Raw genomic sequence first — 72,089 nt, forward strand, 5'->3', positions numbered from 1 at the left:
CATCTCAAGAAGTTTCAAGTACCTGAAATTGTACATAATATGCTTAGAAATTAAACATCAATAGACCAACAGTATTATCAACAAAAGTACTCAAGCAGCTCTAACAACGTGACATAACCTAACCCTAAAGAGAGATAAGTCATATTACCATGAGATAAGGGACCAGTTACTCCCACCACTTTCAGCTCCATCTCCACTTCCACCTCCACCGCTAACACCTGAATCCCCAAAACCACCGCCTGCCCCACCACCAGAAACAGCTGAGACCCTCAAAAGGTCATCATCTATACCTCTAACTTTGATTTTAGAATGACCCATACCCTTGAAACCTGCACCATTCCTGGAAATTGCAGATGCTGAATTTAGACGAGGTGAAGAAGAAGAAGATGTTGAAGAAGAGGAAACCCTAAAGTTGCTAATTTGAATTGGATTTACACAGAGATTTTTAGTAACAAGATAAGTGGATTTTGGAGAGGTAGTGATGAAACGAGAGAATGAAGAAAATGTATCAATAGCATTTACAGGATTCGGAGACATTTTCTTTTTGGTCTCTGCCCTGCTTGTGCTTCTACATGTGAGGGTTTTACGCTGTAGCGGGGTTTTAAGACCACGAGCTTAGGGAGTGTTTGGTTACACCTTATTTTTCATTATTCTTGCAGGTATATTGTGTAATGTTGGGAATTGGAATAGAACAGTCCCGTAGATAGAGAATATCAGGCAGTTAATGTTTATCCGTATTAATGTCAGGAGTTCTTTCCACAATCCTTTTTTTAGTTGTGGGTCTGACCGAGAGATCTTAAAGAATTTCAAGCTAAAAAATGAAGCCTTTTAAAAAGTAAGATCGATTCGGGAATCAGAAATCGAGATATCTTCTCTTTACTTCACACGAGGAGCATGTGTAATTACGGTTAAAGGTTAAAACTTGAAGAAGAGAGGAGCGACCACCACTGGCTTCTCCTGCTATTTTTGTAAGGCTAATCCCTATGGACTAGATTGGAGTGCTAGATTGGCCAAAAAGTGTTGCAAATCAAGAAAAAAGTGTTGGAAAAAAGTTAACAGTGATAGTTGATAGTTCTCTCACATACCAAGTGCTCGCAGTCCAACTATCAACGAGATTGAAACGCTGAACCGTTCGGCGCTCAAAAAGTGACATAAACGTCGAACCATTCAGCGCTGGGAGAAAATTTTCTGATCTAACGACTGAGATTCAAAGCGCCGAACCGTTCCGCACTGAGCGCCGAACGGTTCGGCGTTATATGGTGGTCTCGCTGCTAATCTAGCTGCTAGATTAGTCATCTCATAGGACTTAGGAGGTTGCCCATGCTGACGTGGATGGCCAATCTAGCCCATAGGACTAAGCCTAACACTATGTTTGTTTACTCCTGACTCATCTGAGTCGTCTGGATCTGAGTGAAATCACCTGACTTATCTGGATCTGACTCGATATGTTTGTTTTGAGCCAGATCTGATTCATCTGACTCAAAAAAACATGTGTCAGTGGTTTGGTCCCGTGAGTCAGAGGTATTTTGTTACCTGACTCAAATGGGTCCGAGTCAGGGGTTATATCTGAGTCATAGGTCGAGTCAGATCTGACTCAAAATGCAAAACAAACGGTCTGACTGCTGACTCGGCCCGAGTCAGAGGTTGACTCAGATCCAGACGCCGAGTCAGCTGCAAACAAACAAGATGTAAGTGTTAAGAAGAAACGGACGATATGACTGGGCTTAATCATGGAAAGTGTCTAGAAGAGAATCGATAGGAAGAAACAAGGTGGTACAAGATATGCCCATCCATCAGCCACAAAAGCTATCTCTAGGGTCTGTAGGCGCATGAAAGTGATTTTAGGCTCAAGGGACACCGACACCTGCACAACTCTCCGCTACATCTTATAGTTTTAAGAAATTTTTTGATTGAACGTATGGTGAAACATGGCAGTACCTAAACAAGCTGTTCGATCCCTGCCATCCTCCTTTCTTCGTGAAGATGACATTACCTAAAATTTACAGAAATTTGTAGAACCTGTCACTGGCAAATAACCGTAGTCCATAGGACCAGTACCTGCCGTGGAGTCGGGTTCCCACTCGGTATGGAGAAAGAACCAAATGGCCCCATTGGACATCAGTTCAAGAGGACAACCTGTTAGGCTTTCATAACAACATAGCAGAAAAAGATTTCAATCTGAACACAATAAACATTAAGACCTCCACCAATCAAATTCACAGCAAAATATTTCACAAAAGTTTTCAGCATTGTCTGTCATGCATATTATTGAGAATACATGCCATTGCACAGTGGCCTTAAATAGCACATAAATTAATTGGAAATCCATTTCAATGGCACTGTTCTGTTACGGAATTCAGTTATTCTTACAAAATAACAAACAAGAGTGCTTGAACCTTTAAATAGCCACACAACCCTGTCCTACAAACAGATGGATTCTACTTGGGTGTACAGGGCATAGTGAACTCTCAACATGTAGTACAGCATGAAGGAAGACAACAAAAATGATAACATGAAAGAACTTTTACAAGTTTTTAAACCATAAAAAATGTCATCTTCACTGACCTGTTTTTTCATCAAGGAAAGGAAAACCAAGAACATTGCCTCCCTGATAGCTAAGCATATCCCGACATGAAATAAACTGACAGATTAATTTATCTCAGGGATGTCTGGATGACATGACAGCCATCAGGCATATTATCCCATTCCTTGCTGACAGTTTCCCATTCCTGGGTTATTGTATTTGTCTCATTCATGTGCTTGTAATCATTGCACAAATCTTCCCCAAGAAGTGCTGCTATTGTATCGGCCTTAGAGTTGTCCTTCGCACAAGAAGGGTGGTCAAACCAACCTGCACCTAGTAGCGCATCAGGCCTTGAAAAGTCCAACTTTGGAGATGTTCCTTCCTCTCCTCCATATGGGTTTGTAATGTGCTCTACTGGTTCTTGCTTAATACTGGATCCTGCAACTAGCAGCTATCACACTTCTATTATCTGCGCAGTGATGGAATAGTTTAAATGCATCTTTCAAAGAAAGAAAGAGGTGCTCACCAGGAAGAGCCTCAGAAAGTGCAGGATCATCCGTCGAGCTTCCACTGATTGGAGTGCATCCACCAAAAACTGATGCAGCAGAACGACCCAATGGGGAGATGGGATCGCCATAATCTTCCCACCCTGTCTCACATAGATCCAGATTCGAACCATCCATAACATCACTGGGTGTAACAACGGAAGAACTCGAGCTCTTCTCAGAAGACTGATTCTTTAACGTCTGTGCTTCCTGAAGCAATGCATCCAACAGGCCACTGTTACGTGACGAAAGACAATCAGACTGTACCTGCCCATTTGAGAGAGGAGATGATTGGGTAAAAGTGTCAACAGACTCGAGTGAAGGAAGCACAGGGGATGTTCCCCAGCAACCACCAACGTCGGTGTCTGGATATTGGAATGAAGGGAGCTCCAACTTCACAGGCCCATTAATGGGCTTAGAAGTAGAGAAGTTGCCATTTGAAAAGGCATGGCTGCCAGACCTTGCACCAAAAGGTGAAGACTTCTTAATCTTGTTACGGTTGGGAACGCAAGGAAAAGTCAACCCAAAGGGGGGTTGATGGATCTTCTCACAAGATTCACTCTGAAACGGGTCGAATGGTGAGACCACACTGGAAGCTAAACTACTGTTAAAACCAGGAAACAAGTTTTCTGGATCTCTAAGTCGCTTGAGACGATGCATTGTCGTGGGGTAGAAGTTGTAACTTAGAGATGAACCCAAACCTTGAGGCAGCATAACAACAGACATATCGGGAAGTGCGTGTTCACAAGATAAAACTCCTTGATTTCCCTTTAACCCATCAAATGTGACATCGGGAATCTCGTAATTGTTTGCATGCAAGAGACCCTGCTGCTGCATATCAACATTGTTGAACTCATCACTTTCCTGATACTGGTAATTCCCATTCAGAGTCTGCATACAAACTTCAGGAGGGTACAGTGGTAAACCCGCACGTTGCCGTCTCTTTATTCGGGTATTCCAGTAGTTCTTTATCTCGTTATCTGTACGCCCAGGCAACTGGAGAAGAAGGGAAAAATGCATTAAGGAAAACAATAAAATAAAGAAAAATGGAAAACAGGAACACACAACTGAGAAATTCATGCACAATTTTCAAAATCCACAATCTCAAAAATTTGCATTGCCAAACTTCTTAGGCAAAGATAATATAACCTAATGCATGGATTCGCAATCAGCTGAGGATTTCATATCGGCCAACCATAATCATCCAAAAAAAGTAGGCAAGGATTTCATAAGACAAGGGTTAGAGGTGGCATTTCAATAAATTTAAGGAAAACAATAAAATATAGAAAAATGGAAAACAGGAACACACAACTGAGAAATTCATGCACAATTTTCAAAATCCACAATCTCAAAAATTTGCATTGCCAAACTTCTTAGGCAAAGATAATATAACCTAATGCATGGATTCGCAATCAGCTGAGGATTTCATATCGGCCAACCATAATCATCCAAAAAAAGTAGGCAAGGATTTCATAAGACAAGGGTTAGAGGTGGCATTTCAATAAATTTTGGACAATTATAAATGTGTTTTTATTATAGAGACAAGAGAACCTTGGACTATCTGCCTGAATACCTAGATTTATCCATGCACTGTGAAGAACATAGGCTTATAAATGTAAAAATCAAAATACAAATTTGATCACATAATCTGACTTAGACAATAATCGAACTCAAAATCCCCATTCCCGGAACTTCCATTTTTTCCGTGATGTAAGTGGAACCAGTGTAGAAGTTACTTATTCGAAATTCTCTTTAAAGTGTCTTGTAACGTAATCTGGGTCTACACTACCCATTCATGTTTCTTGTGCCAACATGTGAGCTAACATGGTTTTGAATTTCATACACAATTCAACGAGCAACATGGCCACAGCTCCTTGTCACACAGATGTACAAAAAGATGGACTACCATTTTTATCAGATTTATTAAAGAGAATATTCCACTGTTCTAACAGCTTATGAGGAGAAGTCTACAGGAATAAGAAAATTTTACTTACATGTGCAGCCATCCGGGCCCATTTGTTCCCCATCTTGGCATGAAGCTCAACAATCATGCGTTCTTCATCTGCCGTGAAAGCTCCCTTTTTCAAGTTAGGTCTCAGGTGATTAGCCCAACGCAGACGACAGCTTTTTCCACAACGGGACAACCCCGAATGCTTCTGCACAGCGTTCCAGTTGCCTTCACCATGCTTGTTGACGTATTCAACCAAAATTGCATCTTCCTGTGAGGTCCAAGGCCCTTTCTTCAAAATAACACCGCCTACTCCAAAGCTTCCCCCACAGCTACCTTCATCGATTGATTGTGAATCAGACTGATCCTTAGATAGTAAACCATCTTCGCTGTCATTACTTGAATGACTCATTTCCACGAATCTGTTACCACATCAATTCATAAACATATCTCAGGATTGCACAGACGGGTAAAACATCAAGTTAACAAAAAAACAAAAAAAAAACAAAAAATGAAGAGAGATCACCCAAACATAAACTAATGTTAAAACAGATCATTTAAAAGAAAAACCCAGCGCATGAAATACCCAAAACATCGTCACGGAACCAAAGAGCTTTAACAGAGTCTTTCCTGATAAATGAATCCATCAAGGGTTTTAAAATATTGATTCGCACAAAAATAAAAATGACTCTGAATCATGATTCGAAGGAAGAATCCCAATGTAGGAACTAGTCTAATTTGGTACAAATAGAGAGAAAAAAACATACTAACCCTAAATTAATCTTTTTTAGTATATAATAATGGTTGATTTTTTAAAATAATAATAAATCAAACATAACTCCGATTACCGATATAGATTTGCTCACAAAGTCAATTAAATGAGAAAAAATACGATCAGAAGATTCAGACCCAAAATGGAAAGAAACCATGAAACAGTTTTTTAAATACACATAAGTGAATCAAATTGAATGAACCCCTTGAGCTTTATAAATGAGCATAAATGACAAAAGGCATTAAAAAAAAATGTTCCAATCCATGAATTAAATATCATTTGCATAATAACCTTGGTGATCATTCAATAAGATTCCCAGTGTTTTCGGATCTAACAATCTATAAGAGATGAGTAGAAATCACAATTCAAATTACAATGGAGCATAGAGAGAATTGAAGTAAGTTCATGCAAATCAGATCAGAAGACTACCTGAATGAAATCAATAATCGAGAAGGTAGCTGAATCCACACACGAGATCAAAATATCAAATTCCCAGTCAAAAAAAAGAAGAAGCTCAATTCCACCACCACCACCACCAACAACAACAACAACACCACCGCCTTTTTTGAAAAAAACAAGAAGGAAACGGAATTGAAAAAAACGAAACCTAGCTAGCTCTACACAAGTATAAAAACAAAATAAAGTAACATTTTAAAAACCATCAAAAATCATATCTGCAACACTCAAAATCAGCTCAAAATTGAACAAATCCCAGAGACTCTCTGTATCAGGAACAGGTACATGAGAATTCAATCACTTTGTTGTGTGATAATTTTTAGTTGAAAAGAATAATTCAATCAGCCAGGATGGTGAGAATGATGATTTTACAGAGAAAGGAAAGGAAAAGAAAAAGAACCCTAACCCTAGTTTGTGACAACACGGAAGAAATGCAGAAGATACTACTGGAATAGAATAGGGAGTGTGTGCGTGTGAGAAGGTGAGAAAGAGAGAGAAGTTCGTATTTGAGGAGGAGAGAAAATATGTCAAGACTAGCACAAAAGTAGGATCTTTTTTACTCAACTCAACCTCCAGGTGCCTCCGCTTCTCTTTCCGAACCTAAGCCTCGGACCGGTTCGGATCCCAAATTCTCACTTCTCTATATTTTTTAACCAAAAAAAACACAAGGGATGATTATGACTTGAGAGAGTTTCATGTTTAGTTTTGTCATGAGAAACAGCCTAGTTAAGATCTCATGATTATTGTCAATTCGTTTTCTCTACTGATTATGTTGTTATAAATGTGACCGAGTACGAGACTGTAATGGCATGACTGCGAGTTTGATCTTTAATGACACGATAAATAAGCATTGCGAATTTACAATAACATAGAATGGTTTAACACATGCATGATTTATCTCTTTGCGGATTTTTGGAAATATTTTCGTCCAAATTAATTGACTAGTATTATTTTTATTTGTCCGTAAAAGAAAAAATAGTGTCGAATATGTTTGAGACAATCGACAAATTTTTCGCGAAAAAAATAAACAAACAAGTAGAAATTATCAAAGAATCTGGAAAACTAAACCGTTTTCTTTAAGACGTTTCATATTTTTTACCTTGATTTTGCAAGCAGTTTTTTAATTGTCACGTTGTCTTAAAGGTAAAACGTTTCAGTAAACTCAACCTTAACCTCTAATCATGCAAGGTGAAAAATCATAACATTTTCGATTTCACAATTATTACTTATAAAAGTTATTCCTAAAATATGGTAGCAAAATAGACACGATGTACTCGTTTTTTGTTGTTCATAAGAATTAAATTAAATAAAATATTTTTATCACATTTTTTCTTAGTGCACGAGGAATTCCGAAGAAAAAAAATCATTACTGGAGGCACGACATCAAAGAATTACTCGGAAAATCTTGGCCATAACTGCATGACATTTAAAGAAAATTATCTATCTAATCCCCGCTACTAAGTATCATCATTTGTTTTGAATTTTTATTTGTTGGGCAGATTTGATCAATTGTCATTCTAATAATAAAATGAATTGAACCTTTTGATATATGTATGATTTTTATGTGTTCCAGGAAACACTACATTATTTCATAAAATGTTTTATATGACATGAAAATCATATAAATTGAAAAGTGTGTCGATATCAGATTACATGTCACATATCAGGTGTCTATTGCGTCGTGTTGTGCTGCACTTTTTTGGGATAATTGGTGTTTAATACTCAGATTATGACCAACACTAGGCTTTGGTCTAACATTTGTCCAACGTTAGGGTTTGGTACCTGGACTGAACGTTGACCCGAATTGACTCTGCTAAGTCTTGACTTCTGTTAAAAAATTAATTAAAATTATATATTAAATTAAATTTATTAAGCAAATTATAATTGTACCCTAACTTCCTAACATTCATCTATATCGGTCACAGTACTCATTCAAAATCTTGACAGCATCAGAACCATACTCAGGCCATACCTCCCAGCTCAAACACAAATTCTCCCTTGCAATTTTCGAAACTCAGCAGCTTCAACAATCCAATCAACATTAACTTGTAGCACTAAGAGTCCAGCTGCATTTCATCCGCTACATCAACTCAGCACCACCACCTTCTTTGCAGTTCAACCACAAACACAATCTTTCAATGTCAATTCAATGTCTTCTAGCACCCTTTGTACAGAATAATGGCAGTAGTACTCCTCTCACTCACCTGCCCATCACAACCCATATGAGATTGATTTCTCATCTTGAAGCAACACCACCAACACTTTCATCTCAATCCTCTGATAACCACAGACTCATAGCATCACCGAAACCTAAATTTCCTCTCGTCTAATTCGAAACTCATCTTCAATTCCATTTCAAACTCAGCTGCAACATTCAATTACAGAAACAACAGAAACTCATTCATCTCAAAGCTATAAGGACCCTAATTTCACCATCAATTCGAAATCAAACCATCCCATCGTCAAACTCAAAATTAACTCAAACCTTGGCTGATCACCACAGACTCATAGCATCACCTGAACTCTGACTTTCCTCTCATCTAATTCAAACTTCAGATCAACCCATCCTCAATTTTATTTCAAACTCAGCTACAACAATCAATTACAATGACAAAAAAAAATCATTCTTCTCAAAGCTATAAAAACCCTGATTTCACCATCAATTCGAAATCAAACAATCTTACTGCCAAATTCAAAATTAACTCAAACCCCAGCTGCCAATTTCTTCATTGATTCTGAAAAACTTTATAACCATCTCGCCTGAACCCATAAACATCAACATCTCAGATCCCCTTCTCTCAAATCATCAAACACCCACTTCTACATCACTTATCGATATCATCTTTTGCATTAAACCCATCAACATATTCTTGTTCTTCGTCGAGTTTTGAACATCACTTGCTAAAGAAAAGATATGTAGCAGCAGCATCAACGTATTTTCTTTGTTCTTCACAATGGATTCTAATAAGATGAAGAAGAAGAAGGCATAAATAGGATCAAGCTTTGATCTCGACCGTACGCTGAAGAGTATTTTTCCGGTCCGTTGGATTTTAGATTCACTTTGGGGGGCATGATTGTAACTTGATATTTTTATTTTATTAAAATTTATAAAAGTGTGGTCATAACTGGTCAACGTAGGTCAACGTCTGGTCCAGGTACCAAGCCCTAACGTTGGACAAATGTTATACCAAAGCCTAGTGTTGGTCATAACCTGAGTACTAAACACCAATTATCCCTTTTTTTTCCATAATTTTAACATGAACAATCATGTTGTGTCGGGTCTGCAAACTTGACATGCAATTCGTATTTATGTCTTACCAAAATATTTTTAATATATGTGTAACATGTCACTAAAATATACTATTATTCTATAATCTCTTTTATATTTTCTCACTTTGTTATATGTGTTCGTCTTGTTTCTGCCTCTAACCCTCTCAATTGAACAACTATCTTGAATTTGTCAAGCAATGGACTTTGGGTCTGAACACTAACCATGTAGGACGGAAATACAGTTTGGGACATTGTAATTCGAGATGTGCCTCAGTTGTATGGAAAATTTGGAAAGCAAAAGCACATCGATTTATCCAAATTCAAGGTATTCATATTGTTGTAAACATATGTTCCATCTGCTAAATAACAAGTTGTAATAGAAAATCGACCGACCATTAATCGGGGGTACCACATAACAATAAAAGTCAACTATAAGAGTTTATGATGTAAATTTTTGTTTTTGGTTTTCTGTTATGTTGACTATATTTCTCATTTCTATAGTTGTCTTAAGTTTTTCCATTTATAACAGTCATGTCGGTACTATAAGGGCAATTCCTATGACAATGTACAAACCAAATTTTTTGTTGAGCCAGGTGGATGGCCAAACAGGTTTCTCCACTATGGGAAAAGAAATGGACGGTTGATCATCAAGCCCCCGTGACTGGGAACATCCGCCCACATGTGTAGGTTAAATTCGGCGTGTGAAGGTTAAACTCGGCGTTTGATTCACAAACGTGGGAGTGTGATACACAACCGCGGGCGTGAGAAGCAAAACGCCAACAGTCAAATATCTAACGTCCATATTCCCAACTGCTATAATTTTCAAAACCTATAAATTCCTTCAACATTTTCAGCCACACCACTACTATCTCTTCTTTTAAAAAATTTCTTCTTCAATAATTTTCAAAATCTATAAAATTCCTTCTCTAAAACTCTTATAAACCAAAATTTTCCTGATATAATATGAGCAACTTCATAAGAAAAGCGGTCAATACTATAAAGCACAAAAGTGATTGAAGACATGAACCGATACCGCGGCCTGCCACAGATGTAGATTATACTCAAAATAGGGAAGCAGAGTTTTCTTCGCCGAGTGTCGTTGCTGCTCCATTATTAGTCCAAGTTCATGTGTCGGGGGATCGAGAGCGGTCTGAGAGTTTTTATAGAATGAGAGGTGGATTTTATGACTTAAAGGGTATTTATGATGGTCTACCCCCTGCAGTCTGAGAAAGGGTTGACAGATATCCCTGACGTGCGCTTTATAGTGTGAAACCTAGAAGACACAACAACAATATTACGACGATATTGGTAGAAAGGTGCCGACGCACACATTCCATATTATGGATTTTGAAATTGGTAAGTTTGTTTAAGTTAACTTAGATTTTGTTTTTTAAATAATTATTAAATAATCAAAAGAATTAATCTAGTTGTTATTATTCTTGTAATATGAATTACGCCCCCTTGATTTATATTTCATTTGTGGGCTCCCAAGTGGAGAGGGAGATCCTGTACCATACAACCAAAATTGGATATAGGGATTTGGTACCTGGGAGAAAGACTAATGTACCAGTTACGTGGTATTTATGCAATTGCATTTAACCCGACAGCACAAATGCAAATTTTTGCATCAGATTTTAATCGGTTGAGATTATTTCGTGCGAGAGGTGTGAACTAAACACACAAAGGGATACTGATGAAGCCAATATGTCACCTGGTACTTGTAGATTTTGAAGCATGTAATTGGGAGATACAACATTCACATATATGGGTTTGATTTCCCAGGGTTATCATGCCTGGCTCATGATGCAAATATCGTTCCTAGCCAGCCGCCTCCGAAAGATCCATGCTTTATGACTTATCCCGCCTTGGGTGCAAGTTCTTCATCATCTTCATCAAATATGCCCGAAATCCGTTGGGAGATGTCAAGTATTACTTCACAAGGTGAGCCAACCACGATTATCGTTGTTTCCTAAGCTATAGAACGTGATTATCCATACTACAATGTGGCTGCCAGTAACGAAGATTTGAAGAGATAACTTAACGATATGTATTGGCTGAATCGGCAAATGGAGGCTATACACTTGGGTGTATGTCGGAAATGACAGACAGACGCAATGTTCGGATTGAGTCCAACTGTAAATATTGATTCACAGTCTTCCGATTATACCAGGAGCAACAAATCATGGTACGCGAGTGATAAAGTGGTCGGAGAAACACAAGTATGACAGAATACTTCACCACAAGTACGGCACAGTACTTCACCACAAACTGTGCATGTATCTCAACCTCAAGTAATTCGGTCAGATCCTAGGCGCATTCCATCATCATTCTCGCCCTTCAACCCAAATGATGCTTACTACACTGTTACACCACAACAACAACAACAACAAATATCTTATATGTTTGGAGGACCGAGTGCTTTCCAATCGCCCAGTGTTCTTCAACTAGTTTTTCCCTTTATGGAAATTTAGCAAATATGTTGGTAAGTGGGGTATCCTGGGACTAGGAGAATGGCTGACTCCAGGCCCTGAAGATAATGATGAGCGACGTTAGAGAGATTATAATTTTTAATTATGCAATTGTAATTCTAGTTTTAATCAATTAAAAGTACGACGGTTTGTTTAAATGAAATTACACATGTTTAAAATTATTAAGCATTTACATAAGCTTCACTGAATTACATATGTTTTAAATTAAGTGTTTTACATTAGCTTCACCGGTGAGAAGTACTAGGTGGAACAACAACTACAAGAAAGGGGTTGAAATTGTTCAACACCTTAAGGATTTCGAAACATGTTTCCAAATGAAAAGCCATATTTTTTTCATCTTCGACATTCAGCCAAAGATCTTATTACCATCTCAGCATCAGTTTCACCTTTCAGTCTATATCGATTGGCTTGCATAGTTAAAGCTACAAACTCACTTACTTCTTTCTTAATTGTACGAAAACGATTTTCTATTTTGCATATAGCACGACGATTCGGATTACGGGTGTCACTGCAAAACCTGTCGTGAATAACCACCCATAAGTTCACTCATGGATAGTTTGCTGAAGCAAGCTGAGTAAATAAAAAAAAAATAGTTTCTGCAAATAGATTCATCTTCTTCTTCAGTATACGGAGCTCCCAGAGGAGGAAAACCCCTTTGAACATTTACAAGATGACAAACGAATTAACATCCCTGACACCTCTAACGAGGAAACAACGGATCGCTTCCCCAAGGGAAGCAGAGGTATACTCAAGCGCGAGGATAGCTCATCCGAGGGATCGTCGGATATTGATCCCAAACATCGGCGAGACAAAGACCAGATCCAAGAAGTTAAAACCAACTGTGAGGCCGAGAACCTCGCAGTTCCAAACCCCAAGCGAGGGGATACCTCAAGGTCAACTCGTTCTAAGATTGTATCGTATGCCGAACAATCAGGCGATGACTCAGGGCGATCAAGGCATCACCATTATGAACCATCTTTCTCACCCGAGAGAGCTCTGAAAAGAAAAAAGAAGGTCGAAACAAGACGAAACGATGACCAACTTCAGGCCCGACTCAACCGGCTTGAAGCAATGTACAAAGAAGCTACAGGAAAGCAGGAGAGCAAGAAGCTGGTGGTAGTCATGCAAGAAGCAGGACAATCCCCCTTCTCCGAGACTCTGTTAAGATTACCATTTCCAAATAAATGTTCTCTACCAATGTTCACGTCCCCGTTCACCGGAACAGGAGACGTAATTGAGCATCTTAGAACTTATCGCATAACGTTAACCCAATGAGACCATTATGACGTGGTACTGTGTAAATTTTTTCCTGTCAGCCTGAGGGATGAATCCCTAATGTGGTTCAATAACCTGCCCAAGGGATCAGTTGAATCGTTCGAGCACCTATCCGAGCTATTTTTAGAAACGTACATTCATAATAGCAGGGTCCGACCAGAGGTCGACGCGCTATTCCAAATGTTCCGAGGGCCAAATGAGTCACTCCGCTCCCTGGTGACACGGTGGAGGAAGTTATGTGCTGAGATCGGAAAGGTCCCTGAGGACTATGCGATCTTGGGATTTAAAAATAGTCTCTGAAAGACAGACCCTCTCTTTGTCCGCATGTATGAAACTATGCCAAAGAACTTGGGCAAACTAAGAGAAATCAAAGAGGATTATGTAGCCTTGGAGGAACTCCAAGACGGAACTTACGAAAAAATGGCAAAAAGAACTAATAGAGGAGCAAATGTGGTAGAGCCACAAAACCCACAGGTGCCATCCCAAGGAGCAGGGTGATCCAACAAAGGATCAATCCAGTTCGACAAGCATCAGACTGGAGGATGGAAAGGGAGAGACCAGGCCCAACAAAAGAAGGGAAAGTTCGTAGACCCAATCTACACGAAGCTAAACACCCCCATATCCGAGATCCCCAAAAAGATTGATGGACAACATAAAATCACTTACCCATGGAACAGAGGTCAACAGCCAGAGCGAACTAAAAATAGAACTGACTTCTGCGAGTTCCATCAATTCCACAGCCACACGACAGACTCGTGCAGAGACCTGAAGAAAATGGTGCAATAAATGATCAATGAGGGGAAACTCCAAGAATACATCGTGCAACCAACAACTCCACCTACCACGGGGGAACCCATACATCGTGTAGAGATCCCCCCACGAGGCACAATACTTAGGGTGTAATACTATATCGCACTCGGCGATTACCACACCTACACGAGAAAGAAACATTACTGGACGAATTCACAAACGAAACTTCCAGGGCGACGAAGTTTTCAGTGTTGCCAGAGAACCCCCGATTGAGGTATGGATGAAATTACCCATTAGCTTTTCAGCCTCGGAGGCCCCTGATGGAGGACGAAACCATAACGATCCACTGGTGGTCACGATGGCCATTGCACTCCCTGAGCACGAAGGCGAGGAAGGAAAACCTAAAGTGCTACCATGGGAAATGCCCAAAATCTTAATTGATGGAGGTAGTTCAGTTGAGATTTTATTTTATGCCACATTCAAACAAATGGGTCTTAGGGACGAGTGTCTCATACCCTCCACTTATAACATATTTGGCTTTAACGGGTCATCGACCCGCCCAAGGGGCGAGGTAACGTTGGAAATCCGGGTGGGAAAAATCCTCACCCTAACTACTTTCTGTGTGGTAGATGTACTATCACCATACACAGCCATTGTCGGGCGATCCTGGGTCCATGGGATCAAAGGAGTAGCCTCAACTTTCCACCAAAGGTTAAGATTCCCTACGCCAGATGGAGTAGCAGAAATCATTGGGGACTCGGGCGAGGCGAAATACTGTTATAAGATGGACGTCCAGAACGGCGAGAACAAAGTAAACTCCCCAAAAGCACAGGCAATGAGGACCATAGATACCAATAACCTGGTTGAGACCTATGACTACATGGCCATCAGTAACACACCAGCACACTCGGCCGATGCCTCAGCCTTATACAACACCATAACCTCGGGACGGACCATACGGCCCTTATAGCAATTACATGACCTCCCCGATGAGGGAGAGACCAAAAATCGTTCTCATACCGAGACCAACGTCATTCATCCTATGAAGACAGGCACTATTGAGGCGAGCAATGAGGAGTGTCACTCAGGGTACAACCCAGAACGAAGGATGTCACTAAAAAACCAACAGGCGATCTCTACAGAACCAAGCCAAGTAAGCCCATGGCGCATCATACCACAGTCAACAGAGTTCAGTGCAACTAAAACGTCAAGAAAACATTACCAAGCCCAATCAGGATACTACAAGATAGAAGATCGTTAAGCAAGCTTACTTCACAAAGTGGGCTGGAAACAAAGCCCAAAAATTGCTCAAAACTAATGGGGAAGCGTTAACGCAACTATAGTATACTTCTTACTAAGAGTAACGCACATCCCATGAAGGTTGATGTCTAGAAAGCCCACATTTGAGGCTAGGGCTTCGATCCCCTACTTGTAAGCAGGTCATGAAACCTCCCTCAGAATGTACTAAGGGATCACACCCTCTTTTGAAAATTAATAAAACTACTCCTTTTTGTGTATTGCTTATTTACATTATGATTCTACTCTTTAGATTAAAATCTTTCTTATCGTATGTGTCTACTTTTTTTTTTTGCTTTATACGTGCATCTAGATTAATCACACCATACTTGCATTCCAAAAAAATAAATAAATAAATATATATATATATAATAATAAACACACAAACAAGTCCATCAACAATTAATGCACGGTGCTGGCCACACCTCCCATTCTACAATGAATGATGCGGGTCAATAACCCAAGCTACCTTACACGGACGACAGACCTAAGGTAATGCCGCCACGATCATGATATCGGACGATGCCCTGTTATAACAGAAGATACCCAAATTTGAGTTACTTGCCTTCAGACAAGATACAAATCGCTCAACCAAGGCGTCACCCTTTGAAACACGCTCTGACATTAAATTCAAGGGAAATGTGCCAACAAGCACTAAACAACTTCTACGGCGGCTAAACGAAAGATGTTGCAACCAAAGCCCAACACTATAAGAGATAGCATGTCCAATTAAGGAACTACTCCCTGGAAATGTTATCCAAGGTTGGACCGACAAATATGCACTCAAAACTCTTTCAACTCCAGATAATAACAACCAATCATGCGATTAGACAGACAAAGGTCACCAACTATACCATCCAAGAAATAAGTAGTAAATATCGAAGTACCTCCCACACTTGAGGAATTATCAGCATATATAACAAAATAGCGCCTCCTACAATTGAGGACTTTCCAAAAGATGCGAAAATGTTTCCATAATGGAGCATATGACCCTCTCAAACTATGTCCAACATAGGAGACCAAAAGAAGAAAGCTGGATGAATAAAGAAACAGACCAACTCAAGTATGTCCGCCATCAGGAGCCTCTTGCTCATCCTCGACGACAGTCACATTCTGCACAGGCTCGGGCTCGACAACAGGCGGAGGGACCACGATGTTCGCAGCAGCAGTTGCGGCGGCTCGCTGACGCTCCCGGAGAACGACAGCCTTACAATCCTTGGTCATCAAAACCTTGTACTCCGCATGAAGGTTGCTCAGCTTCTTTTCTCCCTCCGCATGAGCGGCCGCCAATTCATCTTCATGTTGGCTCACCAAATCGTTAAGCTCCTCATCAAGACTTCGCTTAGCAGCCCTTTCTTCCCCTAGATGCTTCTCCAACTCAGCCTTTTTCTTACAAGCCTCTGCCAACACAAACAAAACTGATCAGTCTAAGGAAATCATCAGAAAAAACTGACACACAAAATTGGTTAACAAGTGACCTTCATTCTCAAATAAAACAACGGCTAAGTTTTGTTCTAATCGAATCTTTTCGGTGTCTAGAGCACTAATTGCTGCCTCTGCAGGATTTACGGCCGCATCACCATGAGGGTAGGATAGCATATGCCTATCGCGCTCCCTCTCAAGAGCAATATAATCACGCTTGAGCTTCCTCAGCGTCTCCCTATCATCCTCTGCCTGTGTTAATTGAGGCATATGATCGCACTGCTAGTTAATAACCTCATCCTTCTGCGCACCAAGTATCTTGATCTCGTCCGCACGATCTACAACTACTTTATTAGCCTTATCCAGTAACCCACGAAGCTCCAAAGTGCGGTTCCGATGAACCTCTACATCTTCCCGCGACAATGCATTCTCTTGCTATAAGGTTTCAATCTTACACTGATGAGCACTCACATCGAGTCTAAGTCCATTGCGGTCTCTAGCATGTCTATGACCCGCATTATCTAACTTCTCCTCCAATCGTTTGACCGTAGCTACCAATACAGGGACTAATTCAGAAATCTAATCCCTACCATGGAGACGTTAAATCAAGAAAACAGAGCAGATGAATACCTTCTAATTCCTTCTTATCCTGACGAAAAGCTAAGGCCTCATGCTTAGCCATTTCCAAAGCAGAGCGAAGAAGCTGGATCTCTTGTTCAGCAGCCTTGGCCTTCCTCCTAGCTACGCGAGTCTCGGATAGCATCCATGTCCTCAAATTGTTGTTCTAGCACATCCAGACAACAAAATAGTTAAGGCTGGAGCAAGCCAAAATAACAAAAAGCTAAAAGCCAACAACTTTTCACCACATACCGATAGCACAAGTTGATATTGGGCGGACTTAGGCAAAGAAGTTAGAATACGAGCTTGATCTTCCTCGCTCAGTTGAGCATACTTATCCGAGCATAACATCTTCATCGCCTCGGACCCACCACTGAACCAAAGAGTCTCAAAGGAACCACCATACGGATTCGCTGGGGAAGAAGGAAAACCACTAGCAAAGTTACTTGGTACTCTCGGGCTACCACCACCTGGAATCACAACAAGATTACTACTCACATTCCCACCACCATCCCGAGCACTAGCATCGGAAGAAGCACCCTTCTCAGCAACATCTCTCGGTTGGGGAAGACTCGTTCCAGACCCAAGGGCGATATTGGTATCAACAGAATCATCCAACAAAGCCTGATCGAGATCATCGAAGAATGACTCAGTCAGATCCAATACCTCGTTCTCACCAAACATAGCATCAATGTCCACTTCCATGGCATACTCGGCGACAACGGCAGGAGCATTCGATGGCCCAGAACCATCAGTTAGCCTCCTCCTCTGCCAAAAGCACAAAATCAACGATTGCTAAGGAAAAAAACATGGGCAAGGTATATATATTATATATACGTCAAAATAACAAGACAATATTTTTTACCTTAGCATCCCGAGCAGACTGAGACAGACGCCTATGAGGGACGACCCATTTAAGTTCCCAAGGCCTATAGGAAGGCAGATGGGCATGCATCTCAGGAATGCAAGGAAGAACATTACCAACCTCATACCAACCATAAATATAAGGCCTCACAACTCGGATTGGAGCAACAATCCACTTGGGAACGTGAGTCTTACGAAGTGTACGTTGGGTGGCTATAGGAGGATTCAAGTCGGTCATAAGCAAAGGACCTTGGATGCCCTTCCGAGTTCTAGAAATTCCAACTCCAAAACCATCATAAGTATCGTACTGATGACACCAATATCCCTCCACGAAGGAATCATGGGTATAGTAACCCCTCTGAGCAGAAACAAACTGATTCAACTCGTGCTCGGTAACCTTACCTTGGCTTCAGCGATTACACTCTCGGGCGATCCGATAAAAGTTACCATTAGGCTGAAAGATGGCTCGCTGAGGTTCAAGCTAACATAATATCTCGTACTGAAAAGGATTTAATGGACAGTACAAGGGAAGACGAAGACCGGCGTCAAGTTGACCCACCACAACGATAATCTCGTTAGGACCACACGGGTTCTTCTCCAAAAGATCCTTGGAAAGGACACCGAACTGACCCTCGGGAGTGGCAAAGGAAATCTGAAATCGCTGGAGACGATGCTTGACCCTCACCGATTCCAAGAAAGCTTCATCTGATGTACCGGAGGAACGGTCGGAACTCGGATTTCTCATCGGAGCTTTCCCGGTACTGCTAGAAAGCAAACAAGAGGAAGAAGTTAGAACAACGGCAAAGAGAAAAGCCGAAAAAAGAAAACCAAAATAAACATGCACCGGTGAGAAAAAAACTGGCAACAATGGAGGATAAACTCCACAAACGAAGAAAGATGGAGAAACAGTCGGTCAGAACAACCAAGACGATTGAAAAACCCAAGAGAAAAAGTGGAAACAGTGGCAAGAATCACTGATACCCAAGAAAGTAACATTTACAGAATCCTAAAATAACGGTGATAATCATCAGAGAGAACAAAAAAGAGAAGCAAAAAGAAGAGGACCATACCGTCTTGAGGTGCGAGATGGGGAATTCCTCCCAGACATTATAAACTTCTTTATTGGAGACAAGAAGTTAAGAAGAAACAGTAAGAGACAAAGAAGAGAAAGAATGAAAAAGTTCTGAACTCTGAAAAGAGATATTAAAGGCGACATTCTCTCTTCCCAAAAGATCTTATAAAAAACCAAAGGACCACCAACCGGCGCCTCAAGTTCAACGGGTAAAAGCGCACTAAAAGTTCAGACGTGGCGGAAACTGCGGACGTGGAGAAAAAGGTGGCACGGTTACATAGTTTTCTCCCCAATATGCCCTCGGCAAGTTGCAAAGAAAAGGAGCAAAATGTGTGGGTAAAATACCCGACGGCTACGTGTCAGCATCTTAAGGGATGATTACATGATAATACGATGAGATGAGAGCATCGAATCATCTTCTAAAAAGAAGGGTTTTTTTCAATCGAGGCTACTGCACGAGCACCACATGAATGACGCGTGTAAGTAAAGGTTTAATCTTCTCAGACGGTCAAGTCTAAAAAGCAGGACCGTATTTAATGAAGGATAAGAACAAGACGAGGGGAGATCTGCATCGTGACGGAAGACTCAGACAATCTATACTACTACCCAGAGGTGATAGAGCACGAGGTTCTCCATACAAGAGCAGCACGAGGCGAAGGAGAGCGAGACTACTCGGAGGAAGAACCATACTAGCCATCACGAGGGATAGTATAGAGCAAGTCTGAGGCATCCAGGACGATGGAAGAAAACTCATCGAACTCGGACGATCATACCACCACGAGTTTATTTTGCTTATAAATACCGGTCCATGCAGAAGGAGATGGACAACTTATGTAATCTTAGATGGTCTTTCTACAGAGAATTCCTGACAGAGATCTAGATAGAGAGAAAGTGAGAAATCTATAAGAGATTTGTAACTCTTTCAAGGGTAAGACCTTACAATCATTAAGAAAACATCTTCTTTCCCGTGGACGTAGTTCTTCATGGCCGAACCACGTTATATGCTTGTGTCAATCTTTACATTTCATGCTCTTTACATCTTGTTCATAGTTGAATCTTGTATGTTTTAGTATTTTTTAGTATTTCATTTCACTTGGATGTAGTCATCAGAAAAGATGCAACTACATACCTCTGAGTATTCAATATTCTTAAGATCTTCTCTTATTTCTTGGACTTCTAAGATGCAACCAACAACTTCGAGGTTCTCAACTGAAGCTCAATATAAATCTATAGAGGACCAAGATAAATTAATTTGATTATCTTATCTGTTGAGGGAGTTATGGATTTCTCTTTTTGTTTCTTCTATTTTGCTCTGTGATGATATGAATGCTAGCAGTTCAGCTTGCAATCCTATTTCTGCATGCTAGGACCAAGCACATTGAGATAGATTACTATTTTATTCGGGATCTGGTGCATTTAAAGTTTTTGGTATCAAGTTTGTTCCTTCATTTCTTCATTTTACTGATTTTTTCACCAAAGGACTTCCTCGGGATTTCTTTTCACTCTTGTATTCAAGCTTATGTATTTTGTCCATACTAAGCTCGCGCGAGAATATAAGCGTTTATGATGTGCTTTTCTTTTTTTTTGGTTTTTTGTATGTTGACTGCCATATTATCATTGTTATGGTTGTCTTTAGTCTTTCCTTTTTAACAGTCAGTCAGTACTATAAGTACCTTGTATTATTTTTGTCAGAACTATCTTATTACATTTTAACTAATATATCATTTTTGTTTAATCTGTTATCAACTTTGCAAGAAAATTTAACTTAATATCTTTTTGGTATAGTTTAAGGGAAACAGTTGTTCATGAGAGTAAAGCATTTGAAGTGCATAACTTTAGAGGCGGAAATAATTTAGGAGGTTATCAAATGGACACAACGGACAGGGCAAATCAATACCATATAGAAAGAGGCTGCAACTAACTCATCGAGGCTATCGATTGAGCTGACAATTACAACCAAGTTGGAAAAAATTCTACTAACGGGTTCTTTGTATTTTTCTGACTCGTCTGAATATGAATCTAACTCACTACGTTTGTATTTGACTTATTACAACTGACTCAAAAATAATAAAATAGTAGAGATAAAAAAAAGTAAAATAATATGTGACCAACTGAATCAAGTAAAAAATGATACTTAACTTGAATAATTATGAGTCATATGTATGAACCGAGTCGGACCTCGAATAATTATGAGTCAGATATATGATGAGAGCGGGTAATCATTAGACGTCCCTTGGTTTTACTGGGAATTGCCACTGAAACTAGGCTCTTCCCATGCTGATGTGTAAAGGCGTTTGGGAAGAAGCTGGAAACCTCCACAAGACCCAGTTTTACCCACCGCTTATCATCAAAAGAAAAAAAAAACAATAATCAAAGGACTAATGTTTTTATGGTATAAGTTAAGTATTGTTATCCACCTGTATGCTTTAAGGAGGACCGGAGGAGGATTCCTTACCATCATTTGGAAGCTTAAATGAAACATTCATGGTAAAAGTTATATTGTTTCATTGACGGTAAGAGTTAGAATGTGAAACAATATTTTTCCTTAAAACGATTATCTATTCTATTATATAAAGGGAACACCCCTTGGACACTGTTCATCTACAGTAGGTGAAGCTGCAAATTTTGATTTTCCGAGTTTTCCCTTTATTGTATTTTTTTTAGTCAACCATTACATAAATAAATGAGGGTACAAAAATAATTTAAGGGAACTAAATTTCCAAATTAAATTTACTACCCAAAAACAAAATCATAACTGAACTTACCTAATGAGACTAAAGTTTAAAATCCTGTTCTCTATGATCAAAATCAATACCAACAACTACATGATCTTCAGTTGAAAATTTTAAGTCCATATGTAACCTTACAGTTATCTAATCGATCGAATTCTGTAATTATATTAGCAAAAAAAAAACAACCTTTGTATCCTTACGATTTGTTGATCTACACTGAGCAATTAGAATGAAATTGGTTACACTAGCAATCACCGGGAAATTTGAAATTGAAAATTTTGTGTTTCTTCAATCAATTAAAAGACAATGAACAATTTGAGAGAATAACAACAACCATTAAAAGTGGCTAACTGCTCCAAGAAAAAAAAAAAGGTAATAACGAGAAGAGAAGATTAAAGATAAGGTTTTCGTCCTGAAGGCTTAAGATGATAAGTCATTTAGGTGACCACCTCCGCCTGTTGTTGCTTCAAAATAATCTCTACCTGTTGAACATGCATGTAAGGTCATGATGTGATTACATTGATGGCTGACTTGATTAACGTACTCATGTTTCGTTGATCATTTGGGAACCATTGATATAAGCATGTGCGTATGCACGTGCCCAAACCTCTTGTAAAGATAAAACTAATGAACATATTAAACTAGTCTGGTCATTTACAAACAAAGGAACCTATTAAACCCTTTTATTGCTCTATCAATGCTAATGTTGAATTCCACAGGAAGAACTGCAGGCATTGGCTTAACTTTAATTGATTTCACATGAAGAACTGTTGAGGCAAGAGGATCATACACAGATTACACTACAAGAGAACAATTAGAGGAACAGGGAGCAGAAGCAGCCTTCCGATAGACAACTGAATGGAGCGGGCACAATGTTATTTTTCAAAGTGACTCGGAGCCAACCTTAAAGCTGCTGATTGGAAGATAGCTGAAGCTAGGGAACATAGATACCAAAATAGCACAAATTTTGGGATTTCAATAAAAACTTTTATAAATTTCAAAGTAAATGCCTTCTTTCTAACTTCTGGGTTTAATATTAGGAAAGCAGCAGACATATCAACTTTTTGTAATCGTAATCCAATTAAAAAAGTGTGAAAAGGAGACAGTCTAAATACAATCCTTCATAGTCTTTACATTATAAATTGTATCAACCTTGTAATTGTTAATGATTCTCAAACTTCTGAGTCTCATCATTCTATTATATAAATTCTCAGAGGGTCTTCCTCGTTTTCGAAAAAAAATAAAAATTAAACCCTTTTATAGGTCAAATCGTTTGGTAACGAATTACATGATATTAATGCAGTAAGTTACGATTAATAGTATACCAACCCTGGGATAGAGGTGATCTGATGTACCATATATGTGTCTTTGTATATCATTTTACTCCAAATCAGATCACCTCTATCCCATGTACATCTTACTTCCCATCGACCGTATCGACCGATCAAAGGAAAAAAAACGAAGACGTTGTACATGGGACAAGTTTTAGGATCCAATATGGAACAAAAATCTAGACCCTTGATCATTCCCATCTCCATCTCATTACTAATCCCAATGCTATGGTCATTCTCCTCTCAACCATTCAAGTTGTGCCACATCTTGTCCCATAATTATCCCGAAAAATGTTGTCCAGGCTGTAGGAGGGTCGAGAAAGAAACTTAAAACCACTGTGAACTTTCACCTGGTTTAACTCGGGAGGTAGGTTTCAAAGGGGACTATCTGATAAAATAAAACATGATCTTTTTGAAGTACTTTCCCTAAATTAAATATTTTTTATAATGACAAAACTCTCCCTTTTTAATTAAGCCAGTCTTAATTACTTAGGTGTTAATTATATATATATATATATGTTTTTACCAAATTTTCATGAAAAATCGTCAAGGTACTAAATAAAGACCATGACCACTGTTAATAATATTGAATATTTTCGTACAAAGTCGTCATGGTCGACAAATTTGTACGATAACGACTTAAAAGAGTCATCTTTGTTGACAATTATGAGCAGCAACGACTTACACGGTGATTTCACAACCTATTTTCGTTTTAATATTTGAGAGGATCGTCATGGTTAATGTTTAGGACGATGACGACGGTAATGGAAAATTGCACGATCCCATTTATGTTTTAAATTTTGCAAGAGTCGCCATGGTGAAAATTAAAAACCATTACGACACGAAATAGTCTCCCAAATTTTCAAGTGGAGTCGTATGGTCTAAAGTTTGGAACACCTTCAAAAGTTGTAAGGCCTATTATTGTGCACATGTCAAAATCTGATATTTGGCATATATTCACCCACTATGGGTATGCCACACTGCCAAACCTATATGCATATATGTTAGAAATAACATATAGACATACACGATGGAGTTTCCAGCGAGCAATAGAGAGTTCATCGATCGATGGTCATAATCACGCTCGCTGGTCATTACAGCGCCAACGTTATTCAAGTTGTCGCTCGCCGGTCTGACCATCGCTTATCAGATCCTCAACCAACAGCTTCCATTTTTCCCCTCTATAAATACCAAATTTCAAACTCATTTCAACTCACACCAGAATTTCTAAATCTCTCAATCTTATTCTTCAAATCTAAAACAACCACACCTTCCCTACAATTCCTTATTTCTTGTAATATGGATTCACAATCTCAAAGTCAAGGCAAAGGCAAAGGTAAAAAAACCAAAGTCCGTGGTGCAAAATACAACATGATAGAAGATGAATGCATTTGTCGTAATTATGTTTTTTTTAACCAAGATTGTATTGATGGTGCACAACAACATGGTAACACTATGTGGGATAAATCCCTCAACACCAAATTCTTCACCATTTTCACCATTTTCACCAGGTCCATCAAATTCTTCACCAGATAATGCAAGAAACCCAAATGGTAACTTAGTTTTTAATAAATATGATGATCGTAAGAGAAAACTTCCAGAGAGGAACAATGCAAGACTGGCTAGAAAATTAGCTCAAGAAGGAGGGAGTTCGGGTGGATTTAACATGGCGGAGTTTATGGAACATCAAAAGGCCATCGAGAAGCAAAAGCAGTTGATAGGAAATTGCAAAACAGAGAGAGTAAAAAAAGTCGTCTTTCTCAAGAAAAATTTGGGTTTGACTATGACAAGCATAACATTCTTCAAGCTAACACTTCAATTATGAACGCACAGCAAAAACATGTGTGGCAAATCGAATTTGACAGGATTCAAGCACAGATTGAACAACAAGCTGGATTTACTAACAATGGTGATGATGATGAGGATGAAACTGATGATGATTTTGATGTAGTAGTTCAACTATATGATTGATGTATTAATTTAAGTTTTAATTTGAAGTATTGCATTTTAATTTGATATGTTGTTGTTGCATTCTACTTAATATTAGTTTGAAATGAAAAGTTGATTAATTTGAAATGTTGTTGCTCATTAACTTAAATAAGTATATTGCTCATTAAAATTAAAATACAAACTTAAATTAAAATGCATAACTTAATAAACTACATAACTCATTGTCTTCCATGCTCTACCCAAAGATTCAATCTCAGATCATCTCTTAAATCGTCATACAAATTTCGGTTCTGAATGTAATTAGTCATTTGAGCATAATTCCTTGCAGGGACGCCTCTTTCTAGTTGAATCTCCATCTTCATAGTTAGTCCACTCTGAATCACGACGGGTTTCCTGAATTACCATGTTATGAAGAATTATGCAAGTGATCATAGTCTTGTGCATTTCACGAGGACTCAACCCACGATATGGGACACAAATGATAACAAACTTCCTCTTCAAAATTCCAAAAGCGCGTTCCACATCCTTCCTCAATGCCATTTGGGCATCGTTAAAATGTCGGTATGAACGGCCCAATGCACCGGCAGGAGGCTGACGGTAGCATTGAACCAAGCTGGACCATTTTGAGTAGATACCATCCGCAAGATAATAGCCATGAGTGTACTGATAGCCGTTGATCATGAAACGGACTTGGGGACAAATTCCATGCTTCATATCTTCAAACAGAGGCGACTTGTGCAAAACATTGATATCAAATTGTGAACCCGGAAGACCAAAAAAAGCGTGCCATATCCAACAATCAACTGTTGGTTTTGGATAATGACCCTTATATTGATCGGCCCAATAAACAGGGCATCCTTGCCATACCCAATGCATACAATCGAGACTACCTAGCATTCCTGAGAATCCCCTTTCCTCATTCTCCCTCAATATTTGTCTAACATCTTCCTCGGTGGTTTTCGTAAATATGTTGGACCAAAATGATTAACCATTACTTCACAAAAAGATGAAAGGTAAGTGAATGAAGTTGTTTTAGCCATACGAAGGTACTCGTCGTTCGCATCCGCTGGAGTGCCATAACCTAGAATCCTTAAAGCCGAAGTAACTTTTTGTTCAGGACTATGACCTCTAATATTGAGTGCATAAAACTGATAATTAAATTGAGGTTCTACTCGACAAAGCTCTTTAATAATATTTATCACCAGATGATGAGGCATACAAAATCGACCTTGAAAATTTTGATCAGAGTACACACAATTGGGAAGAAAATAATCGTGCATCAGCTTCTAATGGTAAAATTCCCTCCCTCAATATGTATACCTTCTTGAGAATATTTATTGTGGCTTTGGAACTCTAGGTATTTGGCCCGTATGTACAAGCATCAAAGTGTCAATTAGTTTATTATCTTCAGCTTCCTCATCATCAAGTTCTTGCAACCTCATTCGATGCATTTCTTGTTGGAATCTAAACCGATTCATAATAACATTTATCTCTTCATTGGATCTAGCCATTGATGATTATGAAATTTAAAATGAGAATAAAGATAGAGAAATTGGTGAAATATAGGTAGAAGTAGGTGTGAGTAACTTGGAGAAATACAAGAGCGTATATATAAGAACCAGTAGGGGGAATAGTCGTTGCAAAAAGTCTACTAGTCGATAATCTTAATATCGCCAGCGGTACTATTTATATCGAGCGATGGGATGTATGACGCCAGCGATACTCATAATATCGCCAGCGTTGTTGTCAATAACGCTCGCTAGAAACTCGGTCACTCCGTGGTTTTCCCATAGTGGCGCAATTGGTTTGCCATGCCACCTGATAATGCCAAACAACTTTTTTTTGACACGTGCATAGGAATAGGCCTAAAGGTATTGTTTTTTGGCCACAATGACTTTTCGTGATCTTGAAACTTTGACATCCTATGTATTATAGTTTTGATAACAACCAATTGCAGGTGGATATGCTGGTAAGGAAAACTCTTTGGTCCCTAACACATTAAAGAAATTATCATGATAATAATGCTCGTAACAATCAGGGGGTTCTCCCAAGGATGGACCCTCTAACATTACCCTATATGCAATCAATTTTGATGCCTCATTTAATGAGAGAAATAACTCTATGTTACTGGACTAATCTTGAGTAAGTTTTGCAGGACAATGCAACGGAGAAGAATCTAGGCGGTGACTAGATGCAACCTTCGTTTTGGTTAAATACAACCTAATCCTAAAAGACAAAATATTTTTAACCGGTTATCTTTTGGGTAACGAAAACTCACCTTCTTATTAGGTGCTTGTGTTACGGCCTCACGGGGATACCCTTTCAGTTGGTACTGTTCCGGGAACAAACGAACCTACTTTTCCTAATTATCTTTTTTGAAATTCATTTTTTTTGACCAGTATCTTAATAACGGGATACTGGTGCATCCAATTGGATGTGAATGATCTTGTCTTTTCATGATATATCACTTGCTTTTTAAGTTGTATAATGCCCAATCTAATATGTCGATTCCTTCTTCTCCGTTAATCACATAATCATCGTAATTAACATGGATTGCAATTAACCGTAAGAACTTCCCTAAATCTTTTTCTTTTTTTCTCTATCCATTAAGATTTGAGGTTTGGAATTATGATAAATTTATTTGGACAAAAATCAATCACAAAAACGAGTTATCCTCATCATTTGGTGTGGGTTTTGTTTACTCATACTAATGATGGTTATCAAAATTCTGAAATTTAAAGGAAGATTGTATTTAACCTAAAAAAGAAGGTTGTATGCCTATGATTTGCTAGAAGTTCGCAAATCTGACACTTTAGAAGAAAAAAATCGTCAACAGTTCATTAGTTTTACTAGTTGTTGCGCCCGTGCTCTGCACGAGCCTAGATATCTTGTACAGAAAGAGCATGAAATTGTGAAGTTGATAATATCTAAAGTAGCACATAAAATTTTAAATAATCATAACTAACACCGGTGTCAGTATCAGGTCGTCCCTCATGCCCAGTTATCCGCAATGCATTCAACGATGTTGATTCAATGGATACTTCTAATTCCGAAGTGATAATTAACATTGTACATTAAACTTTATAGATGTCACACATATTAGCCTTCGGTTGTTCACAATTCATAGTTCTGGATCATCACGTTCTCATTCATTTGCATCGGTTGTGGGATCACATACTGAGAAGTATAACCCATGAATCTCAGCTGACGACCAGTTTACATCATCCTTCATTAATATCAGCACTGCTTGTTCAATCTGTTTAGTTTAATTTCCACCAAGGTTCTGCCTATGAATGCATGGAGGTGGCGAAGACTCATGATAACCCTTCTTTTTAAACCTTGTCAGTATCTGGCTAGATGGAAACTGAAATTGCAGATCATCTATGCGATAAAAAAGAAAAAGAAAAAGAAAAGAAGAGAGCATCACCAATACTCCATATTGACACGCCCACGATTGCTGCAACAAACTATTGATTAATATTTCCATTCAAATTTTCCCAAATACCTGAATTTGTACCTTTTTCTCTACAGTCAAAAGCCCGAGCATGATAACCCTGCAGCATCTATGAACAAAACCGGTGTCTCACCTTACTCAAGATAACATCATGTATAACCAAGACAAATATTGCAGTATGCCAATTTCCGCATGAAAACAAAATTTAATTTTCTTTGTTGATGAACTTATGTATCCTACCTCCTATGACATGGTATGTCGGTACTTTAAAGCCTCGGCAAGCTTCATCCAAATTAGGGATATATGTCAAGCAGAAGGAAGGGTCTCTTACATCTCAGTATCTCATACAAATATAAAGACACCTTTCAGATACTTTTCATGGATTATTATTTTTTCTTCTAAGGCAACCTTTTTGTTTCAGTTTAAGTTGCAAGAACTCATTAGTCAAGTCGCAAATATTAAGGGAACATGTATCATGCAAGTCCCAAAAACCCCTTTATTTCAGGTGTAAGTAATCAAAAACCCCTTTGTTTCTTTCTTCAAATGTATTTGAATCATATATAGTCAGAAAAACTAATTTGTAATACCAAAACTATTCGGGCATTTCCATCTTTAAAGTAAAATAGAGGTAGTTTCATATTTTATCTCAGAACTTCCTAGAGATCGTGTAACCATCGCCAGTAGTTCATTAAGTCTTAACATCTGGCACAGACTTTTCACAAAAAAATCGGTAGATTTTATAGTAAAAACACATTCCAAGTATTCAATGAAATCACTGATACGCCAGGATTTCTTACCTCAGATACGGTCACGGTTGATGCGGCTCAGTTTTGCACACTTCCTTTAATCCAATGGTGTATCTTGCATGTAAAGATCCTTCCCTCCGTTTTGCATGTTTTTCATCTGATCTAAGCCAAAAAAAACTGATTAGTTTTTTCTTATACTGTCTTAGGAAGTGCAATTCATTAATGAGCTGATTGAGAAATCAAAAGAGAAACAAATATAGCCATACATAACCCGTCAAAACCTTGGATTTCATTTAACGAAACTTTAATCTACACATGTTATAGAATTCAGATTCAAGACCCTAAAAAACAATCTTAAGAATGCCAAATCAGAACTTTAATCACCCGCAATTAAACTGCAGTATGCAGAGATATAATCGCAAGCAAATCAGAACTTAGAACCTTAGCGGCAGTAAAAGACGGGAGTAAAAGAAAGGGTTTAGTCTCCCTTACACCGGTATAGAATCCCGCCACTTTTGCGGTAAACCATCGGTGATTAGGGTTTCGTCTGTAGTGGCAGAATTGTAGTGGCAGAGGGAACTGTGATAGACGATTGAGACGCAAGTTTAGTTTCTATTTTTAGGTATGAACCAAACACAAAGTTATTGGCCATCTTAAGATATCCCTGGGTAATCTGCATCACAGTAATGCACAAAAGAATACTCCAAAAATACCTTGTTCAACAGTAACAATGTTGTTATTTTTCTTCCTCCTGCATATGTTTATACGTAAATATCTGTTATATCGTGCTTCATTTTTGGATATATATGGCGGTGGGTTGATATTCGCAACACGTCTTCCACGACCACTACTACAAACCATTAGTGATTGAAAATTCTCGTTGTTGATTGATAAACAATCTTTTCTCGCTGTTTTTTTTTTTAGATTTGTTATCGCTGCTGATAATCTCGTTTTTTTTTATGTTTGTTATTGCTGCTGATAATCTCGTTTTTTTTTTGAGGTTTGTTATTGTGGTTGATTGAGTGGCAAGTCTCTTTAATTAATACTATATGTATTCTGGTTAGGAGTGCTACCTGATGAAACTTTGGTGGTGTGAAAATCAGGATGATTTTATTGGCTGAAATATTAAATATACCTCTGTGGGGCCAGAAACTTTAAGAAAAGAGCTTTGTTCAGTTTTTAACCACAACAAAACAAAATCACCTGAAATCATGTTATTAATTAATTAATTGAGAAGTCTTATTCATAACATAAACATTTCACTATGAGAGACCGAAAGATCGATGATTTCATAGCGTGTTTGTGTCCTGATTTGTTTATGCCGGTGCATCACCCTCGGCCCCTCACCACATAATAATGGAATTTGGGTAGGGCCTACAATATCCCAAATTCAGTCCTCCTCGACGCGGTATATCGGTCCCACAGGAAAGCCCACACCCCAGATATGAAATCTTTTTTGCCTGGCCACTTCAAACTTGTAGATGGGGATATGCGAAAAGTCGAAAACCCTTTCAATAATGGCTAGAGATAGCGATGGGTCCACTTTAGACCACATCCATTACATCATCAATCAATCCCTTCGATGATAAAAACCATTACCAAAAGTATGTTTTGTTCCTTCTTTGTCTACCTTCTTTGGACCATGCATTTATAGGATCCGTTTTAGCAACTTGGATGATACTCGTGATAGTGGAAATCTATGGAGTTTTCCCTAGTGAGATAATATGAAGGAGTTTGGGTTCTCTCTAATGGACGGCAGAGAATCAGAGAAAGAAAGAAAATAATAAAGGAGTTCGTTCTGTCACAAACAAAGCCAAATTTGCAGCACTTTAGATGAGGAAGAGTTTCTTTAGGTGATGAAATTCGAAACCCCATACGCCTCTTTTTCTCATCTCTTGATGTTTTTTTTTTGTTTCTATTTTCACAACTTGCTAAAAACAAATGATGCAAGCAAGATCACATTTCTTGTACAAGGTTGGCAAGTTCCACATTTAGCCAATTTCTGTGACTTCATAGAAAATTATTTTCTTGCTTTTTTGGGGTCATACAATGGATATGGTTTTTTGCTTTTGGGGCACCTTGTTCTTGTGGTTTTCCTGTAATCCCCAGGAATAATTTTCGAGAAAAATAAAACAAAACCATTAGATTTGAACTCTGGAATCACCAGGACTGTCATTTTATTCTGTAATATGCTATTGGATTTTCACAGTGTATTCCTGTACTGTACATAGCAACTGCTGTGTAGAGATCGAATTAGGAAAATAGCTTTTATGAATTTAGATCACACTTAAGTTTAACTAAATTTCCATTGGTTGAATAAAATTTGTGATGAATCAATGTTTGAGTTGAGATACAAAAGAATGTGATGAAAATACCACTCTTTAGCTAAAGTTGGTTCATCATCTCAGATTTGGGAAATTCAAAGCTGCCTGTAATCCTCCTATCTATGCTTGGTCTGTTGTATTCAGGCAATGCTATATACATTGATAAAGCCAAGACACAAGTACACGAAAAAAAAAAAAACAGAGTGGCTGTAGTGAGCTTGTGAACAGCATACACGTTTGGCAGGTGTTATGCATAAAGAGATATACAGCGTCGATTATTTCAGTGTGTTGGTTGGAGACATTCAGAAAATGCAACACTGATGTAAAATATCATCTGAACCGTGAATCAGGTTGATTTGTGGGCCAAAGAAGGGCCGACAGTAACATATAGTACAAAACCTATTTACATGTTCATGAATCAGGTTGATTTGTGGGCCAAATGAAAAATGATATACTGAAGGGCAAAAAATTTCAAGAGCAAAACAATCTCGAGAACAAATACCCATGACATCCCTGGATTGTGTCAAGCAAAGGAGATGTTTGGCATGCTTCTTCAACAGGACGATCCATCCATTTCCTAACAATTTCTTCAGCAACATAAGCAATCTGATGCTGCAATGCAGCTGCACCCAAGGGTCCAACCAAATTTAACCTTGTTGCCGCAGATAACACATCTCTCATTGTCATAAACACATAAGCCCTCTGAGAAGTCCCACTATCGAACCCTAAAAGGCCACATGTGAGACCAAAGACAGGTGCATGGTGAAAAGATACAGTTCCTGAACCTAGTAATTTATCTCTCATGGTTTTCAATGATGGAACTTCTGGGAAAACTGATGCAGCTACCCTCAATAGCGCTGATCCTTGAGAAACTGACGCTTTTTTACTAACTTCAGTTGTCAGGGTTGCTTCCAGTGTTCTATTAAGCTTGGTCCATGTATCTAAGTTGGGGGATTTATTTGCTTCATATACAAATGGAAGAAGAAGGCTACCTGTGTTCTCCAGCAAGTGTATTACAAACGTTTTAAGATCTTCGGGCCCCATAACGGTCTGAGCTTGCATAGCGGCTTCAAGACCAAACGAGTGAGCAAAGCCCCCTGTGGGAAGAATGGAGTCTATAAGTTGCCACTGGCTCCATTGCAGAAGATGGTTCGTACGTGGAGGTTCTTCAATTTCGTCTGTTTCCATCTTACACTCCATAAATAGTTACTGAAAACTTTAAGAAATGCAGTAAGTAGTAGAAAAAAGTTACCAAAAGAAGATAACAGTAACGAGAATTTGAAGCTCGGTATGCATAACAATGTTAAGATAAAAGCACAACAACATTTTCATACACGAGGTTCACGTAAAGGACCCGACATTTCATATTCCCGTGGAGGAGATCCCAATTAAAGAACTCAAGTTTTTTGTCAAAACTTCAAGCATAGTAACTCGACGTCTTTCAAAATCTGACATTCCTTATGAAATGATATTCACAAAGAGATGTTTGGGAATATAAAAACTGAAGTACTTTCATTTAGCATATGCCCTTAAGCTATAAACCATTAAAATTTAATGAAGATATATTAAACTTGGATGATACAGAAACAAAAGCAAATCCATATAGAAAGAGGCGAGGTGGTAATGCAGGTAGAGTACTGTAATGGTATTGTTCATGAGCCATGTCATGGGGATGAAGAGGTGCGGCGTTGTGGTATGTTCGATTTGGCATAGTGGTCAGACACTGATGCTTGTAGTGGCGTGATAGATGGTGACAGCATGTAGGAAACGAAAATGGCAAAGTGGTCATTTAATGGACTTTTAGAGCCAGATCTTGTGCCATGTATGAGGTGCGTGCCGTGACACTGACATATTAATTGACCATATATATCGTGGTAAAGTGAGGTGTGACTATAATGATGATGTTGGAGCCCAAAGACTGAAGTATTAGGGGTGATAATATGATAACTTTGAACATAATTAATGGAATTGCAGAACTAAGAACTTCTTTTTTTTCAAGCCAAGAGAAAAAACACACAACAACCAAATTGTGCACAAAACTAATAATGTGAAGGTCTCCACTGACAGAAAAAATCCACTGGACAAACAATAAAAACTGCAAGATTACTCTGGGATAGTGTTAATCTCAGTTTTGCCGACTAGCATTTCAGACTGGAACTAGTTACTTAGTCAACAAGTCACAAATTTGCATCACTTTATGGCTGAACAGCAAACCACTAATTCATGTGTATGACGGGTCTTTCATAAAGAAAAAAAAATGAAATTCAAAATTCATTAACGCAGAAAAGAAGAAGAAGAAGTTAATGAAAACATTCCAACGGAACCTTATTGAAATATATATGATCCTTTATCGGTTGTTTAATCGTGTTGTATTGACCTTAAAACAGAGAAATATCTTGTCAGCATAGGACCATAGAAATCCTCGAATAAAAAAATGCCATATGAAATAGTAACAAAAAGCAGGTACAGTAACATGTAGTATCAATCTCCTAAACAAGCCTAATTTTAAGCATTGACTTTCAAATAATCGACGATTACGATGTAAATGGAAATCAGCAGATATTCAAAGCTAGAAGGTTCCGATTGCAGATACCTAAGAGTACGCTGGAAAATGAAAGGTGAAACCTATAAATTGGGGTTTCTGGCGAGATCACTGACATCAATCATATCTGTCAAATGTCCTCCTTACCTATCAGGGTAGGCTGACGAAAACAGTTGAAGAACCTCCTATCGAAGCTTTGAAGATGAACAGAAGTGCGTTTGTAACTGGGACAATTTGATTACGTGCCTTTACTCCCAAATAAGCTTCCATTATTGGGTTAGGGTAATAAGCTTGTCAAACTTAAACCTCCTAAGTTGGGTTTCGACAAACTCTGACCTGGAAGACGGTTGAACGGTTACGAGTCTGAATCACAGATTCGGGCAGAGACTCATGAGCTGATTAGGTGATGGTTCCATGAAGATGATGGACGCATCTTTACGAAATTTGACAATAATCAACAAGGGTGCATAACGGCAATGCTATTTAAATACCAAACCACCACCAACAACTTCCGACAAGGGTCTGGCCGAGATGGTGGATTATTATCAGAATACTACACATACAGGACCAACCAGCCCTACACCAATGCGTGCTTACAATCTTAAACTTCTTTCATGTGGTAGATAGATTGGTATTTGTGCCAGTACAGGCTTGGTTTTGCATGACTCAAAGTAAAAGAAACATAGAGTAAGATTATTATTTAAAGGCCCACAGACGGACGGAGAATGAGGGTCTGATCTTACTGCTAGCCAGCCTCCTTGGTCCTTGCAAAGGCAAGCGAAGATCTGTTCTTTTTGTATATAAATTTCAGAGGATTAGTTGGGTTCTCATTTATGCCATGCCATGCCATTCAATTTTACCACTATCTTATAACCTCAATATACATCAACAACTGCAACTCTTACACTCTCATCTCGATTCCAGAAACATAGGTATAGTGCAACAACATACATACACAAAGCTATAAGTACTAATGGGTGGAATGCTGAGATACGTACACAAGAAAAGAATACATCAACAACTGCAACTGCAACTCTTACACTCCCATCTCGATTACAGAAACATAGGTATAGTGCACCAACATACATACACAAAGCTATAAGTACTAATGGGTGGAATGCTGAGATACGTACACAAGAAAAGAAAAAAGGAGCACCATAACTCTTGTCAGTCTATTACCTAGTATTCATCAACAGCTAATTTCCTGTGTGCACAACAGGGAGCAAGAACCATATACCAAACCGAAACATGTAGCATTAAATCCATCCTTTTGGAGATAGAATTTAAATCTCATGGATGGTAATTCTTGACAGAGTGAGAATAAAACGAATGCAGAAGCCACTCAAAAATGATATTGGTAATAATTTGCAAAAGTATAGAGAACTTCGTGCTAAGGTTTGCACCTGTAAATATTCTCAGCATCAGAAATTTTCAGCTCAGACTAAGCCAACGTAGACTGGAATGTTAAAACTATTAAATTGAGTATATATAAATTGAGTATATATGAGAGAGAGTACCAACAACTTGACCCAAGAAACAACTATATATTTCTCATTAAACATCACTGCAAAGCAAGCCAAAAATGCAAACAAAGAGCTAGAACCTAAAGTTGATAAGATTACTTAATTGTACGGAAAAACAGCCAGGGCACTTGTACCCATATGATTGTTACATATGGATAATAATATGGAGGCAGGTTCCAGTGAAGGCCTTAAAATGACACTGGGGTTACATAAGTTTGTGTTACCTGCGAGGCCCAAATATGTATGAACCAATAGCTAATTTAGGCGAGGATGATCTTTTCACCATGTAGAACATCGTCAAAAATATTAGCTCATTCTAAAACATGCAAACTTATCATCCAGTACTTGAATTGAGCCACTAAGTTTGCCGTCAAAATCACAATGAATGGATGATATAATTGCAATTGTAGAAAATGACTGACATTTTGTGAGGATGCCCTGCACGGTCAGGAGAACATTCTCTCCAAAAATCGTCTCCCCAAAGGGACGAGGCACTGTAACAGCACTGTCATTCTAAGACTGTCAGCAGATCCTTCCGCGTAACTGTCAGCAGATCCTTCCGCGTAACTATGACAAGTAACATGACACTTGAACGTTATAATACTCTGACAGCAACTATGATACATATTATACACTTTTCCTTTAACTTTTAGTTGTATGCTGAGCATCAGTGTTTCAATGGCGTGCAAGAATAAAAATCCAACACAAAATGAGTTGCATCTTAATAAAGTCAACTCTACATACTTCAAACTATAATCTGAGGTTGCACAAAAGTTCAATGGTCAAGAAAACAAAAATTATGCTTATTCTGTGGATATGATTTCTCTCTATCAATTTTTTCTTTTACTTTTTCTTGTAAAACTAGTTCTGTGATTCGCTTTCAAACTGGTACCTAATTAGGTCAAGTCCCAAACTTAAAGAAGTAGAATTCAACCCATGAATAAGCAAAATATTTGTATTATCAACATATTAAACAAGCCTATTTTCAAGCATTAGATCTTAAATAAATATCCGCACATCAAATATAAATGAAAACCTAATGCAGAACTGAAACTTGTAAAATTTCGATTGCAGACACATAATAAGAGTAGACTGATAAATTCAAAAGTAAAACCTAATAATTCTCGGTTTTCATAAAGATGAAATAAGAGAGTATTACTGACATCAATTATTATGTCTGCGAAAGGTTCCACTTACCTGTAAGAATAGCAGCCGTAGAACCTCCTGCGGAGCTTTGGTGATGATGAGTTGGTGTTTGTAGCTGCAGTTTGAGACAATTTGATTTTCTGTCTACTCTCCCCAGTAAGCGTCCAATTTAGGGTTAGGAACTAGTTGCGTCATAGTTGAACTTAGACTTTTGACTATAATTGACCTGGGCGACAGTCGGATGGTGATGACTGAGTCCAGATGGCTGATTAAGATCACTCCACCGTTATCTCTGAAATAATTTGGCTTTGATGACCAGGGGAATCTTAGTAATTGCATTTAGCCTCTGTTGCGAATCATGGTGAACACTGGTGCTCATTTTGCGTGCAATGTGCCAACAAAGCGACTACTGTTTGTTTCCCACTTTCCCCAATCTAAGCATAGTAAAAGGGAAGCAAAGACAATAAAAGAAATCAGAGGATGAATGCACAGTATAATAGGAAATTATGAACGACAATTCAACATGCCTTTTCCTGTGAAGCTACTTTACGTGCAGTACGTTGAAATTCTGGAAGATTTAAAAACTCAAGTATTGGTCTCCTTCAATCATTGTCTCCCAACGAAATGTCCAATCTTACTGTGTGTGTTTGAAACGGTTCAAAGCTTGTCCACGGAAGTGTGGCGTTTTGGTCGATCTTAGATTCCGAACAGGATCAAATAATTGATCATTACAGACCCAGAACGGTTCAATGAACTAACACGAACAGGACAGTGGACTGGAAGTTGAACAGTTCTGTATATAGTCGTATATGAACGATTCAATGCATGCCCATGAGATATTCTTGAGTTCTCATCTACACAAATATATAATGAGATTTATAGGGGGTGAGATGAGACCACTCAAAAGAGTATCCAATGACATGCACCTCTGAATGCAATGTTCCGTTTCCATCACAATTATTTATACAAGGCTGGCAAAGCAAACCCTTTGGAAACAACGAAACACAAGAACAGAAAGAACTTACATATAACATCTGCAGCAACAATTTTAAAGGCTGAATTGGTTTGTGCTGCAATTTAACTGCACTCTCTACGCTTCTGTTCGTACCGTTAAAATATTTCTGACGGCGAGGAGTTATTTGGCTTTCGCCCATGACAATTTATGTGGCACGACCCGAGCACTTAGACCGTAGAATAAGGAAAAACACCACTAAAATTGTTGTAGAGGTGCAAAAAAAACATTATTTATAAGGAAAAAAGGGGAAAAGGATAGATGTTTTTTTTTTTGTGAAAAACAAATCTCGAAGGGAATTAGGCTAATAGTTTAGTGTGTGAGGCAGGGAGGTTTTCATGATTGCTGCAAACCATGTTGTTCCCTCGTCTCATTATATAACCAAGTCGGCAAACCTTTTTTTCCTCTCAAAGCTCTCTCATCTCATCACAGCCTACACTATTCTTCCTTCCTTCCTCTCTCTCTCTCTCTCTCTCTATTTTTTCTCTCTCTATAAACTCTGTTTTTTAGGTTTTCATAAAATCGAAATTTACCAAAATCTCGCGAAAACCTAAAAAAGAGACGAAGAAAATCCGTGAAAATCAAAGATAAAATTGTATCAACCAACAACAGACTCAATTGATTCTTGCACGTAAGATCATCTGTTACATTTTTAATCTTAAACGAAATAAAATTTTCATTTTCTTGTACTTTTATTTTTTTATGCTGTTGATCTTATTTCGATGTGTTAAACGGACATTTTAGATCTATGTATCGATGTTTAATCCAGAAAGTCAATTTGTTTTTGACGAATCAACTTGTTTTTATGTGAAATTGCTACTGAAAGTTTTGCAGTTTTATGGTTGTTGTTGGATTTGGATGGTTGTATACTTCTATTAGGATTTATCTGCAACGCTGCTTGGTTGATTGACACCTCAGAATCCTTCGGTTTTGCAAATGTCTGTTGTGAATTTGAGTAATTGTTGTGTTACTAAAATGGGATTGATATTATGATGGATGACCTGAATAAGATAATGAGGTAGGTACCTGATAGGCTGTGTTGCTTCAATGAAAAACTTGAATGAGATTTGGTTAACAAGGAAAATGTGATTGTGTAGTAACCAACATTGAGGCTGTTTTTTATTTACCTTTGGACTTGTCTATGCCTTTGATCCAATTTTGGTAACTGATTATCAAAATGTGCCACGTCGACCCTGTTGTTATGATATTCATACTGTGAATAAGAGGATTAGAACCCAGTGCATTTCGTTCTCGGTGTTGTTAAGTTATGATGTATAGGTAATAGGCCACATACAATCTTTTTAGGCTTGATGAGCCAGTTAAGTGTTTTGAATTATTTAACAGCAAAATTTAATGTGCACTATGATATGATGATATGCATGTATTGGTGAAATTGCATTGAATCACTTTTATTCCAAGTATAATGGGACAACGCCAAGCATGTTTGTATTGCTATTCAAACAGTTTTAGATGACCTTGAGTTTGAAGGCGAAGCTTTTGTCACTTTAGAGGTTTTGTCTACCTGTTGTGATTATCTTTAATGTAGCTTATTGTAGAGTGTGGACTGGTATCGTTGGTACTATATATCTCTGAGATCCAGCAAATGTAGTGAAGTTGATGTTGCCATGTAGTTGTCAATGATATAGCTCATTGCATGTAACCTTTGCTGCCCAACCATTGTATTTCGTGGCCATTGGTTTACCTATACATTCAGGCTTCACTTCGTAGAGAATAATTTTTTTCCCTTGATGTTCATTGATTTTGTTCTTCTCAGGATTGATGCTGTGATTTGTGGTACCAGTGCTCCTTTTCTGCAGAAGTTGCTAATCGCATTTGTAGGCTGTTCTCTTGAGTTCTTTTTATATTTGAGCATCTCTTGTAACATGAAACATTTCACATTTAAATATACAGTGTTGTAAATTGTAAATAATCCAACATTTCCAGTGGTAGTACTATCGGTTTCAGCTTTTCAACTTTGTGGCATTCTGGTGTTTTAATGCAGTTGCTCTAAAAAAAATTTCCCTAAATATATTACTGCATTTCATCAGATATTTGTAGATGTGTTTTGGATATCCGTGGAAAGGACAAATTTACTTTGAAGGTGGCTTGTTGAATTGAATTTGGAAGTTATTTTGTTCTGTCAATGGAGAGCTTAGCGCAACTGGAAGCGTTGTGCGAGAGACTTTACAATTCGCAGGACTCGGCTGAAAGAGCTCATGCAGAGAGCACTCTGAAATGCTTTTCTGCAAATACTGAATACATTTCACAATGCCAGTACATTTTGGACAATGCGTCGACTCCCTATGCTTTAATGTTGGCAAGTTCAAGCTTGTTGAAGCAAGTGACAGAGCACAGCCTCTCTTTGCAGCTCCGACTTGATATCCGTAATATTCTTGTTCTGCTAAAATTGTTTTGGCTAAGCTAGGCTGTAATACACAGGTTTCTCAAGTGGCTTTGTTCAGTTGCCGATCCTTAATTTCCTTGGGTATCTTTTATCTTCTTAATTTCCTTGGATATGCTGTAGACATGTCCTGCAAATCATGGCTGCTCATATTTCTTCACCAAGTCCTCTATTTGTGTTTTTTCATGCGTGACACTGAGTTGATTTTTGAAGTTCAAGCTTGTCACCATGTTTATGGTTTATGTTGGATGGTCTAGATTATATTTATCCTGCAATGCTAGCTCTGTGCTCATTTCTTATTTCCACTACTTAATCTGATCTATCTGCATTTTTATGAAGGAAACTATCTGATAAACTATCTGGCCACCAGAGGACCTGATTTGCAGCCTTTCGTAACTGGATCCCTCATTCAACTTTTTTGTCGAGTTACGAAGTTTGGTTGGTTTGATGATGATAGGTTCAAGGAGGTTGTTAAAGAATCGATGAACTTTTTGAGTCAGGTGACATGATCTTTTGATAGTGCACTTATGATGTTCTTATGTGCTATGTAGTAACTGTTTCAGGATACATACATTTCTGAAAAAGAATTACAGGTGTGAGGTGTCTAACAGTCTGTTTTTTTCTTTCATTCTCCAGGCCACTTCAGATCACTATGCCATTGGCTTGAAGATTTTAAATCAGCTTGTCTCCGAGATGAATCTGGTTGGTTTTTTTCAAGTCTACATTCTGGATAATAATATTTTGATAATCCTGAAATAACTTTCTGAACTCCATGCAGAATAAAGATAAAGCTCTTTTAGGCGTTTAACTTTAAAAATAATAAATTATATAACTCTGAAATCATTGATTGTTCCCCTGTAGATTCAAGAAAAAAAATTTAGGTTATTTTCTTTCAACAAGTTCATGTAGGAGTTTGAATATAGGTTCTCCGTTGATTGGTTACTTTTTCTTAGATCTCCGGAGGTTATTTGCTCTGTGGAAAGTAGGTTATCAGGTGTTCAGTCTCTAGGTTTTGTAACTCTGGAAGGGTTTCACTTTAGTTTTTAATACACCGAGAACCAATTTTACTTTGTTCTATGTGCTACTTTTGCACATGCTCAACAATGTTATGGGTAAAACATGTGTGAATCTTTTCCGAATGACAAGTTAATTAGCTTTTACTCTTGAGTGGCAAATATATATTGACCCAATCATTCGGTTGTTATTTACCTGAACTTTGTTAATGAAAAGGGGATTGTTAAAGATACTGCAATAGTTATTATCTTGTAATTTTTTTTTTCCTCTCGCATATTTTGTGTTACTTTGTGATGCTAATTACTGAATCTCATCATTGCTTAATTTCTTCAAAGGATCACCATAAAACTCGAATTGTCCTTTAATGTGTTTCTCAACTCTTGATCATGTAGTCTAATCCAGGACTGACATCCACACATCATCGAAGGGTCGCCTGCGCTTTCAGAGATCAGTCACTGTTTCAAATTTTCCAGATTTCTTTAACATCTCTTGGCCAGCTTAAAACTGACGGTAATACATGGCTCTTTTAAACTTACTAAGTGGGAGTGATTCTGTTGATTTTATCCTCCAATTGTTTGGTAAATTTATTTTTGTTGTTCCTGCTTTACGAAATTCTGACTGCATTGTTCACTTGATTTCCAGTTTCGAGCAGGATGCCAGAACTAGCACTATCTCTTGCCCTCAAGTGTTTGTCTTATGATTTTGTTGGGACATCCTTAGATGAAAGTTCTGAAGAGTTTGGTACTGTACAGGTAGGACTACCGTTATAATTATGTTTGTAGTTAGCTTCTCATGGAATTTTCTCTTCTTGTTGCTGCACCGAATCTAATCATGTCTTTCAACTATGTCACAGGTTCCATCTTCATGGAGGCCTGTCTTGGAGGATCCTTCAACTGTGCAAATCTTTTTTGATTACTACACAATCACCAAGCCTCCTCTCTCGAAGGAGGTAAGAATTTATTGCAAATACTTCAGAGTTGCAGTAAAAAGTCGTAACTTTCTGAACTTCCTTTTCATCGACCAGCCACTATCCATATTGTCTGTTTGATGCAAGAAACATATACCATGAAGTGATAGACCTTGTACTTGATGTAACAATTATGTATTGTAACCCTTCAGTTTGTACATCGTTCGGCTCTTTTTGTTTTCTTTGATTACTTGCTTATTCTGTTATCAACTGCGCTACCGAATAGTTCTGATCAAATTGGTTTAAATTAAAAGCCTTCCAGTTAGAATCTGTTTCTTTTTTTCTGTATATCCTCAGCGTAGTATTTGGATTGTGATCTTTATATTTCTATATATTGTTTGGACCATTTTTACACGAACGTATCATTTTAGGTTTTGATATGCAACATTCATCTTTGCAGGCATTGGAATGCTTAGTGCGTCTAGCTTCAGTTAGACGTTCTTTGTTCACGAATGATGTCGAGCGTTCAAAGTTTCTGGCACACCTTATGACTGGAACGAAAGAAATTCTGCAAACAGGGCAAGGTGGCATCTCGTTTTTCTAGTACCGTTGTTTGAATATTTTTCATTTGAATTCAGTATCTGAGTGCAAATGTTTGATATAGTATCAGACATTTCCCTCTGTACAAAGTGAAATTTACATGTTATGCACATTGATTATTTCTTCTCTAAAGCTTGTTTTCAATTCATGTGTCTTTGGACTGGGACTTCAGGCCTTGCTGATCATGAGAATTACCATGAGTATTGCCGGCTTCTTGGGCGGTTCAAAGTGAATTATCAGGTACTTTTTACTTAGTCCAGTTCTTTGTCAATTACTTAGTGATTTTTTTTTTGAACTCACCACCTTAGAGAACATATCTGTTATGCTGGTGCTTTGTATCTGTCTATGTAGGCAATGCATTCACCTCTTAGTTAAAGTGGTCAAAACTAAATACAACATTCGCTTTAGCTCGTTTAAGTCATAAAGATCCTGACATGTTTGCACACGCAAAAGACTAAATAATTTTTGTTGCTAATCTAATTTGGAGTTCTGCTGCAGTTGTCAGAACTTGTAAATGTGGATGGTTATGGCGACTGGATACGCTTAGTAGCAGAATTCACTTCAAAGTCTCTTCAATCATGGCAGGTTAGTTGTTATTCTTCTTATTTAGTTCACTAGAGGGTAAATTTTGGGTAAAGTACTAACTATGTCCTAAAATTTGCTTCATCAGTGGGCAAGCAGTAGTGTATACTACCTTTTAGGCCTGTGGTCCAGACTAGTGACGTCTGTGCCTTACTTGAAGGGAGATACACCAAGTTTGCTGGATGAATTTGTTCCTAAAATAACTGAAGGCTTTATCACTTCCAGATTTGATTCTGTTCAGGTATATCTAGTCTTAAGTGTATATATTTTGTTTATATTCGCAGATAAGACTTATTTTTCTGACATCTTGTTTTGCTCTGTACTTGTTGCAGGCTGGTTTTCCAGACGACCTTTCTGATAATCCATTAGATAACGTTGAACTTCTTCAGGATCAGCTAGAGTGTTTTCCTTACCTTTGCAGATTCCAGGTTCAATTATGTTTTTATGGATCTGTGATCGTGATAGCTTATAAGAGTTCAAGTTTCTTTATTATAACTTTATAGAAGTTGAGTTCTATCATCATCATATCAGTAAAACATTCTGCTCATTGGTTGATCATATTGATGTCCTCTATCATTTTTTTCTTCTAATACTTTCCTCTCTGTTTTACCGAGTTGCAGTATGAAAATAGTAGTCTATACATCATAAAGGTTGTGGAGCCTCTGCTACAAACTTATACAGTAGGTTCAGTTACATTTCACATAATGCACTCATTATGTTGTAAAACTAGTCAACTTGTTCACTAGATGTTTATTTTTTTGACATAAATTTTGTGTTTAATATTTTGATTTGGTAGGAAAGATCTAGGATCCAGGCTAGTGGAGATGTTGGTGAACTCTCTGTGATCGAAGCAAAACTTGCTTGGATAGTTCATATAATTGCCGCCATCTTCAAAATTAGACAGTGTACTAGCTCTAGGTAAGACAACTATCAGGTTGAAACTCAGATAGTTATATTTCAAATTAATGTAGTACTCATTATGCTGTGTTGCCTTTTCTCTTTTACTTCCTGTAGTGCAGAATCACAAGAAATAATTGACGCTGAACTCGCAGCACGAGTTTTACAATTGATAAACATTACTGACAGCGGACTTCATAATCAGGTATGCTGGAGGAAAACCCTGCATTTTATTAAAGTTCTTAGTTGAGATAGGATGTCTTAGACACAATATGAAACGTGGATTTAATATTTGTTGTCATGTCTGCAAATTTTGCCCTCTCTCTCTCTCACACACACAAACACACTCACCACTACCTAGTCCTATTCGTGTTGAATGTTTCGCTAAATTTCCAAATATCTCAATATGCGCTCATAAATGTTTGAACTTACACATTTAGTTCCGAGCAATGAGTTCATAATTAAACTTTCTTGGCAGCGTTACGGTGAAGTAAGCAAGCAGCGATTAGATCGTGCCATTCTCACATTCTTTCAAAATTTTAGGAAGACATACGTGGGTGACCAGGCGATGCACTCTTCTAAGGTTAATTCTATAACCTCGTCAATTGTTCTTCTGTATGCAAGTTCACTTCATGTTCATATCCACTGATGTATTATCTGTGTTGCAGCAGTTATATGCCAGATTATCTGAGCTCCTGGGACTCCATGATCATCTACTATTACTCAATGTTATTGTTGGTAAAATTGCTACAAATCTTAAGTGCTACACGGAGGTAATGATTTGAGATTCGTTTTCTCGTCACTTGCTCTTGGATATTTTCTCATCCCTTTACCCATTACCCAGAGTGAGGAGGTTATTGATCACACCTTAAGCTTGTTCTTGGAGCTGGCATCTGGGTAAGCTTGTTCACATATTTAAATTTCTACGTCTGGAAATTTGAACTGTTTCTCCTTCATATTGTATTCATCGACTGCTTTAATTGGTCAGATATATGACGGGAAAGCTACTTCTGAAGCTGGACACCGTTAAATTCATCATCGGGCATCATACTGTAATCTCAGCATCATAGAAGTTTTCTCTTTTTAGTTTATTTTATAATATAACGTAGTATAATAACTTTCATGAAATTATTTGTTCTCTGTACGTATTCAACTTTTACTTAGCAACTGTTATTCATCTTCTATTTCAGAGGGAGCACTTCCCATTTTTAGAAGAATATAGATGCTCCCGTAGCAGAACAACCTTCTATTATACTATTGGTTGGTTGATCTTCATGGAGGATAGCCCTGTGAAATTTAAATCTTCAATGGATCCTCTTTTGCAGGTAAGGCACATCATATTTTCTATCATTAGTTGGTTTAATTCGTAAGACATGTCTCATTTTGATGTAGGTCGTATCTATGTAGATATCACTACATGTAGAATATGTAATGATCTTTGTCGGTTAAGCTGAAGAGCATCGTTTGTGTTCGCTTCTTTACTGATATAATTGAAAACACTTCCTCATTGTTACATTTTCACTATTACATGGAATATAACGTTTAGAATCATAGATGGAAATCATTACAAAGATATATTTGTTCTCGAACCTAAAGTAGAACTTCTAAATACTAGGTATACATGTGTTCATAAGACAATTATTATCAAGGTTCAATGAGATCTTCTAACAACCTAGCAATGATACATGGCATAGAACATGAAAAATCATATAGAAAGAGACACAAACATGGATATTAAGCTCAATTGATATTAAGAATACAAATATATTATAGCCTACAAGTTCATCCTTCCACCCCAACAAAAGAATTAGATAAGGAAGTCCGTGGCATGACAGAATGATGTTATTTTGGTTAATTGATAAGCTCCTTACACACAACACTGGTTGTACAGTTTCTTGGTGCAATTCTCTTATACTGTAACATGTTAGCCTCTACATGCTTGAAGTAATTATCCGCCAATACAGCTCAACTTCTTTCATCGTCTCTTTTAGTATATTACTTACATAATTGTTGGAGAGCACTTTCTTTCCTCTTACTCTGGTTTTACTGCATGTGGATTTTCTGCCACTCCAGATTTTCATTAGTTTGGAAGCAACATCTGATGCTGCATTCCGCTCTGAAGCTGTGAAATATGCACTGATTGGGTTGATGCGGGATCTGAGAGGAATTACAATGGCAACGAATAGGTGCGCTTTTTTTTATGTCTGCAGTTGAGTTTTGTGTTGAAGAACTTCCATAAAGTTTGAAGTTGTTTTTTCTCTTTTTACTTCAGTCGCAGAACATATGGACTCCTCTTTGATTGGCTGTATCCCACACACATGGCTCTTGTCTTAAGAGGCATCTCTCATTGGACTGATACACCAGAGGTCAGATGCAGTGTTTTGGTTTTCTTTCTAGCATTTTCTAGTTCATTTTATGAACGATACATTTGATTGATTATCAAGTTTATAGTATGCTTCTTGGGAAATTCTGAAAATGATGGAATTGTTTTGTGATTTTGAGCTTGTAGAATGTTGCTGGAGTTGTGGCAGTGCTTGTTACTTATTTGTAGATTTACTTTAAACTTATTAAGAAGTCTTTTGGTCAAATATAGATCATGTCATTCAAATTTATAATCGAGGGTAACTGAGTGACATCATAACAAGTCTGCAACTATCTCTTGGGTCCTTAAGTTAGTAATTCTTGCTGTAAGTCAACTTCTCATCATGATCGGTTGTCCATTTATGGATTTCTCAACTATTTCTCTTTTATTTTTATTTTTAACCAGATGTTCCAAATCCTTCACTTGAAATTTCCAATTCAACTTGGGAAAATTGTCTTCTATTCTTTCTGATATGAGATTGTTCCATACTTCCATGTTCAAGTCTTTTTGACATAAGCTTCATTGTGTTTCATGTATCATTGTTTATTGTGGTTGCCCTTTTCTTTTATCCAGTTGCAGAGTATTCTATATAGGATAGGCAAATTATGATTTTAATGTCAAAGGTTAACTTTCTTGTACCATCAAAATGCAGGTTACGACGCCGTTGCTAAAATTTATGGCAGAGTTCGTGTTGAATAAAGCACAACGTCTGACATTTGATTCATCATCTCCTAACGGCATACTCCTTTTTCGAGAAGTCAGCAAATTAATAGTTGCATATGGATCACGGATTTTGTCACTTCCCAATGCTGGAGATGTTTATGCTTTCAAATATAAGGGAATGTGGATCTGTTTGACTATTCTTTCGAGGGGTAAGCATATTACCTGATGGCTTGTTTTGTTGCAATCAATGCCTTGTGTTTTGAGATATGTTAGCCATTCGGTGGCCGGTACAATGGTCTTTCTTTCCCCTGAAATTATGATCATTATTTACTATGGCAACGAAGAATAATCTTTTATTTATGCTTTTAACGTATTTTATGATGTTATGGCAGCACTTGCTGGAAACTATGTCAACTTTGGTGTGTTTGAACTGTATGGTGATAGAGCACTTGCAGATGTGCTTGACATAGCTTTGAAGATGACTTTATCACTTTCTATGGCCGATGTCCTGGCATTTCGTAAGGTTATACTTTTACTAAAAATTATGATTGCAAATCCATGGACTTCTTTTATGGTCATTGTCAATGAAAAATACTCGGGGAAAGTATCTTTTCATGGGTAATAGACATTTATAGGCTATTGCTTCTTTGGACTTTTAGCATATTCTAGCAGGTAAATTATTTGAAATAATGTTCTTGAGACTTATTAAGAATGATCAGGGAAATTTGTGTAATGTAGAAGGAGAAAGGGTGTTTCAGTGAATGACAAGCCAAAACTATGATGTGCATAAAAGATTTACAGAACTTGACGTAGATGTAGTTTTCTAGAGATCATAATGGAGTCTGTTCATACTGGGTATATGATTTCCTTCTATGCATCTCTTGCCTACGGTCTACCTCAACACCATAATATGTTAATATACAATTGTTGTCAAGTTAACCAAATTGGTTGAAAAGAGGAAAGTGGACTTCTAATGTAAAATAGGATTGATATGTGTTATTGCTTCCTAAGTTGGGGCAGGGTTTTCGAATGACCATGCTTGTGTGTTGGTTGCAACAGGTTATGTTACAGTTCTCATTCATGTAAGTTATAGTTGCACATCACTCACATTTTTGTTGTGTACTTTCCAGCTTACGAAGGCTTACTTTGCCTTCTTGGAGGTTCTGTTCAACAGCCACATTACATTTGTTTTGAATCTTGATACAAGCACGTTTATGCATATCGTTGGATCTCTTGAATCTGGTCTTAAAGGCTTGGACAACAGTATCTCAACGCAGGTGTGTACCGCATTCAGTGGAGATTTTTAGCACTTAGTAGCATTGTGTTATCGCTTTTCTTGTTTACATTTTCCCTCTTTATGAGTATTTTCAACTACCAGATCACAAAGAAAGAGATAGACCAAACATATTGCTGTTTCATATTAGTGTCTTTTCAGTTTCTATCCTGGAGTGAGGTGTATTAACACCTTGGTGCGTAGATATGAAGACTCCTCTTTATGTCTTTTCTAATGCTCAGCTCCCTTTTCTTCCCAGTGTGCATCTGCTGTTGATAGTTTGGCTGCTTTCTATTTTAACCATATAACAGTGGGTGATGGACCTCCATCTCCTGCTGCAATGAACCTTGCACGGCACATCGCTGAGTGCCCCACTTTGTTTCCAGAAGTAAGTTACACTCTGAATTCACAATTACAAGCTTTCTGGTAGTATAACATGGCAATGCTGTTCTACTTTTTGGTTAAAATCCTGTAAGGGATAAATATAAACATCTAACTTGCAGCCGTCTCCAATTTTGTGCTTCTGTTATTAGCATCTCTACTGAAATCTGCTCCATTGTTTTTCAATGATTTCACCCTTTTTTAAGTAAGTAAATATTTGTATACATCTTCCTTCTCCAGATATTGCGAACTCTCTTTGAAATTGTTCTTTTTGAGGATTGTGGAAACCAATGGAGTCTTAGCAGAGCAATGCTGAGCTTGATACTAATCAGCGAGCAGGTATAACTTCTATATTTTGAATAAATTCGTAACTTTATATTTGTTTCTCTTTGTGAGGAATTTTGGCTCTCTGTTGCCCCTGCGACGTGTGATATTATCAACAGCCATTATGAAGTGTTCTTACATTATCTGTATGTTCTCTTATGTGATAGTCACTTCTCCCTATCAGCTTTTGAGATTGTTGTAGCAGAAGGCAAATTATGTCGCTTTAGTCGTGCCACTCAGCCAGAGCATTTAGCTTTTCTGTAACTTCTTGAAATCTTTGTAGTTCATATATAATGGATAAACAATTTTCTTGCAGATGTTCACTGATCTGAGGGTGCAAATATTGGCTTCACAAGTAAGTGCCATAATTCATCTTACGTTGGTAAATATAGCAACCAGCGGTTTGTTTAGGAGGTTATCCAAAACAAATAAAGCATGAACAATGGAAACTGGTGTAGGCCATGTTCCTGGTATTATTTTGAACTCATTTAAGCATTGTTGAATGCTAATAATAACTTCCTTTCATCATTTGCAGCCAGTGGATAACCAGCAGCGCCTCTCCCTTTGCTTTGACAAACTAATGGCGGATGTTACTCGAAACTTGGATTCCAAGAACAGGGATAAGTTCACTCAAAACCTGACCATATTCAGGCACGAGTTCCGTGTCAAGTAGCTGTGCGCTCCTTGTTATGCAGCTTGATACTTTTTGCATGGGGCGGAATGATGATTCGTCTAACAATACATGTTTTAAGCAAATCTTCTCTCCCCGCCTACCCCATAGTAGGCTTTTGTGGATCACACGGAAAAAAGACCTTGTATAGGGGAGGAGCATGGGTTTGTTGTTCTTATAGGATAAGTGGGAAAGGGGAAAATTCACAATTGATGGGTCATGAGTTCGTTGTAATGGTATTTTGATGGTGTGTTGATATCAGTAATTGCGAAGTGGGGGCATAGCTAGAAACATATACAAAGAAAATGGGGCCCATTAGGAGAAAAAGTACTAGGGATTGCAGAAGCTATCAGCAGTAAATTGGGTGTCGAGAGAAGCTGGGGGCTTCTGTTAGTGAATAGAACTCAAATTCTTTTGTTAGGAGGAACAAATTTGTACATGAATGGTAAAACTGCTTTGTTTCCTTTAAAAAAATAGAAATGACTAGAAAGAGTTAAGAGTGTTGTATCTGTGTATTCCTTCATTTCCATGTTTGCTTGAGTTGTTCCTTATTTTTCCTCGGCAAGGAAAATAGAAAGAGGGTTTCCTTCAAAGAAAAAGTAATGGGTTTTTCTGGGAGAAATTTGTAAGCCAAGTTAGATTCGGAGAGCACTTAAAATGATGGATGGGTGGAAAGTGTAAACACTTCCGTGGGGAACAATCTGGTGAAAATTCAAGGCATGCTTTCAGCCAGCACAAGACAATAGTATTAAATGGACCACTGAGCCGGTTTATATGTAGTTGAGGTAAACCGGCTCGGCCTTCCTCGAATAAACTAATACGAGTATAATAATCCTAACTTGTAGCAGTGAAAATACGGAGAAAGTAAAGAGGCAAAGAAGGTTTTCTATTGATCAGGATAATAGGGTTACATGGAACAATATCCTTTATATACATGTAGAAGGGAAACCCTAGATATCTAGTTGGACCGCACATCTATGGGTTGTGGGCCCTACAACACCCCTCCTTGTGCGGTCCAATAGAAATTCATATGCAGTGCTTCACATTTAGTGCTTCAAATGTAGTTCTTCAAATGTCGTCCTCTCCTTAATGACTAATCAACTGCCTCATTAAAACTTTGACAAGAAAAATCCCACTGGGACAAAACCTTGGTACAACTCCTCACATGTAGTACTTCACATGTTTATTTGGTACTTTACATGTAGTTCATCACATGGAATACGGTCTTCAAGGATCGCCAAGTCTAAGTTAATTGCCTCCTTAGAACTTCGACAGGAAAAACCCATAGGGACAAAACCTGAACTAAATAAAAAGAGTACAATATTAAGAAAACTTAGAACATACTTGGATGTGTATATATTGCCTCATTAAAACCTTGACAAGGAACACCCAGCGGGACAAAATCTTGACGAAGGGAAAAGAGTATAACGTGACAGATGCAAGTAAACGTGATCTGTTGCAGATGATCACTTTGCTCCATTGAAGTTGACTAGTTGCTTCATAACTCTTAAGGCATAAAATCCTCGTGGGAAAGACAATATCCTTAGATGGGAAATCATATTCCCGGTGTTTGTTGTTGTCTCATTAAAAACCTTGCCGAGCAACAATACCCTATGGGAGAAAGTAACCTCGGTGAAGGAAAAGAGTTCAACACACCATTAGATGCTCCCCCTGATGCCAGACAATTTTCATTAGTCTAATGCAGTCAAAAGGAGTTTAACACACGTTACTTTGGTGACTTGAATGTTTATAAGACCATGTTGTTGATTCTGGAAGTTATGTTGCTTAAGAGAATATCACGTTTCATTTCTTTGATTCAGATATTTTCAGTAATATCAACGCGATCTCTATGTCTTCAACGTTCAACATACTTGATGTTTTTAGTGTTGTCTCGCTAAAACCTTGTCGAGTAACAAGACCCTTTGGGAAAAACTATTCTCGATCGAAGGGGAAAAGAGTAAAACACATTTCGAAGTAAAATATGTCGACATCATATCCTTGGATCCTCCCCTGATGTCGGCATCTCCCCCTGATTACTTTGAGAGTTATTCTAGACAGTTTCTTTAATCATGTACTTTTTGAAAATGAATATCGGTAATGACTTAGAAAATAGTCTACCATATCTCCCCCTGATTACTTTTGTTTGTTCCTTCATAATCAACAACCTTTGGATTGCAGTTCCTTTAGCATTCCTTTTTATGTCTTTGCAGGGATAAAACAAAGTCATGTCAATGGTTACTTGTAAGTACATGAGTACATTCATTGTACCATTCCGATGACGTTGCGTTGGCGCTGAGCTATATCTAGCTAACAAGTTTCCTGAGGATGTAAAATTTGGTCGAGTACATTATGCTAAGTACAACAATGCGTCTATTGCACTTAAATAGGCGAATTTCATATCCAAACACATCTTCGTCATCTTTCTTTAGACGAAATGGTCATTTACTTATTTTGTACTTCAACTAATCATGGGAGTGCTATCAGGATGCATGTCTTTGTTAAATTTCCTGACAACTTTAGACATATGCAAACTGGTGGAATAATATACCACAAACTCAACATGCGGTCGAGCTTTCCCCAGATTTTTCATCTCAAATTCATATTTCAAATATCTCTTAAGGTATCTTATTACATCAAGAGTACCCATCATGTTTGTACCGTCAACATAGATAGATACAATTCCAAATAAAGAACTAATACGCAAGGAAAAATAAATTACTTGTTTATCCCCTCCAAATCAAATAGCCACTTAGACGGGTATACCACATCCAACTGATTGCTTTAATCTATAAGTGAGCATTCTATCTAACTGTAAACGAACTCTGTGGTTTAGAGTCACTTGTTTTTGGAAACAAAAGGCCATCAAGTACTTTTGTAAATATCTATTATCTCTTGATTCTTTCAGAGATACGTAACAACCACATATATATGCTGCATTTCAAGTTCTTTTGAAATTACCAAGCTAACTAAGTAGCGGAACGCTATAACGTTCATCACTAGAGGACAATTCCAGGTCTTTGTGAGAAACCTCGCGCCACAAGGCGAGTCTTTCTACTTAAAGACTTCATTCTTCTCACTGCGCTTGGTGACAAATAATCATGTATGTCCTATAGGCTTTACACTTGGTTGGTTAGCACTACCACACCAAATACCTGTATATTTGTCAATGAACCAAGTTCTACCTGGATTGTGTAGGCCAAATGTGCTCTTTCTTGAAATTTAAACAACAAGAAGCAAGGCTCGATCTTATCTTTCTCTATTTCCTTAAGAAAATGTATATGAAGTTAATCATCAATATTCTCACACGATCTTTCCATTGACTCGTGCGCATTCTCATAATTCACTTGGGATATCATTGTTCTCTGGAATCATTAAACTTCGGAGCGTCCTCCAGTTTGATTCATGGACATATTCAAAGACAATATTATGAGATGATTTCTGATGATATAAATAAGTTGTGCCTTATTCACCTACTTCCTTTCTAGGTGAGGTTTGATCGAACCAAGTGGTATCTCGAAGTTTCTTTATGGAGCCACGACCTCAACCACACTTCCACTAAGTGTTGTTGCAACACCTTGGTCTATGGTGTATATCCATTATTTGAGGATTCGTAACCTTGCAGGTAGGTATGCAGCTGGTATGTGTGATCTCATCACTTTAGTGACATCAATGTACATTCTGAAAATCGATTATTCTTTGTCACTTCACATTTACATTTGTGGAGTATAAGAATCAATATGAGACACAGTGGGAACACATCACGACAATTCCTGTCGTTCCCTTAGAAAATACTTTTTCTTATCTCCCCCAACGTCCGGAAGACTGTCTCATTAAAGTGATAACCTGTAAATATAGTGCTAAGAGATCCCATGTCAAAAGGTTTAAAAATGCGGATAATTATTGGACATTCTTGTCCAACAGAGTCACTTGATCATTTTGATGACCCATCATAGTACGATGTGGATTCGTAGGGGCACATATTAGTGAAACCAAAAATGCGTAAGAACAAAAGAATGTCAGGCTTATATCCAGTTACGAACTGGTACGCAAAGAATGGTTGACCAATTGTGGGTCTAAAATGAGTAAGTGAAGATGCGTGTAATATTGCATATTCCCCAAGCAGTTAAAGGTAGGTTTGTACGCATAACCATGCCTTAGGCACCATCTGTAACCTTTGATGATAGCCTTTGTGAGACCATAGGGTATAGGATGCTCTGCATTGATCCTATTAAATACGCAATAACCATCAAGTCCTTTTGATGTATACTAGCTAGCATTTACAAGGGGTGGTGAGCCCTTACATGTATAATATGTGCTAGTTCCAAACGCATATTTTCTTGAGAACTATAACTAGTCCAAAATTTTAAAACATTTACCATAGCCATAAGTCACTTTAATGGTCCGCATTCTGCATGAATATTTTCTAAATTTTCACCTCGTTTTCCTTTCTAATATGTAATTTTTACCATTTGCATCTTAGGATGGTCTCAATCCTGTTTTACTGAAGACTTTGTGAAATGAGTGATATGCTCTTACTTAAAAGCATAATGGGGAGGGGGTGGGGGTTGTGCATCTAGTACTTTAGAAAACACTCAGTGAGAGATATGTCGTTACTTTGCATTCTTTCAATCTTTTTTCCCATTTTCGTTCACTCAAAAAAAATAATATTTGTATGAGTTCTTTCAAAACAATCATCATGTCACAACCAAAGTTGCTTTATAGTCATGCTCAAAGCCTGTATGAGTCAGTTCCCAACATTTCATCGTCGGAGTCAATATGGATTCAATAATCCAAATATTATAGTGAATTACATTGCATTAGATTGACTCATTAGTTTCTCTAAATATATTAGAGACTATAAAAGATGCAATCAATTACATGCTCATCATAGTGATGTTCCACATGATATCCATTTTCACGGGTTATAACAAGGTGTGATTATCTCTCGGTACATCTAGAGATTTTGCGACGTCTTTGTTCTATCTTGAAAACAAATTTTGAGCAATGTTGCGCCCGATGTTCGAATCCTCATAGTCACATTATAAGGAAATAGTTCAACAACTAATTTAAATTCTTTAAGAGTTTCGTGTAATAAGTGGTGTGACCTTATTACGTAACAAAAGAAAATCTATCTCATTTACTTTAGAGTGTTACCGTTCATGAAGATGATATACTTTTCATCATAATGTACGATTGATCCTTATAACTCAAGTACTTTTGAGTATATCTCAAGTGCTTTAGAGGATTTCAGTCTCGTAGAAATGATATCCTTTTCATTCCACAAGAGCATACACTGGATATAATTCTTCGCATAATTTTTTGTTTCTTTATTTTAGCTAATATAATATCGGTCAAACTAAGTTCGATTGAATAAAGATAGACAATAGGAAAAATTGGTAAAGTTCTTGTTGCCATTAATGTTGACGTCTAGATATGATATGACATGACCTTCTCCAAGAATATAATGAGTTCGTTTTCCTTTAAACTCCCTATATCTCATATAGTTGACTACTAATATATGATACTTGCATTACAACACTTGTACCATTCTCAGTAAAATGCTTATACCAATATTTTCAACTCTTATTCATATGAGTCAGAATAACGTCTTTGTCCCATTATAGGTAGATACATTTACTTTGTATCATTACTACTGGATCCAGAATTACATCTCTGACTCATGAAAACTTTTGTGAGTTTCTTTCCACAAAAAATGAGGTTTTCTTTTAATTACAACATATCATTGTCGAAGTTATTGACTCATTATAGTCTAACAAGTGGATTAAATCCCACTGAACATTCAAGTTTGGGGGAAAATGAATGTTTCGACAAACTTCCTTCAAAGCATTACATCGTCTTAAGTTAATATGTCGCCTTTGAAATGTTGAAGGTATGACTTCCTCTTTGAAAGGTGTATCTCTACAAGTTGAAAATTTTTATGACGAAAGTATTGTACTTGTGCATACACTTCTACATCATAGACTCTTTAATGGTGCTCAAGTACTTCTGAGTCAAAAAAGTCAAATTAGAGTCGAATTGGTTGTCAAAGTCTGGTCAATTATTTGGTCAAGACCCGGTCCATTGGGTTGACAAGGTCATGGTTAATGAATATAAACATATACGGTCCATTATATATGAAGTATTCGGGCCCATTGTTAATAAGTTTGAAACTATTAGCATGTGAGCCCAAAACATATGGTTAACCCTAAAAATTGAAAAAAATTCTTCTTTCAAATGTTCTGATCGATAGACAAATACATCATAGTCCGATGATGATGAAATTTTTACAGTTACCCCCAAACTATGTTTTTCCAAACATAATAAATTTCAATAAAATCCAACGTCCAAATAAAAGTATATTCATGTTTCCGTATGACTGTTCCAATTAACGTTTCTGTGGACACATATGGAAATATCACGTACTTTGGAGTGCTTCCCGTGGTTGGATCTTTATGAAATTTTTACAGTGATTCTAGGAGAACAGTATGTAACACATAACAAAAATACAGAATAATCTAACGGTTGGAATTCTTAAAAAATACGTTTTTCTACGCTGTTATAAATTAGGGTTTTCCTGAACGTACACAGATTCATTAAAATCCAGTTTTGGAGATTGCATCATATTCCGATTTGATTGAAATTTTACAAGAGTAAGTAACACCTAATTGGGATGAACATATTAAAGGTTCATAAAAATCTAACGGTGAAATCTCTATGTTTGATAATCATATATTCGTGAAACCCTAAAAAATACTATGAAAACAAAATTCTTTTGTGGAACGAGAATACCTGGTACCGCATCCATAATTAAAATTAATATTGATCAGAACCACGCTAATATCTTTGTGAAGGAATCCATGATTAATCTCGAGCGATAAAAATTAATAGAAAAAAATTGCACAAAGTGGTAGAGTCGTGCTGATAACGTGTTGCAGTGGAAATATGGAGAAAGTAAAGAGGCAAAAAGGGTTTTCTATTGATCAGGATAATAGGGTTACATGGAATAATATCCATGTAAAAGGGAAACCCTAAATATCTAGCTGGGCCGCACATCTATGTGCCGTGGGACCTACAACATAATTAAGGAAAACTGTGATTTTTTTTCTTCTTCTTTTTGGAAGAAAAGGTTTCGTCGAGATATTGTTGGTGACAAAGGACCATACAAGCTATAAGGGCCATCACATCGTTGTTCCGGTCTTGAATGTTTGGGAAATTTATAATCGCCCATAACCTCTCCCCTCTCCAGGAATGTTTCTGCTTGAATGGTTGTGCATCTAGTACTTTAGAAAACACTCAGTGAGAGATATGCCGTCACTTTGCATTCTTTCAATCTTTTTTCCCATTTTCGTTCACTCAAAAAAAAAAATTGTATGAGTTCTTTCAAAACAATCATCATGTCACAACCAAAGTTGCTTTATGGTTATGCTCAAAGCCTGTATGAGTCAGTTCCCAACAATTCATCGTCGGAGTCAATATGGATTCAATAATCCAAATATTATAGTGAATTACATTGCATTAGATTGACTCATTAGTTCTCTAAAATATTTCCTTCTAAATATATTAGAGACTATAAAAGATGCAATCAATTACATGCTCATCATAGTGATGTTCCACATGATATCCATTTTCACGGGTTATAACAAGGTGTGATTATCTCTCGGTACATCTAGAGATTTTGCGACGTCTTTGTTCTATCTTGAAAACAAATTTTGAGCAATGTTGCGCCCGATGTTCGAATCCTCATAGTCACATTATAAGGAAATAGTTCAACAAGTAATTTAAATTCTTTAAGAGTTTCGTGTAATAAGTGGTGTGACCTTATTCCGTAACAAAAGAAAATCTATCTCATTTACTTTAGAGTGTTACCGTTCATGAGATGATATACTTTTCATCATAATGTACGATTGATCCTTATAACTCAAGTACTTTTGAGTATATCTCAAGTGCTTTAGAGGATTTCAGTCTCGTAGAAATGATATCCTTTTCATTCCACAAGAGAATACACTGGATATAATTCTTCGCATAATTTTTTGTTTCTTTATTTTAGCTAATATAATATCGGTCAAACTAAGTTCGATTGAAAAGATAGACAATAGGAAAAATTGGTAAAGTTCTTGTTGCCATTAATGTTGACGTATATATATGATATGACCTTCTCCAAGAATATAATGAGTTCGTTTTCCTTTAAACTCCCTATATCTCATATAGTTGACTACAAATATGATACTTGCATTACAACACTTGTACCATTCTCAGTAAATGCTTATACCAATATTTTCAACTCTCATTCATATGAGTCAGAATTAACTCTCGTCCCATTATAGGTAGATACATTACTTTGTATCATTACTACTGGATCCAGAATTACATCTCTGACTCTGAAAACTTATGTGAGTTTTTTCCACACAAAATGAGGTTTGATTTTAATTACAACATATCATTGGTCGAAGTTATTGACTCATTATAGTCTAACAAGTGGATTACATCCCACTGACATTCAAGTTTGGGGGAAAATGAATGTTTCGACAAACTTCCTTCAAAGCATTACATCGTCTTAGTTAAATGTCGCCTTGGAAATGTTGAAGGTATGACTTCCTCTTTGAAAGGTGTATCTCTACAATTGAAAATTTTTATGACGAAAGTATTGTACTTGTGCATACACTTCTCATCATAGACTCTTTAATGGTGTTCAATACTTCTGAGTCAAAAAAGCAAATTAGAGTCGAATTGGTTGTCAAGTCTGGTCAATTATTTGGTCAAGACCCGGTCCATTGGGTTGACAAGGTCATGGTTATGAATATAAACATTACGGTCCATTATATATGATTGATTCGGGCCCATTTAATAAGTTTGAAACTATTAGCATGTGAGCCCAAAACATATGGGTTAACCCTAAAAATTGAAAAAATTCTTCTTTCAAATGTTCTGATCGACAGACAAATACATCATAGTCCGATGATGATGAAATTTTTACAGTTACCCCCAAACTATGTTTTTCCAAACATAATAAATTTCAATAAAATCCAACGGCCAAATAAAAGTATATTCATGTTTCCGTATGACTGTTCCAATTAACGTTTCTGTGGACACAGATGGAAATATCACGTACTTTGGAGTGTTTCCCGTGGTTGGATCTTTATGAAATTTTTACAGTGATTCAAGGAGATCAGTATGTAACACATAACAAAAATACAGAAGAATCTAACGGTTGGAATTCTTAAAAACTACGTTTTTCTACGCTATTATAAATTAGGGTTTTCCTGAACGTACACAGATTCATTAAAATCCAGTTTTGGAGATTGCATCATATTCCGATTTGATTGAAATTTTACAAGAGTAAGTAACACCTAATTGGGATGAACATATTAAAGGTTCATGAAAATCTAACGGTGAAATCTCTATGTTTGATAATCATATATTCGTGAAACCCTAAAAAATACTATGGAAACGAAATTCTTTTGTGGAACGAGAATACCTGGTACCGCATCCATAATTAAAATTAATATTGATCAGAACCACGCTAATATCTTTGTGAAGGAATCCATGATTAATCTCGAGCGATAAAAATTAATATAAAAAAATTGCACAAAGTGGTAGAGTCGTGCTGATAACGTGTTGCAGTGGAAATATGGAGAAAGTAAAGAGGTAAAGAGGGTTTTCTATTGATCAGGATAATATGGTTACATGGAATAATATCCATGTAGAAGGGAAACCCTAGATATCTAGCTGGGCCGCACATCTATATGCCGTGGGACCTACAACATAACTAAGGAAAACTGTGATTTTTTTTCTTCTTCTTTTTGGAAGAAAAGGTTTCGTCGAGATATTGTTGGTGACAAAGGACCATACAAGCTATAAGGGACATTACATCGTTGTTCCGGTCTTGAATGTTTGGGAAATTTATAATCGCCCATAACCTCTCCCCTCTCCAGGAATGTTTCTGCTTGAATGGTTGTGCATCTAGTACTTTAGAAAACACTCAGTGAGAGATATGCCGTCACTTTGCATTATTTCAATCTTTTTTCCCATTTTCGTTCACTCAAAAAAAAAAATTGTATGAGTTCTTTCAACACAATCATCATGTCACAACCAAAGTTGCTTTATGGTTATGCTCAAAGCCTGTATGAGTCAGTTCCCAACTATTCATCGTCGGAGTCAATATGGATTCAATAATCCAATTATTATAGTGAATTACATTGCATTAGATTGACTCATTAGTTTCTCTAAAATATATTTCCTTCTAAATATATTAGAGACTATAAAAGATGTAATCAATTACATGCTCATCATAGTGATGTTCCACATGATATCCATTTTCACGGGTTATAACAAGGTGTGATTATCTCTCGGTACATCTAGAGATTTTGCGACGTCTTTGTTCTATCTTGAAAACAAATTTTGAGCAATGTTGCGCCCGATGTTCGAATCCTCATAGTCACATTATAAGGAAATAGTTCAACAACTAATTTAAATTCTTTAAGAGTTTCGTGTAATAAGTGGTGTGACCTTATTCCGTAACAAAAGAAAATCTATCTCATTTACTTTAGAGTGTTACCGTTCATGAAGATGATATACTTTTCATCATAATGTACGATTGATCCTTATAACTCAAGTACTTTTGAGTATATCTCAAGTGCTTTAGAGGATTTCAGTCTCGTAGAAATGATATCCTTTTCATTCCACAAGAGCATACACTGGATATAATTCTTCGCATAATTTTTTGTTTAATTATCATATAGCCGCATTCTAATAATACTCAAACTAAGTTCGATTGAATAAAGATAGACAATAGGAAAAATTGGTAAAGTTCTTGTTGCCATTAATGTTGACGTCTAGATATGATATGACATGACCTTCTCCAAGAATATAATGAGTTCGTTTTCCTTTAAACTCCCTATATCTCATATAGTTGACTACTAATATATGATACTTGCATTACAACACTTGTACCATTCTCAGTAAAATACTTATACCAATATTTTCAACTCTCATTCATATGAGTCAGAATTACATCTCTGTCCTATTATAGGTAGATATATTTACTTTGTATCATTACTACTGGATCCAGAATTACATCTCTGACTCATGAAAACTTTTGTGAGTTTCTTTCCACAAAAAATGAGGTTTGCTTTTAATTACAACATATCATTGTCGAAGTTATTGACTCATTATAGTCTAACAAGTGGATTACATCCCACTGAACATTCAAGTTTGGGGGAAAATGAATGTTTCGACAAACTTCCTTCAAAGCATTACATCGTCTTAAGTTAATATGTCGCCTTGGAAATGTTGAAGGTATGACTTCCTCTTTGAAAGGTGTATCTCTACAAGTTGAAAATTTTTATGACGAAAGTATTGTACTTGTGCATACACTTCTACATCATAGACTCTTTAATGGTGCTCAAGTACTTCTGAGTCAAAAAAGTCAAATTAGAGTCGAATTGGTTGTCAAAGTCTGGTCAATTATTTGGTCAAGACCCGGTCCATTGGGTTGACAAGGTCATGGTTAATGAATATAAACATATACGGTCCATTATATATGAAGTATTCGGGCCCATTGTTAATAAGTTTGAAACTATTAGCATGTGAGCCCAAAACATATGGTTAACCCTAAAAATTGAAAAAAATTCTTCTTTCAAATGTTCTGATCGACAAGACAAATACATCATAGTCCGATGATGATGAAATTTTTACAGTTACCCCTAAACTATGTTTTTCCAAACATAATAAATTTCAATAAAATCCAACGGCCAAATAAAAGTATATTCATGTTTCCGTATGACTGTTCCAATTAACGTTTCTGTGGACACAGATGGAAATATCACGTACTTTGGAGTGTTTCCGTGGTTGGATCTTTATGAAATTTTTACAGTGATTCAAGGAGAACAGTATGTAACACATAACAAAAATACAGAAGAATCTAACGGTTGGAATTCTTAAAAAATACGTTTTTCTACGCTGTTATAAATTAGGGTTTTCCTGAACGTACACAGATTCATTAAAATCCAGTTTTGGAGATTGCATCATATTCCGATTTGATTGAAATTTTACAAGAGTAAGTAACACCTAATTGGGATGAACATATTAAAGGTTCATGAAAATCTAACGGTGAAATCTCTATGTTTGATAATCATATATTCGTGAAACCCTAAAAAATACTATGAAAACGAAATTCTTTTGTGGAACGAGAATACCTGGTACCGCATCCATAATTAAAATTAATATTGATCAGAACCACGCTAATATCTTTGTGAAGGAATCCATGATTAATCTCGAGCGATAAAAATTAATAGAAAAAAATTGCACAAAGTGGGTAGAGTCGTGCTGATAACGTGTTGCAGTGGAAATATGGAGAAAGTAAAGAGGCAAAGAGGGTTTTCTATTGATCAGGATAATGGTTTACATGGAATAATATCCATGTAGAAGGGAAACCCTAGATATCTAGCTGGGCCGCACATCTATGTGCCGTGGGACCTACAACATAACTAAGGAAAACTGTGATTTTTTTTCTTCTTCTTTTTGGAAGAAAAGGTTTCGTCGAGATATTGTTGGTGACAAAGGACCATACAAGCTATAAGGGCCATTACATCGTTGTTCCGGTCTTGAATGTTTGGAAATTTATAATCGCCCATAACCTCTCCCTCTCCAGGAATGTTTCTGCTTGAATGGTTGTGCATCTAGTACTTTAGAAAACACTCAGTGAGAGATATGCCGTCACTTTGCATTCTTTCAATCTTTTTTCCCATTTTCGTTCACTCAAAAAAAAAATTGTATGAGTTCTTTCAAACAATCATCATGTCACAACCAAAGTTGCTTTATGGTTATGCTCAAAGCCTGTATGAGTCAGTTCCCAACATTCATCGTCGGAGTCAATATGGATTCAATAATCCAAATATTATAGTGAATTACATTGCATTAGATTGACTCATTAGTTTCTCTAAAATATATTTCCTTCTAAATATATTAGAGACTATAAAAGATGCAATCAATTACATGCTCATCATAGTGATGTTCCACATGATATCCATTTTCACGGGTTATAACAAGGTGTGATTATCTCTCGGTACATCTAGAGATTTTGCGACGTCTTTGTTCTATCTTGAAAACAAATTTTGAGCAATGTTGCGCCCGATGTTCGAATCCTCATAGTCACATTATAAGGAAATAGTTCAACAACTAATTTAAATTCTTTAAGAGTTTCGTGTAATAAGTGGTGTGACCTTATTCCGTAACAAAAGAAAATCTATCTCATTTACTTTAGAGTGTTACCGTTCATGAAGATGATATACTTTTCATCATAATGTACGATTGATCCTTATAACTCAAGTACTTTTGAGTATATCTCAAGTGCTTTAGAGGATTTCAGTCTCGTAGAAATGATATCCTTTTCATTCCACAAGAGAATACACTGGATATAATTCTTCGCATAATTTTTTGTTTCTTTATTTTAGCTAATATAATATCGGTCAAACTAAGTTCGATTGAATAAAGATAGACAATAGGAAAAATTGGTAAAGTTCTTGTTGCCATTAATGTTGACGTCTAGATATGATATGACCTTCTCCAAGAATATAATGAGTTCGTTTTCCTTTAAACTCCCTATATCTCATATAGTTGACTACTAATATATGATACTTGCATTACAACACTTGTACCATTCTCAGTAAAATGCTTATACCAATATTTTCAACTCTCATTCATATGAGTCAGAATTACGTCTCTGTCCCATTATAGGTAGATACATTTACTTTGTATCATTACTACTGGATCCAGAATTACATCTCTGACTCATGAAAACTTATGTGAGTTTCTTTCCACAAAAAATGAGGTTTGATTTTAATTACAACATATCATTGTCGAAGTTATTGACTCATTATAGTCTAACAAGTGGATTACATCCCACTGAACATTCAAGTTTGGGGGAAAATGAATGTTTCGACAAACTTCCTTCAAAGCATTACATCGTCTTAAGTTAATATGTCGCCTTGGAAATGTTGAAGGTATGACTTCCTCTTTGAAAGGTGTATCTCTACAAGTTGAAAATTTTTATGACGAAAGTATTGTACTTGTGCATACACTTCTACATCATAGACTCTTTAATGGTGTCAAGTACTTCTGAGTCAAAAAAGTCAAATTAGAGTCGAATTGGTTGTCAAAGTCTGGTCAATTATTTGGTCAAGACCCGGTCCATTGGGTTGACAAGGTCATGGTTAATGAATATAAACATATACGGTCCATTATATATGAAGTATTCGGGCCCATTGTTAATAAGTTTGAAACTATTAGCATGTGAGCCCAAAACATATGGTTAACCCTAAAAATTGAAAAAAATTCTTCTTTCAAATGTTCTGATCGACAGACAAATACATCATAGTCCGATGATGATGAAATTTTTACAGTTACCCCCAAACTATGTTTTTCCAAACATAATAAATTTCAATAAAATCCAACGGCCAAATAAAAGTATATTCATGTTTCCGTATGACTGTTCCAATTAACGTTTCTGTGGACACAGATGGAAATATCACGTACTTTGGAGTGTTTCCCTGGTTGGATCTTTATGAAATTTTTACAGTGATTCAAGGAGAACAGTATGTAACACATAACAAAAATACAGAAAATCTAACGGTTGGAATTCTTAAAAAATACGTTTTTCTACGCTGTTATAAATTAGGGTTTTCCTGAACGTACACAGATTCATTAAAATCCAGTTTTGAGATTGCATCATATTCCGATTTGATTGAAATTTTACAAGAGTAAGTAACACCTAATTGGGATGAACATATTAAAGGTTCATGAAAATCTAACGGTGAAATCTCTATGTTTGATAATCATATATTCGTGAAACCCTAAAAAATACTATGAAAACGAAATTCTTTTGTGGAACGAGAATACCTGGTACCGCATCCATAATTAAAATTAATATTGATCAGAACCACGCTAATATCTTTGTGAAGGAATCCATGATTAATCTCGAGCGATAAAAATTAATAGAAAAAAATTGCACAAAGTGGTAGAGTCGTGCTGATAACGTGTTGCAGTGGAAATATGGAGAAAGTAAAGAGGCAAAGGGTTTTCTATTGATCAGGATAATAGGTTACATGGAATAATATCCATGTAGAAGGGAAACCCTAGATATCTAGCTGGGCCGCACATCTATGTGCCGTGGGACCTACAACATAACTAAGGAAAACTGTGATTTTTTTCTTCTTCTTTTTGGAAGAAAAGGTTTCGTCGAGATATTGTTGGTGACAAAGGACCATACAAGCTATAAGGGCCACATCATCTGTTGTTCCGGTCTTGAATGTTTGGGAAATTTATAATCGCCCATAACCTCTCCCCTCTCCAGGAATGTTTCTGCTTGAATGGTTGTGCATCTAGTACTTTAGAAAACACTCAGTGAGAGATATGCCGTCACTTTGCATTATTTCAATCTTTTTTCCCATTTTCGTTCACTCAAAAAAAAAATTGTATGAGTTCTTTCAAACAATCATCATGTCACAACCAAAGTTGCTTTATGGTTATGCTCAAAGCCTGTATGAGTCAGTTCCCAACAATTCATCGTCGGAGTCAATATGGATTCAATAATCCAAATATTATAGTGAATTACATTGCATTAGATTGACTCATTAGTTTCTCTAAAATATATTTCCTTCTAAATATATTAGAGACTATAAAAGATGCAATCAATTACATGCTCATCATAGTGATGTTCCACATGATATCCATTTTCACGGGTTATAACAAGGTGTGATTATCTCTCGGTACATCTAGAGATTTTGCGACGTCTTTGTTCTATCTTGAAAACAAATTTTGAGCAATGTTGCGCCCGATGTTCGAATCCTCATAGTCACATTATAAGGAAATAGTTCAACAACTAATTTAAATTCTTTAAGAGTTTCGTGTAATAAGTGGTGTGACCTTATTCCGTAACAAAAGAAAATCTATCTCATTTACTTTAGAGTGTTACCGTTCATGAAGATGATATACTTTTCATCATAATGTACGATTGATCCTTATAACTCAAGTACTTTTGAGTATATCTCAAGTGCTTTAGAGGATTTCAGTCTCGTAGAAATGATATCCTTTTCATTCCACAAGAGCATACACTGGATATAATTCTTCGCATAATTTTTTGTTTCTTTATTTTAGCTAATATAATATCGGTCAAACTAAGTTCGATTGAATAAAGATAGACAATAGGAAAAATTGGTAAATTTCTTGTTGCCATTAATGTTGACGTCTAGATATGATATGACCTTCTCCAAGAATATAATGAATTCGTTTTCCTTTAAACTCCCTATATCTCATATAGTTGACTACTAATATATGATACTTGCATTACAACACTTGTACCATTCTCAGTAAAATGCTTATACCAATATTTTCAACTCTCATTCATATGAGTCAGAATTACGTCTCTGTCCCATTATAGGTAGATACATTTACTTTGTATCATTACTACTGTATCATTAAAACTTTTGTGAGTTTCTTTCCACAAAAAATGAGGTTTGCTTTTAATTACAACATATCATTGTCGAAGTTATTGACTCATTATAGTCTAACAAGTGGATTACATCCCACTGAACATTCAAGTTTGGGGGAAAATGAATGTTTCGACAAACTTCCTTCAAAGCATTACATCGTCTTAAGTTAATATGTCGCCTTGGAAATGTTGAAGGTATGACTTCCTCTTTGAAAGGTGTATCTCTACAAGTTGAAAATTTTTATGACGAAAGTATTGTACTTGTGCATACACTTCTACATCATAGACTCTTTAATGGTGCTCAAGTACTTCTGAGTCAAAAAAGTCAAATTAGAGTCGAATTGATTGTCAAAGTCTGGTCAATTATTTGGTCAAGACCCGGTCCATTGGGTTGACAAGGTCATGGTTAATGAATATAAACATATACGGTCCATTATATATGAATTATTCGGGCCCATTGTTAATAAGTTTGAAACTATTAGCATGTGAGCCCAAAACATATGGTTAACCCTAAAAATTGAAAAAAATCTTCTTTCAAATGTTCTGATCGACAGACAAATACATCATAGTCCGATGATGATGAAATTTTTACAGTTACCCCCAAACTATGTTTTTCCAAACATAATAAACTTCAATAAAATCCAACGGCCAAATAAAAGTATATTCATGTTTCCGTATGACTGTTCCAATTAACGTTTCTGTGGACACAGATGGAAATATCACGTACTTTGGAGTGTTTCCCGTGGTTGGATCTTTATGAAATTCTTACAGTGATTCAAGGAGAACAGTATGTAACACATAACAAAAATACAGAAGAATCTAACGGTTGGAATTCTTAAAAAATACGTTTTTCTACGCTGTTATAAATTAGGGTTTTCCTGAACGTACACAGATTCATTAAAATCCAGTTTTGAAGATTGCATCATATTCCGATTTGATTGAAATTTTACAAGAGTAAGTAACACCTAATTGGGATGAACATATTAAAGGTTCATGAAAATCTAACGGTGAAATCTCTATGTTTGATAATCATATATTCGTGAAACCCTAAAAAATACTATGAAAACGAAATTCTTTTGTGGAACGAGAATACCTGGTACCGCATCCATAATTAAAATTAATATTGATCAGAACCACGCTAATATCTTTGTGAAGGAATCCATGATTAATCTCGAGCGATAAAAATTAATAGAAAAAAATTGCACAAAGTGGTAGAGTCGTGCTGATAACGTGTTGCAGTGGAAATATGGAGAAAGTAAAGAGGCAAAGAGGGTTTTCTATTGATCAGGATAATAGGTTTACATGGAATAATATCCATGTAGAAGGGAAACCCTAGATATCTAGCTGGGCCGCACATCTATGTGCCGTGGGACCTACAACATAACTAAGGAAAACTGTGATTTTTTTTCTTCTTCTTTTTGGAAGAAAAGGTTTCGTCGAGATATTGTTGGTGACAAAGGACCATACAAGATATAAGGGCCATTACATCGTTGTTCCGGTCTTGAATGTTTGGGAAATTTATAATCGCCCATAACCTCTCCCCTCTCCAGGAATGTTTCTGCTTGAATGGTTGTGCATCTAGTACTTTAGAAAACACTCAGTGAGAGATATGCCGTCACTTTGCATTCTTTCAATCTTTTTTCCCATTTTCGTTCACTCAAAAAAAAAATTGTATGAGTTCTTTCAACACAATCATCATGTCACAGCCAAAGTTTCTTTATGGTTATGCTCAAAGCCTGTATGAGTCAGTTCCCAACAATTCATCGTCGGAGTCAATATGGATTCAATAATCCAAATATTATAGTGAATTACATTGCATTAGATTGACTCATTAGTTTCTCTAAAATATATTTCCTTCTAAATATATTAGAGACTATAAAAGATGCAATCAATTACATGCTCATCATAGTGATGTTCCACATGATATCCATTTTCACGGGTTATAACAAGGTGTGATTATCTCTCGGTACATCTAGAGATTTTGCGACGTCTTTGTTCTATCTTGAAAACAAATTTTGAGCAATGTTGCGCCCGATGTTCGAATCCTCATAGTCACATTATAAGGAAATAGTTCAACAACTAATTTAAATTCTTTAAGAGTTTCGTGTAATAAGTGGTGTGACCTTATTCCGTAACAAAAGAAAATCTATCTCATTTACTTTAGAGTGTTACCGTTCATGAAGATGATATACTTTTCATCATAATGTACGATTGATCCTTATAACTCAAGTACTTTTGAGTATATCTCAAGTGCTTTAGAGGATTTCAGTCTCGTAGAAATGATATCCTTTTCATTCCACAAGAGCATACACTGGATATAATTCTTCGCATAATTTTTTGTTTCTTTATTTTAGCTAATATAATATCGGTCAAACTAAGTTCGATTGAATAAAGATAGACAATAGGAAAAATTGGTAAAGTTCTTGTTGCCATTAATGTTGACGTCTAGATATGATATGACATGACCTTCTCCAAGAATATAATGAGTTCGTTTTCCTTTAAACTCCCTATATCTCATATAGTTGACTACTAATATATGATACTTGCATTACAACACTTGTACCATTCTCAGTAAAATACTTATACCAATATTTTCAACTCTCATTCATATGAGTCAGAATTACATCTCTGTCCTATTATAGGTAGATATATTTACTTTGTATCATTACTACTGGATCCAGAATTACATCTCTGACTCATGAAAACTTTTGTGAGTTTCTTTCCACAAAAAATGAGGTTTGCTTTTAATTACAACATATCATTGTCGAAGTTATTGACTCATTATAGTCTAACAAGTGGATTACATCCCACTGAACATTCAAGTTTGGGGGAAAATGAATGTTTCGACAAACTTCCTTCAAAGCATTACATCGTCTTAAGTTAATATGTCGCCTTGGAAATGTTGAAGGTATGACTTCCTCTTTGAAAGGTGTATCTCTACAAGTTGAAATTTTTTATGACGAAAGTATTGTACTTGTGCATACACTTCTACATCATAGACTCTTTAATGGTGCTCAAGTACTTCTGAGTCAAAAAAGTCAAATTAGAGTCGAATTGGTTGTCAAAGTCTGGTCAATTATTTGGTCAAGACCCGGTCCATTGGGTTGACAAGGTCATGGTTAATGAATATAAACATATACGGTCCATTATATATGAAGTATTCGGGCCCATTGTTAATAAGTTTGAAACTATTAGCATGTGAGCCCAAAACATATGGTTAACCCTAAAAATTGAAAAAAATTCTTCTTTCAAATGTTCTGATCGACAAACAAATACATCATAGTCCGATGATGATGAAATTTTTACAGTTACCCCTAAACTATGTTTTTCCAAACATAATAAATTTCAATAAAATCCAACGGCCAAATAAAAGTATATTCATGTTTCCGTATGACTGTTCCAATTAACGTTTCTGTGGACACAGATGGAAATATCACGTACTTTGGAGTGTTTTCCTTGGTTGGATCTTTATGAAATTTTTACAGTGATTCAAGGAGAACAGTATGTAACACATAACAAAAATACAGAAGAATCTAACGGTTGGAATTCTTAAAAAATACGTTTTTCTACGCTGTTATAAATTAGGGTTTTCCTGAACGTACACAGATTCATTAAAATCCAGTTTTGAAGATTGCATCATATTCCGATTTGATTGAAATTTTACAAGAGTAAGTAACACCTAATTGGGATGAACATATTAAAGGTTCATGAAAATCTAACGGTGAAATCTCTATGTTTGATAATCATATATTCGTGAAACCCTAAAAAATACTATGAAAACGAAATTCTTTTGTGGAACGAGAATACCTGGTACCGCATCCATAATTAAAATTAATATTGATCAGAACCACGCTAATATCTTTGTGAAGGAATCCATGATTAATCTCGAGCGATAAAAATTAATAGAAAAAAATTGCACAAAGTGGTAGAGTCGTGCTGATAACGTGTTGCAGTGGAAATATGGAGAAAGTAAAGAGGCAAAGAGGGTTTTCTATTGATCAGGATAATAGGTTTACATGGAATAATATCCATGTAGAAGGGAAACCCTAGATATCTAGCTGGGCCGCACATCTATGTGCCGTGGGACCTACAACATAACTAAGGAAAACTGTGATTTTTTTTCTTCTTCTTTTTGGAAGAAAAGGTTTCGTCGAGATATTGTTGGTGACAAAGGACCATACAAGCTATAAGGGCCATTACATCGTTGTTCCGGTCTTGAATGTTTGGGAAATTTATAATCGCCCATAACCTCTCCCCTCTCCAGGAATGTTTCTGCTTGAATGGTTGTGCATCTAGTACTTTAGAAAACACTCAGTGAGAGATATGCCGTCACTTTGCATTATTTCAATCTTTTTTCCCATTTTCGTTCACTCAAAAAAAAAAATTGTATGAGTTCTTTCAACACAATCATCATGTCACAACCAAAGTTGCTTTATGGTTATGCTCAAAGCCTGTATGAGTCAGTTCCCAACTATTCATCGTCGGAGTCAATATGGATTCAATAATCCAAATATTATAGTGAATTACATTGCATTAGATTGACTCATTAGTTTCTCTAAAATATATTTCCTTCTAAATATATTAGAGACTATAAAAGATGTAATCAATTACATGCTCATCATAGTGATGTTCCACATGATATCCATTTTCACGGGTTATAACAAGGTGTGATTATCTCTCGGTACATCTAGAGATTTTGCGACGTCTTTGTTCTATCTTGAAAACAAATTTTGAGCAATGTTGCGCCCGATGTTCGAATCCTCATAGTCACATTATAAGGAAATAGTTCAACAACTAATTTAAATTCTTTAAGAGTTTCGTGTAATAAGTGGTGTGACCTTATTCCGTAACAAAAGAAAATCTATCTCATTTACTTTAGAGTGTTACCGCTCATGAAGATGATATACTTTTCATCATAATGTACGATTGATCCTTATAACTCAAGTACTTTTGAGTATATCTCAAGTGCTTTAGAGGATTTCAGTCTCGTAGAAATGATATCCTTTTCATTCCACAAGAGCATACACTGGATATTATTTTTCGCATAATTTTTTGTTTCTTTATTTTAGCTAATATAATATCGGTCAAACTAAGTTCGATTGAATAAAGATAGACAATAGGAAAAATTGGTAAAGTTCTTGTTGCCATTAATGTTGACATCTAGATATGATATGACCTTCTCCAAGAATATAATGAGTTCGTTTTCCTTTAAACTCCCTATATCTCATATAGTTGACTACTAATATATGATACTTGCATTACAACACTTGTACCATTCTCAGTAAAATACTTATACCAATATTTTCAACTCTCATTCATATGAGTCAGAATTACATCTCTGTCCTATTTTAGGTAGATACTTTTACTTTGTATCATTACTACTGGATCCAGAATTACATCTCTGACTCATGAAAACTTTTGTGAGTTTCTTTCCACAAAAAATGAGGTTTGCTTTTAATTACAACATA

The 72,089-nt window shown here is 36.8% G+C and overlaps 4 protein-coding genes across 10 annotated transcripts in view; 1 reads left to right on the forward strand and 3 right to left on the reverse strand.

Annotated features, from left to right (window-relative positions):
* The window catches only part of LOC113313221 (protein sym-1-like), a 3,407-nt gene extending 2,802 nt beyond the window's left edge, over window positions 1–605 (reverse strand). Inside the window, exons 1-2 of the mRNA XM_026561963.1 lie at window positions 149–605; window positions 1–22 (exon numbers count right to left, since the gene is read on the reverse strand). The exon at window positions 1–22 is cut by the window's left edge and continues 66 nt beyond it. Coding sequence (XP_026417748.1) covers window positions 1–22; window positions 149–537 — 411 coding nt within the window. The 5' untranslated portion in view covers window positions 538–605. The remainder of the gene's footprint in view (window positions 23–148) is intronic.
* A 1,687-nt stretch (window positions 606–2,292) lies between these two features.
* LOC113313321 (transcription factor GAMYB-like) lies at window positions 2,293–6,748 on the reverse strand. 2 transcript variants are annotated; one of them, XM_026562082.1, is made up of 4 exons: window positions 6,219–6,748; window positions 5,064–5,439; window positions 3,051–4,065; window positions 2,293–2,962 (listed from the first exon to the last, which is right to left on the reverse strand). In XM_026562082.1, the coding sequence occupies exons 2-4, from the start codon at window positions 5,427–5,429 to the stop codon at window positions 2,655–2,657; spliced, it is 1,689 nt and encodes a 562-aa protein (XP_026417867.1). In that variant the 5' UTR covers window positions 5,430–5,439; window positions 6,219–6,748; the 3' UTR covers window positions 2,293–2,654. The 2 variants fall into 2 exon arrangements, with proteins under 2 accessions (XP_026417867.1, XP_026417866.1); XM_026562081.1 differs by having other exon boundaries at window positions 2,293–2,968.
* Window positions 6,749–32,139: 25,391 nt separating this feature from the next.
* LOC113308870 (urease accessory protein F-like) lies at window positions 32,140–37,306 on the reverse strand. Of its 3 annotated transcripts, XM_026557317.1 has the most exons (3): window positions 37,101–37,306; window positions 36,128–36,470; window positions 32,140–33,047 (listed from the first exon to the last, which is right to left on the reverse strand). In XM_026557317.1, exon 3 carries the CDS (start codon window positions 33,036–33,038, stop codon window positions 32,310–32,312), a length of 729 nt encoding a protein of 242 aa, XP_026413102.1. In that variant the 5' UTR covers window positions 33,039–33,047; window positions 36,128–36,470; window positions 37,101–37,306; the 3' UTR covers window positions 32,140–32,309. The 3 variants fall into 3 exon arrangements, with proteins under 3 accessions (XP_026413102.1, XP_026413101.1, XP_026413103.1); XM_026557316.1 differs by lacking the exon at window positions 36,128–36,470 and having other exon boundaries at window positions 37,101–37,304; XM_026557318.1 differs by lacking the exons at window positions 36,128–36,470; window positions 37,101–37,306 and adding an exon at window positions 34,528–34,540 and having other exon boundaries at window positions 32,140–33,054.
* Window positions 37,307–38,402: 1,096 nt separating this feature from the next.
* Window positions 38,403–50,644, forward strand: LOC113308731 (exportin-7-like). 4 transcript variants are annotated; one of them, XM_026557197.1, is made up of 30 exons: window positions 38,403–38,692; window positions 39,836–39,896; window positions 40,110–40,445; window positions 40,802–40,962; window positions 41,099–41,164; window positions 41,869–41,986; window positions 42,119–42,228; window positions 42,330–42,425; window positions 42,844–42,967; window positions 43,156–43,223; window positions 43,482–43,568; window positions 43,654–43,806; window positions 43,898–43,993; window positions 44,186–44,245; window positions 44,362–44,483; window positions 44,580–44,667; window positions 44,941–45,045; window positions 45,131–45,235; window positions 45,307–45,359; window positions 45,451–45,514; window positions 45,653–45,787; window positions 46,536–46,648; window positions 46,735–46,828; window positions 47,477–47,696; window positions 47,880–48,010; window positions 48,618–48,764; window positions 49,020–49,148; window positions 49,382–49,480; window positions 49,782–49,820; window positions 50,001–50,644. In XM_026557197.1, exons 3-30 carry the CDS (start codon window positions 40,205–40,207, stop codon window positions 50,136–50,138), a joined length of 3,162 nt encoding a protein of 1,053 aa, XP_026412982.1. In that variant the 5' UTR covers window positions 38,403–38,692; window positions 39,836–39,896; window positions 40,110–40,204; the 3' UTR covers window positions 50,139–50,644. The 4 variants fall into 4 exon arrangements, with proteins under 4 accessions (XP_026412982.1, XP_026412980.1, XP_026412983.1 ...); XM_026557195.1 differs by having other exon boundaries at window positions 39,836–40,445; XM_026557198.1 differs by having other exon boundaries at window positions 39,836–40,445; window positions 45,134–45,235.
* Window positions 50,645–72,089: the final 21,445 nt, after the last annotated feature.

This window comes from Papaver somniferum, chromosome 9, assembly GCF_003573695.1.
Source record: "Papaver somniferum cultivar HN1 chromosome 9, ASM357369v1, whole genome shotgun sequence".
In the NCBI taxonomy this organism is placed as follows: domain Eukaryota; kingdom Viridiplantae; phylum Streptophyta; class Magnoliopsida; order Ranunculales; family Papaveraceae; genus Papaver; species Papaver somniferum.

Bases quoted from the DNA above. Each gene is read 5' to 3' on its own strand.
- LOC113313321 (XM_026562081.1), bottom strand. From the start codon at position 5,429: ATGAGTCATTCAAGTAATGACAGCGAAGATGGTTTACTATCTAAGGAT. The intron at 4,066-5,063 runs GTAAGTAAAATT...CTTCTTCTCCAG, and splicing joins GGGCCCGGATGGCTGCACAT to TTGCCTGGGCGTACAGATAA. The intron at 2,969-3,050 runs GTGAGCACCTCT...GATAGCTGCTAG, and splicing joins ACTTTCTGAGGCTCTTCCTG to TTGCAGGATCCAGTATTAAG.
- LOC113308870 (XM_026557317.1), bottom strand. From the start codon at position 33,038: ATGGAGTGTAAGATGGAAACAGACGAAATTGAAGAACCTCCACGTACG.
- LOC113308731 (XM_026557195.1), top strand. From the start codon at position 40,205: ATGGAGAGCTTAGCGCAACTGGAAGCGTTGTGCGAGAGACTTTACAAT. The intron at 43,994-44,185 runs GTTCAATTATGT...ACCGAGTTGCAG, and splicing joins CTTACCTTTGCAGATTCCAG to TATGAAAATAGTAGTCTATA. The intron at 45,360-45,450 runs GTAAGCTTGTTC...TTAATTGGTCAG, and splicing joins TTCTTGGAGCTGGCATCTGG to ATATATGACGGGAAAGCTAC.